Genomic DNA, 72,089 nt, shown 5'->3' with positions numbered 1-72,089 from the left:
AGTTTTCAAGTACCCCTTCAAGAGCTCACTTTATTCATCATCCCAGTATAGCTTCTTACATGAGCTGCCAAAGGGATTACTACATCAAGATAGTACGGTATTGGTATTATCCATCACTCCCAATGGAATCCCCTTTCATTATCAACAGACCTACTGGACCCCGTTGCAGAAAAGTTACTATTTTAGTAACTTTGCGACCAAATGGCAACTACCATGGTAACCATGCTTATCAGCCAAATCAAAATCAAGGATTCCAGGAAAATTGCCATTGGAAGGCAAAGTTACTATTTTAGTAACTTTGCAATCCAATGGTAACTACCATGAGCACAATGCTCATCAGCCAATCAAAATCAAGGATTCCATGAAAATTACCATTCGATGGCAAAGTTACAATAATAGCAACATGGCCCTGTAATTCCCTGTACATTCTAATTGTAGCCTCACATGGTGACATTCTCTGATGTGCCCTATAAAACAAGCATGAGATTGGACCAGAACCCCGTCTTACAAAGACTTACGATTGATTTGATCAACCACAACTATGGAAAGCCAGCAATGTCAACATCTAAACTAAACATCATGTTTGTTCAAAATATTTTCTAGATATGAGGTATATTCATACAATCATTGTTTTCTTGAAAATTTGGTGTGCTTCTTTGTTTACAATTTATTTAAAGGACATTGTGCAAATTTCCCAAAGAAAAAAATACGATGTTGATGGATTTCCATATACTTGTGGTTGATCGGATCAATCATAGCTCTTTGTAAGACAAGGCCCTGGGGCTTGCGTTACACCCATTGAACATGATTGCTTTGAATGCCCACCTCACCTTCCTTGAGCACCATCCTTAAATCTCACCTATCTCCGTAAGATACAGCACGACCTTTGACCTACCTGACATGATGGCCACCTCAGAATGTAGAAGCTCCTCGTCTGGCATCCTGGCCACAGGCTCCATCTTCAACAACTCACCTGAACAAAATAAACAAACAAATGTGGGTCATTGTACGTTTGAGTTCTCTTGTGTTGAGTCAGATAAAACTGTCTGTGATCACAATTTTATAACTGTATCAGTGTTAGCGAGAAACACTAATAATAGTAGCGAGAAACACTAATAGTGGTAGCGAGAAACACTAATAGTGGTAGCGAGAAACTATAACAGGGAGTTTTTGCATTAACTATGGAGACAATCTCTACAATGCATCGATTCCTTTGAAAATGCAATTAAAATCACAATGGAGAGCTGATGGGCTTAACTGTCAAAAGCTGGTAGACTGGGACAGCTGATCACCCGAAGATTTGCACCAGACGAACAGTAGCAAAAATGTTGTTGTCCAGTGTCGAGAGATTCCGATGCTATCCAGTTCCACCAACTTTCGTCAAAAGCCGCTCAGCTCACCACTGTAATTTGACTTGCATTTTCAAAGGAACTGGTGCATTGTCAAGAGTGTCTCCGTAGTAAATGCAAAAAGTCCTGAATACTCATAGTTCCAGGGTGTGTTTTACAACTTAGATATAAAGTGCATAATTAATCAAATGGCTGGATAATTCCTAGCTGTAGTAACCTACACATTATCTTCAATATTTTAATTCTACAATGCTTTTCACAAAATGAATTATGCACCAATGTTTGATAAATATATTTTCATATTTTTAATGTTTATTTTCTACTTCTATCTCAATATAGTTCATAAAATCTTGAAATGTATTGTCATGTTTTGTGCCCTTAATTCGACAGAGCCCGCTATTCCACAGCCGCCGCCCTCCGTTCAACTTGGCACATCCCGCGTTCAAAAGTCATTGCGGGCGAGCGCTGCAACACATTCAATATGCAACCCGAAAGTTGCAGTGGCCATTAGTTCTGTGCATTATGCTCGGACGCCATATCGCGTTCAACGCTAGCGGACGACACTTTGCTTATTACGTGATGTCATCCAGCCACTACCGCAAGCCAATTTATGAATTCGACAGAGCACTCGATTCCACAGCCCCCGCCCTCTGTTCGACATAGCGCATCCTGCTTTCAAAAGTCAGTGCGTGCGAGCGCTGCAACGCATTCAATACTGTATGCAACCCGGAAGTTGCAGCGGCCATTCGCTCTGTGCATTACGCTCGGACGCCATGTTGAATGGAGGCCTGCCGCTACATAGTGGCAAATTGTATAGAACGAATAGCATCGCGTTCACCGCTAGCACTTTGCTACATGATGTCATCCAGCCACTGCAACAAGTATTAAAGCATGTGCAGTGCAAGCCTCCCAGTGCCCCACACAGTATTCCATCAGAACAAGTCTGCAATTCTCTATCACCTCATACCAAAATCAACTTAAAATATCACTTTCCTATATTTATATGAATCATAGAAAGGTATTTTTGGAGGATCTGTTTTCTCAACGATACCGCACAGGTAAGCAAATATTGATTACTTCTTGTTTCCTTAAAATCTAAAAAAGTAGCATCGATACTGCATCGTGTTCGTTATAGTTTGTAGAATCTATTGCAACATGCACAAAGTCAATTGATTTCCGGGTTTCAGAACATTGCATGAATATGCATGAAATTTCCGAATCGCAATAATTTTTTATCGATACCTAGCGATCCGATCACAAACCAAGACCAGATATATGACCAGATATCGTTATCGCCAACAATACTTCTGCACACGACCTGAATGAAGTATTTTGGTGACCGTGTGGTCATGATATTATCTGCGCGATGGACCAATCAGCGGTCTCCAAATCGCTGTGCGGAGCTAGGCTATCCGTTGTACACAATAAATGGACAATTTGCCACTGTGCGCTAGCATGCAGTAAACTTGATTTGTGTGCAAAATCAATGCTGTAGACAGTAGATTTCTTTTTTTTTTTTCTTTTTTGGAAAGATTGGTAATTTTGAAGAAAAGATCCTAAAGTTGCTAAAACGTTCACGATCTCAAAACAAAATATTGTCTTCATTCTTAGCGAATTTTTGGCGACCCCACTTCTTGAATACCGTATGACTATAAGAGCTCTATGCCGCCACATGCTCTGGAAATATGGCACAGATTCCACATTTTCAAGGCAAAAATTTGACTTTTTAAAGGTGATTTTGGAGTTGAAATCTGGACTTTCATGGGGTGAGTGATCAGTGATAGTGCCTGTGATATTGTGTGTTGTGGAGATTGAGTGTGCTAGCTTGTGAATGAGTTTGCCATGACATGTTGAATGGCAGCACAATGTTCCAGAAATCAAGAATAACCTCTTAAACGAAGACAAATGGTCGCATTTTGGGTATGCAAAAAGTGTGGCGGATGAACAATTTTCCTCACTGTGCCATGGATAAATTGTTGCTACATCACTGTAGAATCTTGACCAAATTTATTGAGCAAGATCTCATTTTGAAGCTAGAACTATAGGGCTTTTAATAGGCTTGATATATTACTATAAAAATAGATCAATAAAATATCAGGAACAAAAACTACAGCACATTATAAAGTTTGAAGTAACAGGGGTGGCGGAGCTAGTGGATGCGGTGAATGATAATTTAATGTCATCCTCATATTTCTAGGCAGTTTAAATGCAGGGAACAACTAAATGTTATAAAAATTTGACAATTTTGAAGCAGGAATGAAATACATGTGTATGTCAGCTCTGATCTGCAACCTTATCAATTAGTAAACTGGAGAAATTTGGTTAATTGTCTAATTTGCAAGCTTAATTTTTTAGTACAAAAGTGGTGTTTCATTGTGCACAACAAACATTTCTACACATGATGTAGTCATTTTGCCAAACACATAAACAGTGACAGACATTTTGGGGGCAAAAATGTGAAATTAAATATTATTAATTTGTGTAATTAATATACATACAATATCAGATTATTATTAACTTTTTTTTACAGATCATTTAATTATTGAGGTTACAAGATTAAAACTGCAAAATACTAGTCAACTAGAGGGATCCAATTTGGATTCCAAAGTTGCATTAATTTATGACACCATTTTATATGCATCATCAGGTTCAATTTGAGAAAACAAATTTCAAAATTCATATACTTTGACGTCTAATTAGCTGTTAATTAGTCTTTTTGAGGAAAAGTAAAGGTATTTCAGACTTAAAACTTTTTCATTATTTACAGAACGGTAATACCTAGATCTGTAACATATAAAAAAAAAAATTTAAGACCATTTTTACCCTTGTTCGCGATATTGGACAACCTTATGACATGCGAGGGACAGAGACCACAATTACGGGGATCGAGAGTAACTTTTTACTCTAACTATATAACTTTTTACTGCCCCCCCCCTCCCCTATCGTTGCGTTGGTGTCATCTCTCACTGAGTCTCTTCTCAGAATTTGTCTTGGTCAGCTCAGAAATGTTGTTGTTCAACCATGTGTTCACCGTTTGGAATTGGAAAACATGGTGTGTCAGCAAGAAACACTAAGGTCATTTGTTATAAGATGCTCCTGAGGCCAATAATGGAGTATGCATCTGAGACCCATTCACACAGTCAAAAATCAGAAATCCGGAAATGATACAACACAGGTACGCTCGCTATGTTTGTCACGACTACCGAACTACAAGCAGTATTTCTGCTATGGCTATGCTTCGACAATTACAGTGGCAAACCCTTCAAGAGCGTAGGGCCCAAGCCAAGACTCTACTAATGTATTGCATCATTAATAATCTTGTAGACGTCCAGCAACAACTGAAACACTCATCCTTCAAATCCCGAGGACGAGGTCATTATCAAAAACTCATGATTCCATTTGCAAATACGGAATGTTACAAAAATTCCTTCTTTCCTGCCACTGCCAAGTTATGGAATTCCCTACCTCGAACGTCGTAGACAGCACCTCAGCAAATATATGCAAGAGTGAGGTGCAACATGTCAGACTGTTAGTCTGCATTTGTTTGTAAATATATAAATATTATAAATATATGTTGGCTTTTTTACCACAAGTTACAACTTCAACGGTGGATACTCAGCATTCAAATCCACAATACTTCTACGACGATACTCAGCAGGATCCATAAGTCAGGATGTAGTGCTACGACAATACACCACAGGTGGTATGTACTAGTCTTAGGTGAGTTAGGAAGAAATTTATGAAATTGTGTGTTTTCGAACTTTCAAATTCTAGGCCTAACTAGTATGATGGGGTGTCCAAACTTCGCTGACTTTTAAAAAATATTCATCAGGCTTAAATTTGTTCACAAAATATTCATAATTTATACAAAACCAATTCAAGAAATATTTACCACATTGACGGCAAGATCCTAAACTATAAAATCATGGACGAAAATGTAAAGTAGGTCAAGGGGTTTCGCCGGTATCGCTATCTCAAAATTCTATTCCGATCGGCGAATGCGCGCTGTGCTGGAAAACTGTTCTGAAAAGTGTGACCTAACTTCGCGGACCAAAGTTTTTGTGGAGATTTAAACAAAAACTCAAGCTCAAAAAGTGAAATATTTAATTATACCAGATTGACAGCAAAATGCTATAGAATCAGTTAGTACCACATTTAACTCACATTTTTGATGATTTCTGCTTGCAAAATGGTGATATCGTGATGCTTGTTGAGAATATCAGATTTCTTCAAAACGGGCGCCAAGGCAACGGTCGACGGTGACAAATTTGCCGATCTTTTGTCAATATTTTCATGATTACTGAACTCATCCTAAAGAAACTTACACCAAAGCAAAGGGTAATTTTAGGTCGCTTTTCACGTTGATGATGTCAGATTTTAAGGATATCGGCTAGTTTTTGAGATAATGACCGTCCGGTATAGCCTAGGCCTAGGCCTAGTATTTAGTAGTAACTTAGTTACTTAGAATCGATCTGAGCCTTTAATATTCTGGGACTTGAGCAATGATCTTTGTAATGTTAACCACAAATATCAGTCAGATTCTATTCAAATATTCACATCGTCACAGTTTTTTATCGTTTGTAAAACCAAGAATCTTTCCCTGACACTCTAACGTTAGTTTAGACTTTAATACACTCAGTCACACGCTCACCTGCTCACGACAGACAGCGACATCACACACATGAAACACGACACCTTGCCACGCACGATTAGCCCGCGTCAGTAGCAACACACAATTCAATTTATTTCAGCATCGCGGCCAAAACAACACCAAAAAATCGAATATTTCGGGTGAAAAGTATACTTACAAAAGTGATAATCGTCAACTTCCATCCTTACTTTGTGTAAACTTCGGCTCGTGTAAGAAAAAGGAAACCCATTTTAAATCAAATTACAAGAAAATGTACGTTTCATTACGGCAGAAATACAGACGACCACAAACATGACAAAATTATGACTCGAACTCAGAAATCAAAAATTAAAACCTCAAAATAATTGCGTCAGATATTGTCGCAGATGACGCTAGACCTAAATTTGCACTGGGTCTATCAAACGATGTTGATTTTTCTTTTTTTTTCTTATTTCTCATAATTATAAGCCTACTCATAAAAAAGCTTTTTATTTGTTTTAATTAATTTGTATCCGTATAATTAGCACCCCCTTAATTTATATACAATAACATAAAAAAAAACCTGTCCTTTTCAATTACTTAGTCATGCTAGTCATAGCATTATTCTTCAAAGCTATTGTTTTTCTGAATAAAATAAAAATGACCTTTGTTCAATATATTTTGTGTGTTGGTGCAGCGGTTATTTTTCCGATTTATTTAGTTCTTCACATTTTGTATTCTGTCTTTGAACGAATCATCCCATTATGCTTCCATATCCAGGGATGGCAAGACATCGAGGGGTCTAGTTCAAAAGTAAAAAAAATCAAGAAAAGTGTGGAAGAATAGAGAAGTAAGAAGAGTGTGCAAAAGAGACGCCTTGGTCCAATACCCCTGGGGAGCGTTTCATGAAAGGACATGTCGGACGTTTTATCCGACAAGTCCCATTTTATCCGACAGTTACCAAAGTAACAGTACCTCTCAGCCAATCAACATCAGAGAAAGATGTCATATCTGACAACTTGTCGGATGAAAATGTTGATGAAACACTCCCCTGTAATTCAATTGCTAAAAAATACCCTGACGTCACCCCTGCCCAATCTTTATTCTAAAAAAAAACAAAGTAAACCAAACCAAACAAAATATATTCATCAAAGGTATAAACTCAATATAAATGAAGTCTTGGTGAAAGGGCATCGAAATTGAGTTAATTTCAAATGCAATTAAGTTGTGTAAAAAAAAAATTCACGTGCAAATATGAATTGCATCTTTTCATGCGAGAAAAAATGTAAAGAGAGCAGGGCCCTGAAAACGATTTTTTTTTTGCTGGGGGTGCCGAAGTAAATTTGACAAGCAAAAAAAAAAAAAGTTTTACTACAAAATGAAGATCGTATTGGTTCTAAGAAATAAAAAATGAAATAATAATAATAAAAACCACCAAATGGTGGTCATTTCAATACATTTCTCCAATTTGACACACCTACCAGCTGCCTATGGAAAATAATACGCGCAGCTCACCCGCTTTCAAGGGCCATGAACATGATGAAGAGAGAGACAGGGAAAAATAAGTTTGGATGCCTTTTACTTAGTCAACAGGGTATAACAAAAACGCGGAAGGCAGATAATATTCCCAGTAAATAATTGTGACGGATAATGTTTACCCTGAAAGGCAATACACACCGCGATGCCCTGGGGTTTATCCCATCGGTGATTGGCTGCTAGCGGGCAAAATATTATAATTCATTATGATATTTAAGAGACATGATCGGTCGTCAACTCGACGAGTCGCTACTTTGCCATCACCTGATCACGTCGGTAACATTACTAGAACCCTGCTCCTGGAATCATAATTACTAGTATATATCTATCAACGTACTCCATAGGAGAAGATAATAGAAGTTGTCACCATATCATAAAAAAAATTCCCCTCAGATATCATCGCTTATGCTAAACGGTGTTAACACCTTCAAATTATACAAGGACCGTTCATCCGTTAGAATGATTTGAAAAGGATATCATTTCATTTCGATTGATTAGAACTTGATCAACGGACTGCAGCACTCCGAAATTATGAAGATGCAACATTGATGATGCACATCTGTTTAAGATTCAAACAAGAAGCAGAATATCCAGCTGTCAGGGCGTAAAACATCCGGGTCAATTTAGCCGTCGTTTTGCTGATTATCTATTCTATAGACAGGTAAATTATTCTTCCTTAATTTTTACCCTTTTAGAGTAATTTTTCTTTTCATCAATTATGATATGAAACCTAGAAAGTCTTAAAATAATGATACAAAAACCCATTGGAGAAGATGCACAAACATATTGCTTGCAAACTTTGATTGTATTAATGGACGCAAGCAAGAGCTTTGGCCAAACATGTATACTTGATGCAACAGAATGACGTAGATCTAATTTGCTTAAATACCAAGCATATTGCTCGAGATGTTATGTTTGATTGTTATGATTTTCCAGCTTATAAGCTTTTGCTTAGCATGGAGACGCAAGCAAGAGCTTTGGCCAAACATGATTGCTTAAAATACCAAGCATATTGATCGAGATGTTATGTTTGATTGTTATGATTTTCAAGCTTATAAGCTTTTGCTTATAACATGGCGACCAAGTGCATGCTCCATTTGCAAACTATAAGTAAAGCTATGGAACTGAAGATTCAAAAGAGTGAATAGGTCGACTGAAATCAATATTATGAAATAAAACATTTTAACAAGAGCCACATGAGCTAACAGTTCACTTTTGTAATAGATGATAATCGACAACTATATAGCATGGCACATAAGGCTGGTAGAGAGGGCTACTACCATGTGTCATTCGGACTGAAACCTGCCTTTGATTTTGGTTGCACCCTGGTGACTGATACCGTTGAGACCAAAAGTGAAGGCAGGCAAATATGCTTAATATTTCTTTCTTTACTTTATGATTTATTCATATTTCACTAGATAAGCTCAATCATCAAAAGCTGATCTTCCACGAGACTCGGGATGACAAACAACACAACTTTCTACAACTGAAAGTAATGGATGAGGATAATACATAAACAATCAACAGTATGATCAGGTTATACGATATTTTGTTAAGATACATATTAAATTACAACAAAAGCATTACATAAATTAACCCATCGAAAATTGATTTAACAATATAAAGAGAAAGAAAAGTAGAGACAGCAATTTAATGTACCAGTCCTGAAAGGGGAATAGGGATTTGTCCCAGTTGATCGACCAAAGAAATTTTGAGACAATATCTCTTTACCTGTGAGAGTTTAAATTAATTAGGGTTTTCAACATTCTTAATATTGAGATTTGATGGCAACCATCATCATGATCATAACATAGAGCAAACTCACAATAGTCTGTTTTGGCATTTATGCCTAAAAATTATGATGAGCACTATTCGAGAATTTATGTTAAGATCTTTAAAAACATTAAACAGTCAACCATTTACGAGCTTCATTCATTATAGATAAGATATATCTATATATATTACAGTTATTACAGTTTAAATAGGTCTTTCTGTCCTCTTTTGCAATTTATAGTCAACTTTTCGATTTGACAAACATTTTACCCCCCTTAATTTCACGACAGTATTCAATTTATGTTTGATATAACTTCATTTATGCTTCATCAATGATGGTTAGGTATTTCTGAGCGTGGTAAGTCCAGCAAGTACTTTTCTATATTGCAATAAATTAGCTTCTCTTATATTTAAATATGAATCAAACCATGCTAATGGCAAATCACAATATTCTTTAATTTGTTCAATAAAATAGATGCATCAACAGTATCAAAAGCACATCTTAGATCAACAAGTGGAATGCCTCTGGCCGTCTCACCTGCATCACGCGATTCAATATAGCAGCAGTGCTGATTTTGAAAACTACTATAACTCGCACAAGATGTTCAGTGATACTTGGTTACTCTTATTTCCACGTTATTTTATGAACTAGACCAATACACTTATAGAGATATGATGGCAATTCAACAAATACCCCCAACGTGGCCAAAGTTCTTTGACCTTACATGACCTTTGACCTTGATCATGTGACCTGAAACTCGCACAGGATGTTCAGTGATACTTGATTACTATTATGTCCAAGTTTTATGAACTAGACCAACACACTTTCAAATTTATGGCTGTAATTCAACAAATACCCCAATTTGGCCAAAGTTCATTGACCCTAAATGACCTTTGACCTTGATCATGTGACCTGAAACTTGCACAGGATGTTCAGTAATACTTGATTACTATTATGTCCAAGTTTCATGAATCAGATCCATAAACTTTCAAAGTTATGATGGTAATTCAACAGATACCCCCAATTCGGCCAAAGTTCATTGACCCTAAATGACCTTTGACCTTGGTCATGTGATGTGAAACTCATGCAGGATGTTCAGTGATACTTGATTAACCTTATGTTTAAGTTTCATGAACTAGGTCCATATATTTTCTAAGTTATGATGACATTTCAAAAACTTAACCTTAGGTTAAGATTTTGATGTTGATTCCCCCAACATGGTCTAAGTTCATTGACCTTAAATGACCTTTGACCTTGGTCATGTGACATGAAACTCAGGCAGGATGTTCAGTAATACTTGATTAACCTTATGGCCAAGTTTCATGAACTAGGTCCATATACTTTCTAAGTTATGCTGTCATTTCAAAAACTTAACCTCAGGTTAAGATTTGGTGTTGACGCCGCCGCCGCCGTCGCCGCCGCCGTCGCCGTCGCCGTCGGAAAAGCGGCGCCTATAGTCTCACTCTGCTATGCAGGTGAGACAATAAAAAGCGTTCCTGTCATTTTGGCCTTCGTCTATAGCATTTAATCATGCAGTTATCCGTTAAAAAGAATAGCTTGGTCGAAAGCCGTATTGTGCCTCTTTGTCTACTGGACAGCAAATAATAACAATAACTGCTGATGGACAATTCTTTCAAGGCTTGGTTGCAGACGGTGAAATAGAAATGGGTCAAACATTACAAACCTAGTTAATATCACCTTTTTAGTAATGGAAATACATGTACTTAGCACAATATCAGTCATCCGGAGAAACCCTGAAAGCAAAAGACAAATAAATTAAGCTTGTAATAGAAGAGATAATGAAAGCTTTAGATCTTATTAAAAATATTACATCAATATCATCGATTTGGAATTAATTTCTCAACGACTTTTTCTTTAACTAGTTAATATGCCATTAAAAATATAAACGACGGAATCCACAATGGACATGATATAGAGTAATGAAATGGGTCCCTCTCAAATACACAAGAGGCTAGACACTGATATTTTTCGAATTACATATTCACAGTAACAAAAAATTTATACAACGCTGTTTACTATAATAATGAACCTTACAGTAATTGTTTAAACAGTTTAAACAGTTTGACAAACATTTTACCCCCCTTAATTGCACGACAGTATTCAATTTATGTTTGATTAACTTCATTTATGCTTCATCAAAGATGGTTAGGTATTTCTGAGCGTGGTAAATCCAGCAAGTACTTTTCTATATTGCAACAAATTAGCTTCTCTTATATTTAAATATGAATCAAACCATGCTAATGGCAAATCACAATATTCTTTAATTTGTTCAATAAAATAGATGCATCAACAGTATCAAAAGCACATCTTAGATCAATAAAAAGCGTTCCTGTCATTTTGGCCTTCGTCTATAGCATTTAATCAGTTATCAAAAAGAATAGCTTGGTCGAAAGCCGTATTGTGCCTCTTTGTCTATTGGACAGCAAATAATAACAATAACTGCTGATGGACACTTCTTTCAAGGCTTGGTTAAAGACGGTGAAATAGAAATGGGTCGAAAATTACAAACCTTGTTAATATCACCTTTTTAGTAATGGATATACATGCATGTACACAGCACAATATCAGTCATCCGGAGAAACCCTGAAAGCAAAAGACAAATTAAGCTTGTAATAGAAGAGATAACGAAAGCTTTAGATCTTATTAAAAATATTACATCAATATCATCGATTTGGAATCAATTTCTCAACGACTTTTTCTTTAACTAGTTAAATATACTATTATAAAACACGGAATCCACCATGGACATGATATAGAGTAATGAAATGGGTCCCTCTCAAATACACAAGAGGCTATAGACACTGATATTTTTCGAATTACATATTCACAGTAAAAAAAAAATTATACAACGCTGTTTACTATATGAACCTAACAGTGATTGTTTAAACAGTTTAAACAACTGTTTAAATCTTAAGCAACAAAGTTTTATTTTCAATATCTAATTTTCAATAAATTAAACATGATTGTTTAAACGGTTAAACAAATACTGTAAGGTTCATATAGTAAACAACGTTGTATAAAATCTTAAACAGCGTTTTTACTGATTATTTGAAGGCGTCGATCAAACATATAATAATGACACGAATAAAATCACTTTCGATTAAAAAAAAAAAACAATTTTCGTGGAATTTACATGGAGGAGACTCTTGTCTAAGAAGTCACAAAGTAAAAAAAAAATAATTACGATGATAATTACGATGAATATACAAATAATTCATTCGGTGAAAGATGCAATAATGATCCATCCTCGTTGAATGGATCATTTCATCTTCCACCTCATGAAGTATTCTGTCCATTGCACGAAAATTCATTATTTGGTTTATATGACACCTAATTTTTTTTCATATGAAATTTATGAATTTCGATGCAAAACATGCTCCGATGCAGCGCGAGTTCGGTCTGTTGATTGTTACGTCGTTACAACATGCGCACTGCTGCTGGTGCATGAGCTGCAGCCGGTTTCATAGAATATTTGGCCCGGGTCCCGGCGGTCCAAAACGGCTAGTTGATTAATACCGCCAGTACAAAACGGCTAGTCGATCGGGCCCCCCGGATCCAAATGACTGGTTCAATTTTTTGCCGAAACGATAGGAGAGCCGCCGTTTGGTTCCGTCTTCGTCAGAAGGTTCGAATGTAGTAAATATATTCTATAAATGACAATACAAATCTTGTAGCTTCTTTCTTGTGCCAAGCTTTGATCGAAAGCTTGGTGCAATTAAAGTGATATTAAGAAGCTACAAAGGCCGCTTATGATAGGCGACGGAAGCAGGGGGAGGGGGGCGAGGGTCCTGTCCCCCTAAATTTGAGGGTTTTTTTTTTTTTTTTTTTTTTTTGCTTGTCAATTTTGTTTCCTGCGTCCCCCCTAAATTCAGGTGGACCGCCCTAAAAATTGTTTAATTTAATCGTTATGGTCCCCCCTAAAATTTTGTTTGTTCACCTTTTTTTTTTTTGCTTGTCGATTTTTTTTCCTGTGTCCAACCATAAATTCCAGGTAGACCCCCCCCCCCCTAATTTTGTTGGCTTCCGCCGCCAATGAGAAGCTATATACGACCAATTTTGAGTCATTCATTCACTTCTAAATAAAAAAATATATATAGGGCCTATATGTGTGTTATTAAATGCCAGCCAGGTGCAGATCCAGGAATTTCCAGGGGGGGGGGCACTTTTGTCCAGAAAAATTTGACAGGCAAAAATTAAAAAAAGGGTTAGCACTTGCACATATACGGTACTTTCGACCACTTTTTTGTGGCTCTCAAAAGGGGGGGGGGGGAGGCATGAGCGGTGTGCCCCCCCCCCCCGGATCCGCGCCAAAGCACCCCCTCCCTCGAGCTTAAGGCTAGTTTGATGCCCCCTCATAACGGGTCAAGTTCATGCCCCCTAAGTTTAAGTTCAATTTGCCCACCCCCTCCCCCATGTGACACATGCGCTCCCGGTCAAACATCAAATTAGCACCCCAAAGGTCGAGCATCATTTCTGCTCCTCGCTATTAGGTCAAATTGCGGGCGCACTCGCCCATGCACGCTCTTTTATTATTATTATTATTTCATCTCCCCCTCTTTTCCCCCTTCATTCCCACACCCCCTTTATTCCCTCTTCCTTTTTTCCTTTTCTCATATACTTTCCCCATTTTTTGCGATCTCTTCCCACGTTTTTTTCTCTCCCTTTTATTTTGATATATTTCCTCCTTTTTCGACTACCCAGGTACCGTGCCCCAACCCCCCCCCAAAAAAAAAAAAAATATGCGCATAGTGTGTGTCTCAATGAGGTGTCACTGAGAGTTCCCTGTGTTTTTGGCAGCCTTATTGTTGGACTTAGTTTTCTTGTATTGATACATTCATTTTGATTTCTACTTGATTACTTTGGGGGTTCGAAGAGCATGCAGCAGTGTTAACCCCCCCCCCCCCCCCATCACACTAGTCGCCAATCCCATCCTATTTCTTGCTTGGTTATGAAGACCAAGACAAACCAGCCATATTGGTGGATACATCGAAGTTCACAACGAACAAAATCGTATGGATCCAAAGTTGCACGATGAATGGATCCAAAATTGCACGGTTAATGACGTCATTGCAAAATGGGCTGAATAAACTATATCAAACAACCAATCAAATCACAAGGATCTATCTAGGTGCCATATAAAATTGAAATATTTGTTGTAACCAGATTGCAATATGGGATTATCACAATGATCACATGATTTTTGTGTCCGTGTGTACTTTTTTCTAAGTGCTGAATTTATTATCAAATACTCACTGATCTTGACTTGCATACACTCTTAAAAACGTTGGGCAACATACGGTCCACACAACAATTGGTTAAAACTTTATCAAATTCTGAGTAGCTTTAAACCAATAATGTGTGCGTTTGGTGAAAACTACACAGTATTGGTTGAAAACTACCCAGAGTTGGATAATGTTTTAACCAATTGTTGTGTGGACCGTATGTTGCCCAACGTTTTTAAGAGTGTAGAGGACCTAAATAATGAACTCTGTGCTCGACTCGCCAAATGGATATAACACTATCCATTACACAAGACCCCCGAGCCATCATACTGGAAATAATTACATAATAGTATATACTCTCAAATCGCTATTACAAGTTAAGGCGACCGCACACCTTAAGATTGGTCTGCGACTCAATTTTGGAATAAAACGTACACTCTAAAAACAAATCAGTCAAAAATGACTGGTTAATAGGGTCAGCTGGGAGCAACTGTTATTCTAGTCATATTTGACTATTTTCTAGTCATATTTTACTAGAATAGAGTTATTTCTGACTAGAATATATGTCAGAAATGTGACTATCAGTGATTGCCATATCAGTTGCTCCCAGCTGACTACTGGTCTAGTCAATTTGACTGATCTGTTTTAAGAGTGTAGTAGAATTTGATGCTAGTATTGAGACTTGGAATATCTTACTGTGTAATGTTCAAAATCATCGTACGAATACCTATATATTCAAATATGTGACTATGCTATATACTTCTTAGAATAAAAGCAAATTTAATATCTAGTCGTAATGACGTCATAGCAGTCGTACGATTGGCTACGATTTGAGAATAATTAGGCCTTTACTCCAAAATAAATGCTTGCAATCTTTCGAAATGGTTATGTTAGCATTCTTTCAATTAATTTTAACCTCAAATGTTCCATTCACATTTTTAGAAAATGAGCAAAATGCGATTTCTTCCAAAATCGGATCGCGAACAGTCGTAACTGTGTATGAAACTATTAATTTTTTAGACCTGTTGGTCTTACACTATAAGGCAAGTCAAGATCAGCGAGTATTTGATAATAAATTCAATTACAAATTCAGCACTTAGAGTCCTGAATCAATCTGATTTACAAGACTCCTTTAAAGAATCAATCATGACAAAGAGTGAGATAGGCCAACCATTCCAGAACAGCATTCTGGGACCATTCAGGAAACCACCCCAAGTCCACACACTGTGAGAGCCTGACACCAGGTACCTAGATTTCCTTTAACCATTATTTTCCCCTTTCTCATGCCTTGTAGATTTTCCACAATGCATCGCTTTGTAATATTTCTGTTTCTCATCGTCGCACCATTGATGATCGATTTGAGACTAGTTGATGCTGACAATGATGATACACACGATGATCTAGGTAAGATTTCAAACATTTTTAATATTAATGTAAGAAAGGTTTTTTATTTTTATTATATAATTAGATGTAATAAGCCAGTTCACAGTTAGCTCATGCGCATGAACAGTAAAATAATAAAATAAGATAAGAATGCAACAATCAAGGTGGTTTTCAAATTCACTGATACATACATAAGCAGGTGTCGCACCCCCCACACCCGACCCCCCCCCCCCACTACTATGGATATCGTCGGGAAATCTCCACGCCCGTCGGGAAAAAATGAAAGGAGAGAGGGTAAAAAAGGAGGAAGGGAAAAAGAACGAAAAAAAGAAAGGAGAGAAAAAAAAAGAAAAAAAGGAATGAGAAAGAAGGATAGAGAGAAAAAAGCAGGGGCTGTTGGACCGTCGCCTGTCGGAAAATGATACACTGTCGGATCACCTATGGCTGTTCCAGCGGCTTCATCTACCTACAGTGATTAAAATTTACCGATTTTCAGTCTTAATCGCCTAAAAAGTGAACACGCACTTAATTTGGTACCGACAGTGATTAAAATGGCCCGGTTGTAGGTCTAGATCGCCAAAAAAGTTCTGCTCGCGCTTCGCGCTCGTCAGAAAAATGATAACTGTCGGGTCACACTGGAATTTTCCAACTGCCTCATGTACAGACAGTGATTAGAACGTAACTGTCGGGTCACCCAGGGCTGTTCTTATGGCTTCATCTACCGACAGTGATTAGAATGTCCCGATTTTACTATTAGGTCTAAATCACCCAAAATTTTCAGCTCGCGCTTCGCGCTTGCATTATTCATTTAGTGAGATCGAAGCCTGTCAGAAAAATGATAAACTGTCGATTCAAGCTGAATTTTTCCAACTGCCTCATGTACCGACAGTGATTAGAATGTAAATGTCGGTTCATCCAGGGCTGTTAACACCCAGGGGCTTCATCTACCGACAGTGATTAGATTCCCGAATTTATAGTATACATCGCCTAAAAGTCACGCGTGCTTTTACCGACAGTGATTAAAAATAAATGGCCCGGTTGTAGTTCTAAACTGCAAAAAAACAATTCGGCTCGCACTTCGCATCATTCATTTTATTGAGATCCATATCATCTTCACAATATTCTTACGTCTTGGACAACACTTAAAAGGTCCCCTAGAGGGTTAGTATGAACATCAGCTCGCGCTATGCGCTCACATTATCTATTGAGATAAAAGTTTGTTCTTTAGACATATTAAAAAAACATTTCAAACGTCCAGTTTTGATCAAGTCTGAATATCAAAATTTGTTGAGCATGATGCCCTTCGTTTTTATAATGTTTCAAGAAGTGCAAAAAGAGTGTTGCCTTTTTAAAGTCTAGAAAAAAAATCAGCTTGCGCTGTGCGCTCGTAATAACTGTTTATCATTTGAAATAGGCCTACATATAGCTATATCTTGATCTTCATTGAAAAAAACATCCTTCTCAGAATGTCCAATTATCAGGTCTTAATGTAAAAAAAATTCAGCTCGCATTGTTTCAATGCATATTCAACGTCTTTTATTTGGCTTAGTAATCCCTTTTTCATTGCGGTATCGCTTCAAATGTCTCGTTTTTTAGGTCTAAATCTACATTAAAAGCTAAGCTGGCGCTTCGCACTCGCAAAGTGAGATCTAAATTTCCTCTCCACATTTTTCCTTCATGTTCGACAGAGCTTAAATTCTCCCTCAGAATATCGAAAATTTCCGCTCGCGCTTCGCATTAAGATACACAGATAGTTAAATTGCAAATGCCGCACTTCAGTTTGTTCTTTTTGTAAGAAAGGTGTAAAACCATTGAGTTTTAAGTCAAAATGTTAATTTTTCAAAGTCAAAATGTCAAAAGATGTCAGCTCGCGCTTCACCGACAGTGATAAAAATGGCCCGGTTTAAAGTCTAAGTCTCAAACATTGTCAGCTTGCACTTCGCGCTCTTATAATATATTCAGTGAGATCAATATTTTCCCCATAATTTTCGTTCATGTTGGACAGTGCTCAAAATTTCACTTTCGGGTCAGTACTATACCGATAATTTCAACTCGCGCTTCACGCTTGCATTATGTTTTTTTAAGGTACACGGCTTGTTCAATTACAGATGCAGATACTATGTTTGTTGAAATGTGAAAACGTGTAAAAAAATTCGTTTTCAGTCAAGTTAAAATATCCAAAATTTTCAGCTCGCGCTTCGCGCTCGCTCCTTTTGATTAGTGAAAAATGTATCATGGCTGCAAACAGTTAATAAACATATCATTTTTCAGAACAGTTAATTAAAAATATCAGCTCGCGCTTGCATAAATTGTTGTACACATATTATTCGTGCAAAAGTACTTAGAATGTCCAATTTTCTGGTCGGAAATCAAAAATTTCAGCTTGTGCTTTGCGCTCGCATTATATGTTTTTTTTTTTTTAGATACACAGCTTGTTCAATCACAGATGCAGAAACTAAGTTTTGTTTTAATGTAAAAACGTGGGAAAATATTTAGTTTTCAATTTATAATATCCACATTTTTTAGTTCGCCCTCGCTCTATTTGATTGGTGAGATATATATTCTATTACGGTCACTGCAATTTCGGTTAATTAATATGTCTTTTTCCAGAACAGTTATTTAAGGGTATCGGATAACGATCACATGGATTGTAATAATACACATACCGTTCATGCAAAAAGTGCTTAGAATGTCAAGTTTTTTGGTCGGAAATCAAAATTTTCAGCTCGCGCTTTTCGCTCGCTCTATTTGATTAGTAAGAAAAGTATTCAATTAATGAGTCAATGCAAACAGTTAATCAACATGTCCTTTTCAGAACGCTTAATTAAAAGTTTTAGCTCGCGCTAGCATGAATTGTCTAATTATATACACATTAGCCTACTCTTACAAAAAGTGCTTAGAATGTACGGTTTTCTGGTTGGAATCACAATTTTCAGCTCGCGCTTCGCGCTCGGAATGATTGTTCGGTTAATGTATCTATCCTCTTCATGGTTACAATCGAGTTTTCAGGTAAAAATATGACATTTTCAGCTAGCACTTCGCGCTCGCATTTTTGGATTGGTGAAAATTTTATTATTTCACGGTTCACTGAGAACAGTCTTCAACTAATCTTTTGCTGGCCAATGTAATTTTATTAAAAATTTCAGCTCGCAATTTGCGCTCACATTGATCGTTTAGCTAGATACCCCTCCAGTTTAAGATAACAAAAGTGGTCACAATGTTTAATTTTAATGTCTAAATATATAAAATGTCCAAAAATTTTAGCTCGCGCAAATGGCAACTTATATCCAGGTCACATAAAATACCTTATCTTGCTTCTAAGAATGAAAATTTAGTCAGGACTAACCCTTGAAAAAAGGCGGCCGCGACGTGGAAATGCAGATGAAAATATTTTCGCCCCCCCCCCCATTTATGAAAGCTGGGACTGCTCTTTGGCGTGACGAAAGAAAATGTGACCAACCCTTCCGGTGCGGCAGGCCCATATATGGCCCACAAAAGGAAATTATTTTCAGTTTAGTATTTACCCATTATTTCGAACTGATTCGAGCTAAAAGGTAGGAAGAAGTGACAGGGGGATAGGGGATGATAGATTGGGGAAATAAAAAGAAGAGACAGAAAAGAACTTGTAACAGATGAAAACGATAAAAAGGATGGCCAAAAAGGATATCAACAAGAGGAAAAAATGATGAAAAAAGAGAGGTAACGAAATGGAGGAAGAAACATAAGGAGTAGACAGCAAGACACTGAAAATGGTGGCAATATGCGAAGAGAAAAAAAAATGGGCCGGAGAGTTGGGTGAATGAAGAAAACGAGAGGAGAAAAGAGATAGAAAAGGGCAAGATCCAGGCTTTTTCGTAGGATGGGGGCACCCCGCTTACGGTATATGTTCAATGTTAGGATGTTCAGTGAAATCATACAAATCAAATTTATCACTATGACCATATTAAAATAATTCATAATTATAAAACACAAACGTGTCGGCGACGCGCTCCTGACTAAGATTTGCATAATTATAACTGTTGTAAAAAAACATAACAATAAAATGTCATTACTTTCTTATTTATATCTGATTTTGATGAAATTTTCAGGTTGATACTTGTTTGATTTCCCTCTATCTGTCTCTCATTGCCACACTCTAAATAACGAATAGCTACAAAGAGCTAATTTAGCTCTTAAAGAGCGCGTATAGTGACTGCACTTCGGAGTTCTGATTTTTCTCGTTCAAATTTGAACTAGACAAATCAGCACTCCGAAGTGCAGTCACTATACACGCTCTTTAAAGGACAAGTCATCCCAACAAAAAGTTGATTTGAATAAAAAAGAGAAAAATCCAACGAGCATAGCACTGAAAATTTCATCAAAATCGGATGGAAAATAAGAAAGTTATGACATCTTCAGGTTTCGCTTATATGCACATCATGGTCGGTATGCAAATGAGGGAAATGATGACATCACTCACTCTTTCTTTTGCATTTCATTAGATGAAATATGAAATATTCTAATTTCCTCCTCATTGTCCTGTGAAACAAAGTTTTATTTCTCCCTGAACATGTGGAATTAACATTGTTTAACATTTCATGGTTCAGTCAGGTTGGTCCTGAAATATTGTATAATTCAAACAATAAAAAAGAAGAAATAGTGAGTGAAGGAAATCATCGATTCTCTCATTTGCATGTGACTAAATTGTGCATATAACTATTTTGTGAAAAATAAGCGAACCTTTAAAATGTCATAACTTTCTTATTTTACATCCGAGTTTTGATCCAGTTTTCAGCATAATGTTTGTCTGAATTTTCTTTGATTCAAATCAACATTTTTCTGAGGTAGACTTGATCTTTAAGAGCTATTAGCTCTTTGTAGCTCTTCGCTTTTTAGAGTGCACATTTCCGTTCGGGGATTTTAGGGAATGGTCGAGCGAGAGTTGAATCTTCCCGATACTCTATTTCCCTTCTATTGTTTTCATGCTAAAAATCAATACCGATTTATTTACCGATTTATTGTGAACCTGGAGAGTGCTCCTCTCTTGTACTGTCGTTATAGCAACCAGGAACCTGCTCGTATAGTCTCCACAGTTGTTAACGTGTATAGGTTTATAGTTCAAGTTAAGCCCTTCCTTTTTAGGAGCACAAACTAGATGACTGCATGTGATGACCATTTGGATGATGATGAAAGTTAAAGCAATGATTATGACCATGTTAATGTTGATGTAATAATGGATTCTAAGACAGACCATAATCATTTCGATATAAAAAATTGATGTTCAAAACGAAGAAACAAGCTATAATGACACTGAATCATTAACTTACGTTGTATATTATTGCTACAATAGGCTATTATCGGTATGAAAACATAAAGAAATGACAAACTAAAGGAATAAAATAAAGGATGAAAATATCTTTATATTTGGATGTACATTTTATGTGTACAAGAAAATGAATATACAGTCGTAAACAATGCAAAATTAATTAGTGTGTTCAGTTTTCTTTAGATTTTGTTTTAATGGGTTTCTCGACGACAAACTTAATACTTTACTTATATAAAGATGCCAATCAACATAATTTTTGTTTGCAGTTGCGGTAAAGGAAACGCACGTGACAAAAAAATTGAGTAGCTTATATACCCTTACTCCCTCTTTTTTGAGGGGGTGCTGGCCATTTAAATTTGGGCTATTTGTATATATATATATATATATATATATATATATATATATATATATATATATATATATATATATATTAACAAATAGCCCAATCATTTTACTATATATATATATATATAGCCTTTTATATTCAATCAAACTCTCGCTCTCAATCTTTTTTTGCAATTGTTTTAGCCCCTGATGCTATATACTTCCCGTCTGTTGTCTTTATCCTAAAATCAATATAATACCGATTTGCTGTGAACCAGGAGAGTGCCTTTTTACTATTGTGTGCGTCTCTTGCACTGTCGTTATAGCAACCAGGATCCTGCCTGGACAGGTATTAACATGTATAGGTTCATAGTTCAAGTTAAGCCCTTCAGTTTTAGGAGCACCAACAAGATGACTCTATGTGATGAATATTTGGATGATGATAAATATGGTTGAATATGATGATAATGATGATGATGACTCCCCAACCCATTTCACCCCATTCATTCATTTGAGAGGGGGGGGGGGGGGTGGGGGCTGCCCAAATGAATCTGGGCTACCGAATTTATTTGAATCATATACATATACACTACTCAAAAAAAGTTAAGGACCACTTTTTAATGTGTGTATACAATTTTCAAACCGGGTGTTATATTTCTAGAAATACCCGAATATGGCTGTCTTGAATCTCCTCAAACACCCTGTAACAATTTCACACATGGGTGGTTTCAGTTGTTGCATGATGTCTCTCGCATTATTGCATATCCTGAAAAGTGGGCCCATTGTGAAGTGGTACAAATGTGGATTCAAATGCATTTTCTGTCTTTAGTCTCTACAATCAACGCATTGCTGACAACAGCAATGCCAAGATACAGCTGTCCAGGATGCCATCAAACACAATGAAATCAATTTCACACATGCAGTTCTTTCATGTCTCTTGCATCATTGCAATGTGCCCGTACAAAAGTGGCTTCCAAAGCATTTTCTGTCTTTAGTCTCTACAATCAACAACTTGCTGACAATAGCAATGCCAAGATACAGCTGTCCAGAATGCCATCAAACACAATGACATCAATTTCACACATGCAGTTCTTTCATGATGTCTCTGGCATCATTGCAGTGGGCCATAAGACAAGTGTCTTCCAAAGCATTTTCCGTCTTTAGTCTGTACAATCAACAACTTGCCTACAACAGCAATGCCAAGACACCACCTAAGTGAAACAGATGTAGCCAGAGCCCTAGGGATGCTGGAAGCTGGCCTCAGTCAGCGAAGAGTAGCCAGAATGATGGGCGTGTCACACAGTGTCATTAGCAGAGCAAATCAAAGACACCGAGAGACAGGGCTATACTCCGAGAGACCCCGCAGTGGCCGACCAGTTTCGACAACCCCTAGAGATGATCGCTACTTGACGAATCTCAGCCTCCGCAACCGCTTTCACAGTGCACGCCGCCTCAACAATGACTTCGCTGCAGCAACTGGAGTGATTGTTTCCACTCAAACAATCCGTAACCGACTTCACAGAGCCAATATGCATGCCAGACGGCCAGCTCAGTGTGTCCCACTCACCCCTGCTCACAGAAGAATTCGTCTCAACTGGGCCCGGGAGCATGTCAGATGGACCAGACAGCAATGGCGTAGAGTTCTGTTCACAGATGAGAGCAGATTTTCCCTTGACCACAATGATGGACGTTCGAGAGTCTGGAGGCGACCAGGAGAGAGATTTGCAGACCCCTGTATTGCAGAACATGACCGTTATGGGGGAGGCAGCGTCATGGTGTGGGGAGGCATCACCTACGCCAACCGTACTCGTCTCTACGTGGTCCCAGGGGGAGCAATGACAGGAGTGAGGTACAGGGATGAGGTCCTTGAACCTATAGTGGTGCCATTTGCAGAAAATGTGGGACAAAACATCATTTTCATGGATGACAATGCCCGTGCCCACCGAGCTAGGGTGGTGACCGAGTTCCTTGAGGGCCAGGGGATTGAGCGTATGGAGTGGCCAGCGAGGTCCCCGGACTTAAACCCGATAGAGCACGTCTGGGACATGATGGGGAGGAGTCCCGAGCAGCTCGAAGCCCATCCACTTGGACTGCAGCAGCTGGGTGTGGCTCTGGAGGCTGCATGGGATGCACTGGACGTCAGAGACATCAATCGCCTCATCAGCTCCATGAGACAGCGCTGTGAAGCCGTTATTGCTGCAGGAGGTGGTCACACTCGTTACTGAACTGCCTGAAAGACACTCAGACATTCGTTTTTACCACTTCATGTCGGTAGCTGATACCCCTCGGGGCCCACTTTTCAGGATGTGCAGTGATGCGAGAGACATTGTGCAACAACTGAAACCACCCATGCGTGAAATTGATTACAGCGTGTTTAAGGACATTTAGGACAGTTGTACTGAGGTATTTCCAGAAATAAAACACCTTGTATAAAATCTTTATGTACGTTTTAAAAAGTGGTCCTTAACTTTTTTTGAGTAGTGTATATATTGTATTGAAAGGTTTATTTAATTATCAGCATTGTTTCGGAACGGCAAAGAGCGTAGAATAATTTCAAATCCATGTATATAGTAGTATAGCGAAATTCAGAAATCGTTTGTAATCGATTATGTATAGGTATTTAATAGCTGAGAAATAACGATGTTTACAACTGTATGAGTATGGTTAGATATTTATCTTTAATTGTTTTTCACTGCTGGGGAATAAATATAGTGATAATTACCATTAATAATCCGCTTTTATATAGCGCTTAATACAGTGGAACGACGTGTCTAAGCGCTTTACAGATATATTATTACCCCGGTCATCTGATTCAATCAGTCATATCCGCACACAATGTATGCACATCCTCCATTCCCTGGGAAGTATTCTAGTCAGTCGCCAGTGAGGCGCTCACAGTACTGGACAAGCTACTGTGGCGGCCCTCCGTCTTAGAACGGGTCCTGGATGCTGGGGGGCCGGCCTGCGAAATTATTTTTCCCACAGAGTTCTGGACCGACATATGAATATTCATGACTTGCGTCTTCGGATTGAGAGTACGCATGCGCGTGGATTTTGCCTCGACCAGTGCCGATCGTAAGCATTCACGTGAATTAGCATCGTCAAATTATAGTGGTTCCATGCTGATACAGCGTAGATCAGAGTCTAACCTAGATATAGAGACTAGACTAGAACTAAGATAATTTTTTTTTAGATCTAGGACTGGTTTTGTATACGGACTAGACATATTAAACCATGGCAAATAAGCTAATATTTGTCTAAACCTAATTAAACGTGAAGTTCGGAATCAACCAGTTCGAAGTTAACCATGGCATTAGTCGGCTATTCAGTGTTGTAGTCAAGGCTCAAACCTCCAAGGCCAAGGCCAAGGCTGTAATACCCAAGGCCAAGGCTGTAATACCCAAGGCAAAGGCATGGAAACCCAAGGCCAAGGCCTGAAAACCTCAAGGCCAAGGCATTTCAAACTTACGATATACAGAACAATGAACTAACAATACTTAGGCGGCAGACATCACACATGGTAAAATGTATGTGAGCGAGGGGACTGAGCGAGAAAAAAAAAATAACCTTTGTTTAAAACAAAAATAATTTCATGATAGAGACATATCAAAGTAATGATATAGTTACCTGTGTACACATAATCCATAATTTTTCTATAGGCGATTTACATTGCAATAATTATTATTACCACGGTCATCTGATCCTGGCATTCTCAACGTACCGTATGTTTCAGTCTCCACTCCCTGGGCCTGGGGCAGCAGAAAATTATTATGGGGGGGGGGTCAACGCCAAAAAGGCACCCATTTTTCAAAATGAGTTTTTTTGTGCAAACAGATACATGTATTTTCAAAATGAGATTATGAACTGCGTGAAGTAATTGTGTGTTTTATAGAAATTAAGTTGAGCAAAGGCTTTCTAAAGTGATTTTTAATCATAAGATAGATATTTTGCTTTAGGTTTTACTTCTCAGCGAGAAAGCATAGCGAGCAAGCGGTTTTGAAAAAAAAAATATGAAGTTGTAAAACTTGATTTATGGTCAATTATGGGGCTAATCATTGTTGAAATTTCCTTGCGCGATGTTGCCAGCGCGAATCACCAGCTCAAATTTCTTGACATGTCGTGTAATAAGACATGGAAATTATTTTATTCTGAGCTGGTTTTGTAATCATGAAAAAGATGTGTATCTAACTAAAAAATAACTTTGCGCTCGCTAATTCTTTTTATATACTGACCAGTAAAGGAAGCAGTTAATTACTGCATTTTAAATAAGATACATAACTCACCAATAAAAAATAATGCGAGCGCAAAGCGCGAGCTCAAAAATTTGTAATATTCCAACCTGAAAACTGGACATTCTAAGCATTTTTTGTGAACGGGAAGAGAACGAGTACAATCATTGATGCGAGTGCAGGAAGCGAGCCAAATATTTGTGATATTTCAACCATAAAGCAACATTCTATACATTTTTGTAACCATTATATTAGCAGTACTGTACTAAACAATAATTGATTCAAGCACGATTCAAAATCTGTGATTTTCGAACCTAAAATGTATTATGTTTTATTATTAAAGAAGGTATTTCTTTTTTAAAAAGGGCACATTTCATTTGAAATGTGGGATTTTTTTTTTTGGGGGGGGGGGCAAGAGAACACAAAGCGCAAGCTAAAATTTTCAAATGCTTAAACTGAAAATGAGTAACTTTTAGGACTCTTGTCAGTTTTCATATTTTTTTCTGCTTACAACCACTTTTATTAAACAGTTAATTAATCATTAATTATAAATACTTATTGATAATATTAATAATTATTGAATTATTTTTTTAAATTATTATTTCTTGAAACCATATTGACACAAAAACAAATATGTTGTTTATTTCCTTGAAACTGTAGAGAAATGAGATTCAATGTTGAACGATATATGATTAAAAAGAAGTAAACATTTTTTCCCCTTTGTTTTGTCAATGTGACCCAAAACAACTATAAAATTTAGAAGAGAGATAGAGAGAAGAAGAAGTCCCACCACCAAGAATAAACTTAGACAAGGGGGGAAAGGGAAAGGAAAAGATGGAGTAAATGTGATATTATTTTTTAAACAATCTATTGCAAAATTAGCTTTTCTTATAGAAAGAGGGGGACAGGTTTTGTTCACTCGCTCGCTTCAATCGCTTTCTTCTTTTTTGGACAGAAATTTTGCTCTATATATGCCATGCTTGGCCTCAAAGTTTCTGGCTCATCATGCCATTGACATAACCCATTTGGATATGACAAAATTGGAGACTGTGTTCAAGTTTACCAAATCTTTTCAGAATATCATTAAGACTTAAAACATTATTGTTGGCCAAAGAAAATAATACAAGGAAAATCCTAATGGAATAGAAATCAACCTTGTTATTGTTCTTTAGAGTTAGCTATGTTTAAAGTTTGAAAATTGTTGTCAAAATTGCAATCAGATGTAAAAATTATTCTTGTCATCTTGATCATGACCATTATTATTTACTGTCATTATCATCATATGATTACAACACATTACCAATACATAATGCTATTTTTCATAACTGATGTATTCTTTGTTTGAATTTCTTGACAATGGTGACAATTACAATTGATGACACTGCTAGTATACACTTACTACTGCTGCTGCTACTGTTACTGGTGATTGGTAGTATTGACCATTAGTGTTATTAAATATATATATAAAAAACAATTGAAACATTTATAATTACTTATTTAAAACAAATGAAAGTACAAAATACAAAATGCCTGGAAAAAGCCTTAAAATTTCAAGGCTCAAAATCCTCAAGGCCAAGGCTTTGAACAAGTAGCTAGGCATTAAGGCGCCTAAAGGCCAAGGCCGAGCATCAAGGCACTACAAACACTGATTAGTACTAGGAATTAATTAGACAGGTCCAGAGTTGAGGTAAAGTTAATGCAGCTAGTTTATTAAGTGTTTAAGAATTGGATATATATATATATATAGATCTAAGCCTATAAGACCTATATATGTAACTATGTAAGGGTACCGGTAATTTGACGATGCTAATTCATTCTGAGCAACGTGAATGCTTACGATCGGCACTGGTCGAGGCAAAGTCCACGCGCATGCGTACTCTCAATCCGAAGACGCAAGTCATGAATATTCAAATGTTGGTCCAGAACTCGGTGGGAAAAATAATTTCGCGGCCGGCCTGTCCCTTGCCTCTATCACCTTCATCTCTTGATGAATTGCTAGCCATCCTTAATGCGAGCGGTTTCCGTATGGCGTTATGTAGAGACCCGGGCGTGTTCCGTTTTCCCAAAATATATGGGGGTGGAGTGTTGAGAGGTAGTCTGAACAGGTGAAATATAGAATTACAGGGGATTTCTATTGGAGCTGTATAATCTCTATGGGAAGGCTTATACTGTAGAAGTCAATCGGATTCCATAGATCACACAGGTTGGAGACGATGATTACATTTGGTTTATGACAACGGTCATAATTTAATTATACATCATCGTTCAGCATTTGTACAGGTTATCACCATTAACACCGTCACCAATTATCCAGAATTGTATTTGCAGTAGTAGAAATTAAGCGAGCAATGTTCATTTCCAAACCTTTTCTTGATTCAGCCCAGTTGGAGAGGAGCGCATGGAGTTCTTCGTCCGACTCCGACTTCCGCCAGCGTCGAAGTGACGAAATCACTGCGAAACTCCGCTATTTATAGTCTCCGAGAGCTGCCTTACGCAGTGCGTTGCGTAAGTCGATCATTGAGTTCTAACGCACCAAATGCTATAGCGCCATCTACGTTTACTGCATTATAACCAAAAACCGTAGCGAACGGGTTCGCTACACAGCCCCCCTCTTCAAGGAATGTGTCCTCACATTTGTTTTATCCTCACATTAGCAGAGGGATTCCAAACAATTTGACAAAGGAACCAAAATGTATTGAATTATATGCATCGCTGTATTAATCATACTGAGAGTTATGTCCTCTTGTATACACTCCTTATATGGATACTATGTACAATCAATCTCTCTACATCTTCCATAACTTATTTCTGTGAGCTCTCATTGATAGCAACATTATCATCATTCTCATTAGCTGTATGAAACATGTTCAATCTGTGGACATTAACTCTGAATATAAACATTACAGCGAGTGCTTCTATGCAAAATTAGTTTCATAAGTATCTGTGAGTCGAGGACACCTCCTTGAATAATATTATCCGAACAGATAATGGTGTGGTGTTTCACAAAACAAATAAATGGCTTACACTACGACATAAAATATATGAAAACATTTATATATACAGTATATACAAGTCCAGTAGAAATTAAGTTGTTTTCCACATCGGTTCAACAGTTTGTGTGGATTAGTGCTTCTATCTGATTATTTCATTCTTCAACCGTCAGAATCCTTGCGTCTTCTGTTATGCCACGCAGTAGATCCATAGAACGATATATATTAACAGTTTGTCAGTTTTAGAAACAGCTAGAGTACAGTTCCACATCTATCTGCAAATGGAAAGTTATGAGTGTTCAATAGAAATAGTCTGGGGTCTTCTCTGCCTTCTTGGATAGCGTGAAGGGTTGACGTCTGAGTCACTAGAATCATCAGGTAATGGAATTCCTGGTTCCACTGTAGTCTCAGTAGAAGCCTGAGTAGGTTGTCCATCATTCACAACATCTGGTTCACGATCGGTTGTCACCTCGTCTGTTCTGTCTGCTGGCTGAGTCCTCCAGGCATCTGGTACATCAGATCCTATGTAGAGCTTCAGGCGGTCAAAGTGGACCACTCTCAGTTTGCTCCTGGGGGATATCTGGATACGATAGGTCACGTCGGAAAGTCTGGACACCACTTGGTAGGGGCCTTCCCATTTGGGTGCTAATTTGGGGCTGACTCCTTTCTTCCTGGCATTGTTGCGGAGCCAAACAAACTGTCCAACTTCATAGAGTTTCCCATCTGATTTCCGATCATAGTTCCTCTTTTGGCGTCGCAGTTCAACACCTTTGCGTTCCTGGGCCCTCTGGTACGTCTCTTCCATTCTCTCCCTCAGCTGCTGAGCATAGTCCGTCCACTCACTTCCATCCTGTTTGGAGAACTGCAAATCGATAGGCAGTGAAACCTCTCGGCCAAACACCATCATGTTTGGAGTCTCCTTGATTGTGTCGTGCGTGGAGCTCCTGTATGCAGCTGTGGCGTAGGGTATATACCTGTCCCAGTTCCGCTGGTGCTTCTCTGGATCCAATAGGGTAGCAAGAATGTTGATCAGCGTACGGTTGAACCTTTCAACCATCCCATCACTCTTTGGGTTGTACTGTCCTTGTCTTTCTGACACCCAGTAGTTGACACACTTCTTTGAAGATGTTGGACTCGAAGTTCCTGCCCTGGTCACTATGTATCTCATTAGGAACTCCATAGCGGCAGATGAATTCGTCCACAAGCTTCCGTGCCACTGTTTCAGCTCTTTCATCTGGTATTGCATATGCTTCGACATACTTGGTATAATAGTCAGCTACCACAAGAATGTACTTGTTCCCGTCATTGGTAACTGGCAATGGTCCCATAATGTCCAGGGCGATCCTCTCCATCGGATATCCAATCTGCCTCTGCTGTAGCGGAGCTGTTTTCCCTGGTCCTGCCTTCTGTCGGCGAGCGCAGTCTGGACATTGCCTAATGAAGGATCTGACATCTTCCTTCATTCCTACCCAGTAGAAGCGTTCCTGTACCTTGTGAAGAGTCTTTGTCATACCAAGATGTCCTGCCATAGGAGAAGAGTGTAGGTCCTGTAGCACCTCCGGTATCAGAGCTTTAGGTAGTACATAACGCCACCTGACATCACGTCCATCTCCTGATTCCCACCTCCTGTAGAGAACACCATCTTTGACATCTAGCTGGTCCCAGTGATCCAGGAGAACCTTGACCTTAAAAAGATATGCCGTCGCCTCTTCCCGGGATGGCTTCCTCCCTTCCACCAGTGCATTTCTGACTGGATTTATGTTAGGATCTTCCTGTTGGGCCTCTTGGATGTCAGCTAGGTTATCATTCCTCAACTTGATGACGTTGATATTCCCAGTGTCTCCTCCATAGATGCAGCCTCCTTCTCGCTTACACTGCCTGCATGGTCTTCGTGATAGAGCGTCAGCGTTGCTGTGAATCCTTCCAGCCCTATGTATAAGCTCAATGTCGTAGCTTGATATGACTTCTAGCCATCTTGCCAGCTGACCTTCAGGTTGCCGGAAATTCATCAGCCATCTCAGAGCTCCGTGATCAGTCCTCACCTGGACGTGGCGACCATACAAATACTGCTTGTAGTGTTTGAGATACACTACTACAGCAAGTAGTTCCTTGCGGGTTACACAGTAGTTCCTTTCTGGTTTGCTTAGGACTCGGCTTCCATAGGCAATGACCCGTTCCTGGCCATTCTGTATCTGGGAGAGTACACCGCCGATACCATCATTGCTGGCGTCTGTGTCCAGAATGAATCTTCCCTCCTCGGTAGGGTATACCAGTATTGGAGCCGTGACTAGTCTGTGCTTCAGTTCCTCGAAGGCTTCTTGGCAGTCCTGGTTCCACTCAAACTTCCGTCCTTTTTCTGTCAGTTGGTGCAGAGGTCTAGCAATTCTGGCAAAGCCTTCAACGAAGCGACGGTAATAAGATGCAAGGCCTAAGAATCCACGGACCTCCCTCACTGACTCGGGTCTGGGCCATGTCCTGATTGTTTCTGTTTTGTCCTTCTCAGTCGATATGCCTTCTGCAGAGACGACGTGCCCAAGGTATGAAACAGAAGTCTTGAACAAGTTGCACTTCTTTGGCTTCAACTTCAGCCCTGTCTGTCTTAGACGTTCAAACACCTGCTGCAGCCTCACCATCTCCTCATCAATGGATTTCCCGAACACGATCACGTCATCCAAGTAGACCAATAATGTCTCCCAGTGCAGTCCTCTCAATACCTGGCCCATGAGTCTTTCAAACGTTGCTGGGGCGTTGCACATGCCAAAAGGCATGACATTCCAGGCATACAGTCCCCCATCTGCTAGAAAAGCTGACTTCTTCTTAGCATCCGTGTCAAGCTCTACCTGCCAGTACCCACTAGCAAGGTCCAACGTTGAAAACCATTTGGCTCCAGAGAGTGCGTCAAGGGTCTCGTCGATCCGAGGAAGAGGATATGCATCCTTGATGGTAACATTATTTAGTTGCCTGTAATCAACACAGAAGCGTTGGGAGCCATCTTTCTTCCTGACTAAGACGATGTTGGCTGCCCATGGACTGTCTGAAGGCTCGATGAGTTCCCTGTCCAGAAGATCATTGACATGCTTCCTGATTACATCTCTCTGTCCAAACGGATGTTTCCGTGGCCTCTGTTTGATAGGCCTGGTCTGTCCGGTGTCAACTGTACGTTTCACCAGGTTGGTTTTCCCCAAGTCATAGTCTCCTTTGGAAAAGACATCCTGGTATGTAGTCAGAAGCTTAGCAATAGGTGCATGGTACTGCTCTGGTACCTCTTGTATACTCCGCTCGTACAAATCAGTCAGGTACTCTGGTAGATCAATCTCCTCACTGGAAAGCTGAGATGCTTGGATATCTGGTTCTGATACTGCCGACAAATACCCTAGCTCTGTCCCCTTCTTTATCACACGTTGTGATCCTGTAGGGTTGTATACTCTAACTGGGACCGCTCCATTACTAGTTCTGACGAGGGTCCTGGCAAAGATGATGCCTTTCTGTGTAAGTTGACGTCTATCATTTGATGCTTCGACCATGCCTGTAACGTCATCTGAAACCCTATCCAGTACTTTTCCTGTAATGATGCCTTCTCGGCCTGCCGGTATAGTGTACATCTCATTAGCTATGATGCGGAAGCAAGTTCTAGTGTTGTCTTCATGGCGACACTGAACTGAACCCCACTTGGTTTCCATTGTAGCAGTCTCCAAGTTAAGCCTTGCTCCTAACTGCAGAAGATTATCCATGCCCAAGACTCCATCGCTACAGATATCAGCGACAATCAGGGTGATCCTTGCCTTCCCCTGGCCTATTATCACTTCTGTGTGGATCTTTCCATCCACCTCTAGTTGTGAGCCATCTGCAAGCATAACCTTCTCTGTAGTAGTTTTAATTGTAGGCTTCTCTTGTAGTTTCCTATAGCCTGACTTGGAGATGTATGTATCTGTTGCTCCTGTGTCTACCAGAAAACTCAGCTGTGTCCCACCGATAGTGACTGGCACATACATGCCCTTCAGAATTCCTTTGTTGATTTCTCCATTGTACCTGGTTGTAACTATTGGCTGTGTGGCATTTGGTATTGAGGGGCTGGTGCTTCCAGGTTCCACGGCCGCGCCATGCCCCCCTGGGGCGACCTTACTTCGTTTGTTGAGCTCTGATATTATTGCTCGGCTTGATGAATCTGAGCCTCGTCTCTCATCCTCTTTTTGCACTTCCTCTTCATGTGGCCTTTCTTTCCACAATAGTAGCAGCTACCATCGAACTTATCTGAATTTCCCTGCTTCTGCTGCTTGTTGTCACTGGGTACTACGGTCTGAAGTTGTGGCTGTAGTGCGGTCCTAATGGCCTCCACCAGTTTGGTCATCATCTCATCGTCACGCTTGGAAGGTTCTTCCTTCAAGGTAGCTACCATGGCTTTAACTTCTGAAATTGGTTCGGAAGTTGATTTATCTTCCTCATTCTCCTTTGTCATTGCCCTGCTGTATTTGGGTTTCCTGCTACTTCTCTGATCCTCAGAATGATGGAAGGCCTCGGCTACCACTGCAGCATGAACCATATCATCCAATGTCTTACATTGGTTGTTGAACACTGCCTCTCTGAGCTTGGGTTTCACAAGGGCGTCCATGAAGTGTCCCTTCGCCAATCTGTCCCGAACATCAAAATCCAGCTCTGGATAGGCCAATGCAGTGAGCTCTCTGATGCTTTGTGCAAGCTCCTTGAGTGTCTCGCCCTCCTGTCTCTGTCTTTGCTTCAGCTCTAGTAGATGATTCTCAGCCTGTTTATTGTCTGAGAACCGATTGGCCAGCATTCTCTTCAGATCATTGAAGTGTAGGCTGTAATCAATCCATGATGAACATCCATCATATTTGTCTGGCTTGATGAAGTGGGTACCCCTAGGCTTCTGTTGGGCGTCCTGTGATGACCTTGGTTTTAACGTTTGCCCATGTTGGAGTGTATCTTCCAATGCTTGATGGATTATGGCCTGGAGCCTACTGTCATCAATTGGAGGGTCTCGCACAGCAGTTGGTTGCACCGCTGGTGATGTCGTCTTCCTGGCAGCATTTTGTACTGGCGAATTAATAGGATTGCCTCTGCTATTCCGCCACGTAGTATTGGATGGAACTTCCTCCTCCTCAGTTGATGATGCTGTTTGTGTAGACCTATCTGTGCTTCCCCGAGTACTCAGTTTTCTTCGTCTCCGTCTGGTTGGCTTACTCTGCTGAGTCTGCTCATTAGAGAATGATAGAAGCAGCTTCTCCATCTGTGCTTGCATTGATTTAGCCTGTTGCATCATCATAACCTGGGCATTGGCTTGCTGTTTCATTATCTCGTCCTGAGCTAGCTTGGCTTGATTTTTCATCATCTGTGCGATCTCCATCAGAGCCTCGGTCTTCTGCCTTCTTCCCCTACTGGTAGATAACTTGATTCCGGAATGGGTAGAAACTGATTCATCCCCTGAAGTATTGCTGCCATCTGTTCCAGATGTCCTCACATTCTCCACCCCACTTCTGACACCATTTGTGTGGCGGCCCTCCGTCTTAGAACGGGTCCTGGATGCTGGGGGGCCGGCCTGTCCCTTGCCTCTATCACCTTCATCTCTTGATGAATTGCTAGCCATCCTTAATGCGAGCGGTTTCCGTATGGCGTTATGTAGAGACCCGGGCGTGTTCCGTTTTCCCAAAATATATGGGGGTGGAGTGTTGAGAGGTAGTCTGAACAGGTGAAATATAGAATTACAGGGGATTTCTATTGGAGCTGTATAATCTCTATGGGAAGGCTTATACTGTAGAAGTCAATCGGATTCCATAGATCACACAGGTTGGAGACGATGATTACATTTGGTTTATGACAACGGTCATAATTTAATTATACATCATCGTTCAGCATTTGTACAGGTTATCACCATTAACACCGTCACCAATTATCCAGAATTGTATTTGCAGTAGTAGAAATTAAGCGAGCAATGTTCATTTCCAAACCTTTTCTTGATTCAGCCCAGTTGGAGAGGAGCGCATGGAGTTCTTCGTCCGACTCCGACTTCCGCCAGCGTCGAAGTGACGAAATCACTGCGAAACTCCGCTATTTATAGTCTCCGAGAGCTGCCTTACGCAGTGCGTTGCGTAAGTCGATCATTGAGTTCTAACGCACCAAATGCTATAGCGCCATCTACGTTTACTGCATTATAACCAAAAACCGTAGCGAACGGGTTCGCTACACTACAATGACTTTCACATGTACCGGGTACCCATTTAGCACCTGGGTCGAGAGTGGCAAAGTGTGGATTAATGCCTTGCCAAAAAAGGACGCCAGACCGCGGTGGGATTCGAACACTAGACCCTCTTTTTACAAGGCGAGAGTCAGAACCACTACATTCAGTTTCAGTTTAGTTTATTTCACTTCCATTTTCTGATAATAAACATAACAAACATATATACATATGTATGAATGTACATAACAGAATAAGTGTCATAAGAATACTTCAATAATTAATTAACAAATTCGTAGGAAATAGTCGAAGTATATATAATTCTTTTTGTTCCAAACACATTTTGATAATTAGACAAATTATAGATTAGGGCCTACAGTTAGCATGTGAAAATGAAAATGAGGGACTTATTAAAAAGCAAAGCTTGTAATGGTAAGTCCCTTGGGATAAATTTGTAGTAATCTTAATCGTATGTAATTAAAAGTAAAGTAGGACAATCTTGACCATATATGAAGAACGGCAAAATAGGTTTGAATAACAAGGAAAGGGGGGGGGGGCTGTGACTACATAAATTAGGGGGAGAAGGGGATATTAAAAACTGGGGGGAATAAAACAAAAAACGGTTATGTGTCCAGCAGAGAGAAGAGAAAGGGGAGGGGAAAGAGAAATAGGGTCGAGAGTCAAGTATCGTGGAAAAGAGAAAGCAGTTCATATGTGTTATACGTTGTACTCATTACGGCTCCTCCACCATTGCTGTTGTTTGTAAAGATATTTTATGATTTTATGTTTTTAATAGAAGATTAAATTTTACGACCTGACAATATCCCACAATCTTTTTTCTGATCTATATCTTTTTACTCGGGTTTTTAAGAAACCGAAGATAAGGAGCGCTTAAATGCTTTCGAAAGACACATTATTAAAACCAATTAACTAACACCCTCATCCATGAAAGGAAAACACAAACACGAGTACAAACGATGTTTTATTAAACAAAATACTCAAAAGATTTTAATACTCCGGCCACAACGCCTTTCCTCGGTGAATATATATCTCACACACATTAGCAAAATCGAATGACGAGAACTGTACAGGGGAGGGAGGGTGGAATCCCTCTCACTTAGCCTGGCGGAAATCATCGGATATCGATGGATAGCGCCACCACCACATTTGGTGGTAATTTAATATTTTAATGCAATTTCCCGTGATATGGTCGAAGTTAAATTACCAAAATATTACCGAGAAATGCTATGTATTTGGTCCGGTTACACTTCGTAATTCCGAAACACGTAAATTGCCTATACCTCGATGTTCGTTAATCCGAAAACGTAAAAGGGTTCGTTAATCCGAACATTTGTGGCGTTATTCCGAAGGTTCGATAATCCGAAAACGAAATAAGGTTCGATGTTCCGAAGGTTCGTTAATCCGAAAACGAAATAAGGTTCGCTGATCCGAAGGTTCGTTATAGTCCGAAAACGAAATAAGGTTAGTTAATCATTTAGTTTTCGGACTAACGAACCTTCGGAATTACGAACCTCATTTCTTTTTCGGATTAACGAACCTTCGGAATTACGAACCTCACTTCGTTTTCGGACTAACGAACCTTCGGAATTATGAACCTCATTTCGTTTTCGGACTAACGAACCTTCGGAATATCCGAACCTTCGGAATATCCGAACCTTGGGAATAACGAAGCTACGGAATTACGAATGTATGCGATTTGGTCCAGCCTTTAATCTAGGCGGAGGCTGCAGTTATTGTCTTTGCCGTTATGCTGAACGCAAGGGATACGGCTGACCCGGCGAAGAGTGCCCATCCTTTCATGATTTACGAGTGTCCCGTTTTAAGGTCAGAAATCTAATTTTTCCGCTCGCACCAAATGTTTGGCATATACCTTTATATACCGTTAATAATTACAAATAAGTGCTTAGTCAATTTTTTAGGTCGGAATGTCAAAAATTTTCAGCTCGCGCTTTGCACCGCATAATTTAATCGTTGAAATATAATCGTCTTAATGACTAACTGCAAAACGTCCTTAACAGGTCCCTTTTCGATCAGGCCAGAACGCATATTAAAAATGTCTGCTCGCGCTTTGCGTTCGCAGTAATTATCTAGTTACATACGCATCTTGTTAAGGTTCACAAACTTTACTCAGAATGTTCAATTTTCAGAACAATACATAAAATTCCATTTTTTTTTAGCTCGCTCTTCGCGTACACACTATTTAAATAGGGCTTATGAGATTATTACACATTTTATGTTGTTTTATAAGAATAAAGCTAAAAATTGACTGTTATAGGACATGAGCGTTTTGCCTCCCCCGAGCTCCCTCCAATTTTTCACGACCAAGAAAAGAAAAGAGAAAAGGAAAACAGATCAAGGTTGAAATATGACATTATTTTCCAAATGTTATGTCAAAATCTATCACAATTGGATTTTTGTAATAAAAATGTTGAAATTTTTGCTCGATCGCAACTTATACGCGATATATGGGTAACAAAACTCCCCCATTGGCGGAAGCTGAACCCGCCCCTAAATATATACCTCTTTCTCCCTCTTACAAGTCAAAGTTCTCCTTCGTCAAACAGATTTCATTTCCGTGGTCTCAAAAGATTCAACTTAGGCAGAGTTCCCTGTAATAAACAAGATAAATTCTTCATAGAATGTCTTCTGGATTCATTACCATACAGATCCATTGACGTGCACTGAAGGACACCAGTACAACGTGCTCGATCCAACATGTGGACATCGTAACGTTCCTTTCTCGTGTGCATTTCGCTGGTCATATCGCCCATGTAAATGCGATTCCCAGTGTGCTCTTTATAACGAGTGTTGCAAGGATGCCGAAGATATGTCTGCTGCTGGAACGTTGAACACACGAAATATATACCCTGACTCTGTTTATGACTCCATACCTGAGAGGATGGCTTGGGAAGAAGACTTTTTCCCGTATCTCTCATGTGCTTCCGTTTCTGGTGTTGATTACTACTATGGAGGCAATAGTACCATCCTTTCTCACTACCAGATGATTTCTAAGTGCCCCTCGTATGTCCTTGCCCATAGCGTAATCCGCACCAAGTGTGAGAACCCGCAGGAACCCGACGAAGAATTGTACACACCCGTTACTGTTGAAAGCATCGGTCACTTTAGAAATTTGTATTGTGCATTGTGTCACGACATTTCTACCGGTATCGAGTTTTGGAGTTGGAAATGGTACTGTGATGATGTTGATGATGGTATTGTTCGTAGCAGTAGTACGAGTGAAAGCAGTAGTTCGCATAGAAGTAGTAGTGATTCGAATGAAAAACCAACCCAATACACAGAAAAAGAACTGATACAAAAATACTGCTCTAAACAACTCAGGCCGTCAGAAGATATACCAAATGATATGTACGCTCGGCATTGTTATCCTGGAGTAGATGTGACTTCGTGTTCTTCAGAACCTACGAAGTGTCCATCATACCTTGCACCTATAGTACACAATGGTACCATCTACCAGAATCTACACTGTGCTTATTGCAATGGCATTGACGTATGTGCAGACTATTTGGATTTGTGCAATTCAATCATACATGATGGCGTATACCTAGCCGGTGTGGGGACTGCATTTGCAGAATTCTTTAACTTTATCAACAGAAACCAGGAATTGGCATGTGCCGAGAATGAAGCCTTTGACCCACCGTCAAGCAAATGTCAATTGCTCTTTTGCTTCACAGGATTTGAATACAACACGACAACAAAGCAGTGTGAACGTCTACCGGTAGATGAGAGAGGAGGGCTGTGCGTTACGTTCTATTCTCTCCAGGATGAAGTGAATATGACATCACTGGACACTGACTACCTTCTGGCAACGGTAAATAATGTCCTCATTCAGTCGCCACTGGACACACTGACGTCCCCTTCCGTTGTGTCGGTGCCTGAAATTTCCTGTATACCCACTGGTGATTCGGAAAATGACTCTCGTCAGTCAATATGTCAAGTGTGCTTTGACACTGAAATGAACTTTACTACACTACCCCAAACGTCTTTAGAGTTCTATCAGGGTACTGCAGGTATCATAACCAATGTAACGTCCACTTTGTATATGCCTTCATTCGGGAACATGTCAATGATAGAAATGCTTATTGGTGTTCCTGCAGGATGGGACTGTGAGTCCCACAACTCCTGGACATTTTCAGATTATGGCAAACCCACCCTGCTACCATTCCGAATTAACTTTACCAGAGAAAGGGCAGATTATATCATGAGTGTCTCCAGCATCGGTGACGTTTGCACAGGCAACACCACCAGACTTGCTTGCGACACATATGTCAAACTAGATGCGAGTCAGTTTGAGATTGTGAAAAATCAGTCACAAGTATTTCTCCATTTCACCGGCAAGGACACAGTCCTGTTAGATGACGAGTTTCAAATAGGTCAAGATGGTTCAGCTCTTTACTGCCTAAAAGTTCCTGCCTATGAAGAACGTAATTTACCTCCTGGCCTGGACATTATGAACACCATAGGAAATGCACTGTCTGTTGTTTCAGTACTGATCATCATAACAACTTATGCCATCTTTCCTGAACTTCTTAACTTGGCTGGGAAATCGGTCCTTACCCTCTCTGTTGCCCTCTTACTCACATTTTTATTAGTGTTTGTGAGTGGAGTGAGCACGGAACATGGTGGCTTCTGTAAAGCAGTGGCAGCCATTACCCATTTCTTCTGGCTCGCTATCTTCTTCTGGATGAATGCCCTTGCCATAGATCTAAATCGCACATTTGGCACCCGTGCCAAGATTAGAATTGCCAGTAAATCTCAAAGATTCTACGTTTGGTACTCCCTCTATGCATGGGGCGTACCAGCTTTGATCGTAGGTGCTTGTCTGGTCATTGACCTTTGTGGCTGTACTAATCTGCGATTCAGCTACGGCAATGATGAGCTTTGTTGGTTGTCCAGTGGCGATGCAAATCTGTATGCCTTTGGTGTGCCTCTGTTAGTACTTCTGTTCCTGAATGCGATCTTGTTCATAGACACAGTGGTTGGAATTAGACTTACCAAGAGGGCCTCAGAGAAAGCACTTAAGAAGCGACCAGCACTTGCTAAAGCCAAAGAAGAGTTATCACTGTACATCAAGGTTAGTATTTCACAATGTACACAATTTACAATGTCTGCTTGTACTTTTAAATATACCCTATTCTCTCATATGTTATCTCCAATTATTAAAAAAAGTTATATGGGCCATCAATCGCCAGTAGTGATTCAAAAGTTCAAATACTCTGAAGGCTTGATATTTTGGAAATGTACTAGTCCAAAGGTTTGTTAAGATGAAGGCTTGTTATTCCTAATGTTGTTTCATCCGAAAACGAAATTATCTTTGTTATTCTGAAGGTTCGATAGTCTGAAGATGAAGTGAGGTTTGTATAGTTTTAGTTGTTTTCAGACTAACAACCCTATTTCATTTTCAGACGAACAAACCATACTTCATTTTCCAAGTAACAGAGTAACCTTAAAGCGATGGTCCGGGCTGAAAGTATTTATAATTAAAGAAATAGAGTAGAATTCACTGAGCAAAATGCCGAAAATTTCATCAAAATCAGATAACAAATAACAAAGTTATTCAATTTCAAAGTTTAGCAATATTTTGTGAAAACAGTCGTCATGAATAATCATTAGGTGGGCTGATAATGTCACATATCCACTTGTTTTTTTTTTTATCATATGAAAATAGGTTTATTCATTTCTTTTCCTCCAAGAACTAGAAAAAGTGGATTGACATCTGATTTAGTGCATTATATATTTATTGCTGCAACCTATTTCATTATAAGGGAGACATATTATTCACACAAGTATGAAATAATGAAAAAATATGATTTTATATAACATAAGAAAACGGAAAGTGGAGACGTGAAATCATCAGCCCACCTAATGAATATTCATGACGACTGTTTTCACAAAATATTGCTAAACTTTAAACTTCAATAACTTTACTATTTGTCATCCGATTTTGAAGAAATTTTCGGCATTTTCCTCAGTGAATTCTACTCTATGTATTAAGATATAAATATTTTCAGCCCAGACCATCTCCTTAATTCATTGTTGGATTAACATACCTTTGGAATATCAAACCTAGTATTCTATCATTCTTATCGCACCTTCAGAACAAAGAACCGTGGCTTATAAAAGAAATGTACATATTTTTCATTTTTGAACTTCTGAACATCGTAGTGTATGTAATAGTTACATTTTGGAATAACAAATAGGCGCGCCGTTTGACCAATAATTCAGATAAACACTGTTTATCGCCGATAAAAAGTGTTTATCGCCGAAAAACACTGTTTATCGAGCGATAAACACTGTTTATCAAGCGATAAACACTGTTTATCGAGAGAAACTATGTTTATCGACTGAAAAACACAGTTTCTCTCGATAAACAGTGTTTATCGCCGAAAAACACTGTTTATCGCCGATAAACACTGTTTATCGAGAGAAACTGTGTTTTTCAGTCGATAAACATAGTTTTTCTCGATAAACAGTGTTTATCGCTTGATAAACAGTGTTTATCGCTCGATAAACAGTGTTTTTCGGCGATAAACACTGTTTATCGGCAATAAACAGTGTTTATCTGAATTATTGGTCAAACGGCGCGCCATAGACGGATATAGATTCCGGGCTGGTGTTAAATCAACACCGTAGGTTTTGCAGTGTAATTGGACAACCCTGTTTCTTTGGAACAAACTCCCTCAAACTCTGCAAAACATCACCTCACTCGACCTGTTAAAAAACATCGTTTTAGGCCTCAAACGGCACTTTGTATCATATCGTCTAGAAAAGGCACTTTTTAAACCCAATGTTCATTCTCATTATCACTATTATTCTGTTAATTTGTTCTATCTCAGTTGATGAAAATTACAACTTTCTGTTTGATGCCCCATCAACAAAGAGTTACGTGGGCCCGTTGCAGAAAGAGTTGCGTTTAAACGAAAGTCAAAAAATCATTCGCAAGTCCCAAATGCGCACTGTTGATTGGTTGAAAATCAAGTTGCGCATGAGTGTTAGAGTTGCGATTGATTGCAACTCTTTCTGCAACGGGCCCCCGATCAATTTCAGGTATATGAAAACCCATCAATGTCATAAATGTTTCTTCAGAAAATTTACTCAATGTCTTTTGAAAACAAGCATTGAATTATCCAGAAAAACAGTGAATGTATGAATACACATCATTTTTACAAAAATATTTGAAGAAACATGTGTTTTTATATGTTGACGTTGCTGGCTTTCCATAGTTGCGATTGATCGGATCAATCACAACTCTTTGTAAGACGGGGCTCTGATTTTCTCTCCATAGTTGTCTGGTGTGATGGGTTTTACATGGATCCTGGCCTTCATCTGTGAATATGCCAACGTCCCAGAACTCTGGTACCTCTTCACTGCAGTCAACTCATTGCAGGGTGTCTTCATCCTCCTTGCTTTTGGATACAGCAAGCGAATCATCACCTTGTGGAAGGTGAAACTGGGAATGCAGAAGGAGCTCACCTCCAGTACTAGTGATAATAATACAAAGAGCACCAGTACCGGTACCACCCGGGCTGAGAAGTAGCCACAGTGCTAAAGGCCATCGCACACCTAACAATAGGTTTGGAACCCAATTTCGAAATTAAATGTTGCAACATTTGATGCGAATATTAAGACATGGAACATCTTACTGTGTAAGGTTTCATATCATTGTACAACTTTTTTTCTTAAAATCTATGAATATTTAACCTCCTTTTTAGAATAAAAGGTAATTGAAGGTCAAGTCCACTCCAGTAAATTGTTGATTTGAATAAATAGAGATATTGTGATTTTGATGAAATTTTCAGTGTTATGCTTTATGGATTTTTCTCTTTTTATTCAAAATATATATTTTTTGGGGATTGACTTGTCCTTTAAGCTTTTACTCCATACTAAAGGCTTGCAATATACATATATATATATTAGTATTCTTACAGTTAGTTTGAATCTCAAATTATCTTAAATTCATTCATATTACAAGAAAATAAGCAAAATACATTTTGTTCCAAAATTAAATTGCAGAGCAGTCATAATGTGTGCGGTGGTGTTTAGTCCAATGATAGAGAGCTTCAAATTTCTCATATTTGGGGAAATCATTCTTGCTACGCATGCACCAAGTTCACACAAATTCATATGTACTTGTTGTTTTGATGGAACAGCAGATCCACAAAATGTTCCACACGATCAAAATTAAAGGACAAGTCCACCCCAACAAAGGTTGATTTAAATAAAAATAGAAAAATCCAACAAGTATAACACTGAAAATTTCATTAAAATCAGATGTAAAATAAGAAAGTTATGACATTTTAAAGTTTTGCTTAATTTCACAAAATATTTATATGTACATCCTGGTCAGTATGCAAATGAGGAGACTGATGACGTCATCCACTATTTCTTTTGTATTTTATTATATGAAATATGAAATATTCTATTTTTCTCCTCATGTCAAATGAAACAACGATTAATTCCTCCCTGAACATGTGGAATTGGCATTGTTTAATACCTTATGATTCAGTCAAGTTGGTACTTTATTGTCAGATCTATAAAAATGAATTATTGTTTAATACAAGCAATAAAAAACAAAAGAAATAGTGAGTGAGGGACATCATCAACTCTCATTTGAGATGTGCATATCACTTTTTTGTGAAAAATAAGCAAAATTTTTAATATGTCATAACTTTCTTATTTTACATCCGATTTTGATGAAATTTTCAGCGTTTTGCTAGTTTGATTTTTCTCTGTTTATTCAAATCAACATTTTTCTGGGGTGGACTTTTAATTCACATCATAACCAGTATCAGAACCACCAATAAATCAGTGTGACGCTATTTACTAACTGCTCTTTCAAGCTGCATTGTATCTTTATTCACTATGCATAACAGGGAAGAATAAGGGGAGAGAAGATTCCGCATGACAAGTTGTTTTCAACATTGAAACAATAAATGATTTTTAGAGGGAAAAATACAAGTTTCAGTCAAAAACGTAAAAAGAGGTGTGAAATAGAGAAGCATTTTTACGCACATGCATCTTTAAATATAATAAAGGCATGAAAACAATATTGTTAGCCCAGGTATGGATCCTCACCCTTGTCAAAGTGTTTTACATGATGGGTGCATAAAAAATGTGTTGATGTGAAAATATCACAAGTTTGGACTGGGGTAGGTTGAGCCTTGGTAATTCATATGGTAATGTATATAAAACAAATTGAAATGCCATTGATGTGCAGGCAGAAAGGACCAAAGTCACAGGACAGTTTTTTTCACTTTTAGTATTTATAGAGAATTAGCAAGTGAAAAGACTTTAAATAAACAAAAATGTCATGCTGGTTCTTATCCCGTACATTTTGTACATAGTTTTTGTGGCTCAACTTGCCCCAAAAGGTGGTTCAACTTACCCCATGAGTTGGGTAAGTTGAGCCATTTGACTTTTTTCTTCAAAGGTGACAGTAACTACCGTTGTGGGGGTACATATGTAGGTAAAAAAAGATTTCCCAAGAACCAAATTTTAAAGCAAGGTACTTATTTCTATAAGATTACGAATCATATAAATTCTTACATGAAAAAAGCAAGAAAAAAGGCTCAACTTTTCCTGCCTTCCCCTACTTGAATGAAGACAAAATTCAAAGAAAGATTCAAATAATAACGAGAAAAGAAGGTCTGAAATTGAAGTTTGTAGACTACTTAAGCATGAGATATGTACACTGCAATCTCTATAAAACTTCCAAGCTGGCTGGGAAAAATCATGTAAAATTTCCTTCTGTATCTCATCTTCTATTAAACTTTACAATTTCAAATTCTTAGAGTGGGAAGGAAAAGGTTCCTCTTTCAGATATTAAAAGCCAAATAATTGTTTTCACTACTTTCAGAAAACATTCCTTGGTGACTCATTGCTGGTTTTGGAGTGGCAAGTCACAAATAATTTACAAATGTTTTAGTGTGATCATGTCATATACTTTATGATAAAGTATTAATTTAGTACTGTAATTTTTTAGGACTAACAGTGATACTTGAATATAACTGATATTTAAACGAATAGAAATGATAGTTTAGAAAGTTGTAAATACATGAATTTATATGTATACATAAACCAATCAGGGCTCGATTTTAGCGGGAGCCCGGTGGCAAATGGCTCCCTAAAACCTCTGCGGGCTCCTTAGAAAGTAATTGAAAAAGCCCGGCGGGCTCCCTAACTTTTTTCTAATACCAGCCACAAAAACAGTTCCATTATTATTACCCCCGTGTGTAATTTCTAATGCACACATTTCCCCTAAGAATATCACGATTCTGTGAAAAAGGAGTTCGAATTGCACATGAGATAAATCCCAGAATTCTAATTATAACCTCGCATTGGTGAGTCCGTCATTGTGTAGACTTCGGCTCTGAGCCCTCGCAAAACATAGCCTATTATTAACATCCAAAATAATTTACTTCGGTTGTGAATTATACTGAAAAATCATTTGTTTCATTGTGTTCTAAGGAAGGGGTAAATATCGGACAGTAAATCATCAAACAAGGCACCATCTGATTTTAGGAGGCCGCCGGATTTTACTTACGCACGCACTGACACTTGAGCAGGTCTGAGCTCTCTGTCTCTGCCAGAGCTCTGGGGGATGATTTGGTCAGTAAAGGCCTCAATGATGGTGATTTTCTGTTTCAGATAGTTTACATTTCAGGTCTATTTTTTCAAACAACCGATAAAGTTGGATGATTTCTTCATTGTGATGTATATTTAAGTTATTAATGAATACTTTTTCACCAAATTTAGACTCCCTCATAGAGAAATGCAATTTCCGTGGAGATCTGCATTTTTCAAAGAACTGCAGGAAAAGTTAGGGTACACGTACGAACATGTGCCCACACTTGTCCTGTGTGGTTTTGTACTGATATGAAAAGGATATTATAGAGTAGAAATTACATAATTAATAAATTTCCTTTACTTATACATGTAGATCCAAGTCCACCTCACAGTCACACCCACACAAACACGCACTAACTTACACCCATGATTCTGAGCATGAAAAAAAAAATTTAACAAATAAGTTCTAGATCTTTCATAATTTATTATTAGTAGCTCAGACTCTCTCCCTATATTTATATATGTATGTATTCATCTTGTTTATTTATTTTATTTCAGTTTTGTTTATTTATCTTTTTTTTGGAGGGGGGGTGTCATTAAAAATGAAAAAAAAAGGCCAGTGTGTTTGTGAAGTTGTATACCGGTGTGTAAGGCTGTTGGGGAGTCAAAATACGCTTAAAATCTGATTTACCCTGAATAAATACACCTGGTGCTAATGAATATTAAAAAAAAAAAACGTATTGTGATAATGCGTTTTCATTTTTGAAATAGTTAATGACTGGTATTATGCAAAAAAAAATGTGACAAACTTGGGCTCCTTAAAACCCTTGCGGGCTCCCTAAAAAAGTGCTTGAGGAGCCCGGCTGGCTCCCTAAGAAAAAAGATAAGGTCAGGCCCTGCCAATGTTGCCTAAATTAGAAATAAAGTGTAAAGATAAGAATGATTTCAAAGATGAAAATGAAATAATTCATATATCTCTATAGGACTTAACTTAAAAAAAATGTAGAGAAAACACATTCATAATGCAGTTTTTAAAAGTTGCTATATACACTGCAATTGAACAAAATAACTTTTGGAGAAAAAAAGTAAGAGTGCATACATTACATTGCTGAAAATAAATGTATCAAACATATTGGATTCTGGATGAAGAGAAAGAAAAAAAACATACTTGGAATACATTAAGACAATTCAATTTCTTTCAAACATCTTGTCCAGATCCCTTGTTTTCATCAAATACACACTAAAGAATACAGAACAAGAGAGATATTTTTTTTGTCATATTTTCAGATTCAGGTTTTTTTCCAATGTCATTGTACAAATGCATTCATAAGCACAACAAATAAAGAATTTCTTTAGGTAACAATACAATAAATGGAAATAGACTTAAAAATGGACACACTAAGGCCCGAATTCACAAAGGTGGTTTTGAAAACCCATGGTTGAGTCCATGGTTTATGCAGATTTCGTGCATAAATTATGCTTAATTTAGTGCGTATGAATCCACTGTTTTATTCATGAGTCCACTCTTCAAACAGTGGACTCATGAATAAAATAACCATGGTAACAGGCGTCAATTTGGCGCACTGTGACAAAAGTAAAGGTGGAGTAAAATCGCATGAATAAACTAAACCCTGTGCCGCAATAAGAGTTTGTAAGAACCCTTTGACTTGCTTTGCTTCAAATAACAGCTGTTACCAAGCCTAATTTGTTTATCTTGACAGCCAATCACGGCTTGTCGTTTAGCATCCATTGTTTATTTCAGTTCTATTATATATTGTTTTATTCTAGTGTTCTGGCCATTCACATGATTTTACTCTGATGAGTGTCAAAAAGCTTATGTCCATTTTAAAGGCTATTTTACGATTTTGCAGTTTTTAACAACAATTTCTTTACAATAGGATATAGCACTATATACGTTGGTAAATTATTTGTAAGTACCTTTTAATGTAAGATTATAAAACCCTTCCTAAAAGATAGGCAGATTAATGAACACTTGTGATGATGATGATTAATTTATTTCACGTAGCATGTACTGCATTCTTATAGTGTTAAATGAAGCCTATAGTTATTCCATGAAATGAATACAATAGTTGAAAGGTAAGAACAGGTAGTTTTTTTTTACCTTTTTTCCAAGACCAAGATACAGACACGAAATCAAATGAAGAAAATAGAAGATAAATGTACAGGGCTTTTGCGGCCCCTTCTCACAAATAACTGTGACAATTTGACCAATTTCAACTGTGGAAACCCATCAATGTAAACAAATCATGACATAGCATATGTGCAGAACAGAGGTCTCGAAGGAAACAAGAACGAGCACTCTGATTTGTCAGGCCAATGCATGCGTTAACAGAAACACACAGCAGCACCGGCTTTCCATAGTTGTCTGATCGATCACAACTCTTTGTAAGATGGGGTCTTGATACTCCAGTGAGGATCCTACCAATTTTAATGTGTATTGTGGCAATTTGTACAGAGTGAGAGAAACAGACACTCTTCGTCACAGATTTTCACCCCACAGGTGAATCCACTGTAAGGAAATTTTGTTGCTTGACCAAAAGCATTTCATTTCTCATTTGTTTTGTTTTCATCTTGATCAGGAGATGGCATCATTGATTTGAAATAATCTGGCTGACCAGCTGAAAATAAAAATGATTGAAATCATGTTTTAGGTCCTAAAATGACCAGTAATTAGCTTCAGAATATCCAATCACAGTGACCTTTGACCTTGGTCATGTGACCTGAAACTCAGGCAGGATGTTCAGTATTACTTGATTACCCTTATGTCCGACTTTCATGAACTAGGTCCATTTTCTAAGTTATGATGACATTTCAAAAACTTAACCTTGGTAAAGATTTCAATGTTGACGACGCCGCCACCGCCGTCGTCGAAAAGCAGCGCCATAAGTCTCGCTTTGCTATGCAGGCGAGAAAAATGGGGAGATCACCTCAAAATTCACATTTCTGTACGACAGCAAACTCGAACCAATAATTCTGATAGATTAATTATTGGTCATAATAATGTATTGATGTTTACTAATTTTTAGCTCTAAAAGAGAGCCCAGAACAATAAATAAAACATGCAATATTCAGATATATGGGATTATTAAATAAATCCATTTTATTTGGTGCAGCATATTTGTTTCCAACATTTTATATTTGTAATTTTAGTCAGAGTCTTTTAATCATTTATTAGCGTACGGTTAGTACACTTATTAGTATTGTACCTTTCTTAATACATGTGATGATTTAAAGAAGCATACTTAAAAAAGGTCAAGTCCACCTCAGAAAAATGTTGATTTTAATGAATAGAGAAAATCAAAGTAGCATAAAGCTGAAAATGTTATCAAAATTGGATGTTAATTAAGATAGTTATGACATTTTGAAGTTTTGCTTATTTTTCACAAGACAGTGACATGCACAACTCAGTGCCATGCAAATGATACAGTCAATGATGTTCCCCATTTTTACAGATTTGACAATGAGGACCAACTTGACTGAACCATATAGTACACAATGCTAATTTCACATGTTCTGAGAGGAACAATTATGAGAAGAAAATAAGAATTTTTCATATATATAATAAAATACAGAATAGTGAGTGGATGGCGTCATCAGTCTGCTCATTTGCATACCGACCAGGATGTGCATATAACTATTATGTGAAATTAAGCAAAAGTTAAAAATGCCATAACTTTCTTATTTTACAACCGATTTTGATGAACTTTTCAGTGTTATGCTTACTGGATTTTTCTCTTTTGATTCAAATAAGCTTTTTGTTGGGGTGGACTTGTCCTTTAAGGTGGGCAGTGGGATAAAAAAAATGTTTTCCCTTTCAAAATAATCTGTGAACGGTAAGCCTTCGGAATACATATTTTATTTATGGGTTCTCAGGGTAATCAGGATTTTATCAATTGATATTGCTCCTAAATTTAAAATACAAATGGATTTCTTGATATATGCTTGTACATTTATCTGGAGAATGTACATACATTGTAAGATTGACTCCATTGATCAGCAAACATGTGAGAACTTTTTTAATAGATGCTATATCTCAAGTGTCTTTACAAATAACAAGTTTAAGATGTTTAGAGGTTTGTGCCTGTAAACCAACTCTTATTCTAAAGAAAGATGTACATTGTGTAGGTAAATCATATATTAGAATCGTATGTCTTTTACTTCTGTTATATGTACTCACATGAAGAAATGTATTATCAGTTGAATGCTAAACAATGTATAATAATGTAACATCAAGAAAAGTGTCAAGAGTAAACTTCTCTCACCTTCTTTACAATTTGGACTAATAAATGTATATGAAGCATGCTGTATTCGTGTTGTCTTTAAAAAAAAAATATTTAAAATCAAATCACACTATTTTTGGGTTCATGCTACATCTTTCCTTGACTATTATACAAACAATGCACATAAGCGTGTGCATGCAGGGCCAAATAATGAACAATGTGTGAGAAGCGCCAATGGATATACCACACCGAGGTCCGCGGTACATCCATTTGGCGAGTCAAGCACAGAGTTCATTATTTAGGTCCTCTATGCACAAGAATGTGTGCATTGTTTGTTTTAGACCATCCCTCCTCCCCTTGTTACTGAGTTGCCTCGAATGTTATATTTGATCTAAATTCTAGATAATTCCAGATCTCGCACTATCCTGCACTCTGACGTCAGAGTGAAGGATAGTGCATATTGGATGCAATAGTGCAAGTTGTTGAATATCATGTGATCCGATGTGGACCAATCAGATTACAGAATATACTTGGGAGTTGTATTATACATGCTTTCACAGTGGTCCCCTTGGTGTTATACAGGTATAACTAGGGTATGAACTGTTCTAGCACCATGGCCAGTGAGCTCCCTAATGGTTTCCTGTCATGGTATTCAAGGTGCAGGTACACCAGACACACCAAATAACCAGGCCCCAAACCTCATCAACATTAAACCACTCATACAGGGACAAAGGATTACAAAAAGATGAAAAACAGGGACATTACTACCTTCTCTTCACAAATCTATGGGCAAAATTAAAAAAAAAAAGCATGCAGAGGCTGAAAGGTGTTTCAACATGGGTGTTAAAGATATTTAACAAGGTTTAGAAACCAGTGTACAACAGAACTGGCTCTATTCAGGCTAGACCACAACAGATTGTATGCACCATGTCTTATCATACAAACATGTCACATATAATTATATGTAGGTTAGTATTTCAATCCTCCAGGACTAGCCAAATAAAGATAGTTCCTGCAATCAAAATGATGATGAGATGAATTCTAACTATTTGCTCATCAAACAGCCAGCCACCATACCGGGTTACACAGTGACCAAACCCATTTTCAAGTTTGCTGCAAATAAAAGCATGACAGCTTGAATAGAGAAATATCCACCCATTAAACAGGAATGCAACATAAGACTTACAACCAAACTCCACAAACGAGTATCTGGCCAGTAGCATCACACTATTGCTCCATTCACCATGATCCATTAGAAAGTTTGCTCTGTAAAAGATGGAATAAAAGAGAAATATTAATTCATACAAGGAATAAAAATAGTATGAATGCTGCAGTGGTGAAATCAATGCTGTCGTACACTCAACAAGAGTGTCGCTAAAGCGAGCTTAATATACGCCCGCCTGTAACGTGGAAAATGGAGTTATTGGTCAAGTAAGAAAAGTGGAAGGTGGCGACTTCACCTTCAACCTTCTGACCTCAAAATCAATAGAACTGCTAGGATCTATGCTAGTACCATACACACCAAATTATATGAACATAGATAAAGTTATCGCATTTACAAGGACTTCAGAAGGGTAAGATGAAAACATGTCTATAGGTGGTTTCAAACCGCCTCGATCTCAAGAATCCCCGTTAAATTACGAGAACATTTTTAGGCTGAAAAATACCCATTAATTATTCCTGCATTCACACCGCCCCGAAACATACCCTTCGGGATAAATTCCTGAAGTTAGGAGCATGCGCAGTATGGTCTAATAAGCAGACAAGGTGCGAGATTCAAAACCACTAGCCCAGCAGCCACCCACGGCGCCCGCGCCCAACGACACGCTGGGCTAAAAGTTCCCGTAAATTGCTTTCACATTGCCAAAATACCTGCGACCTTGGAAAAATCCCAGCGAAAGTTCTCGTAATTTCGCCAAGTACCTACTATTTAGCGGGTATTTTCTTCCGGGGAAATTACGCGTAGTTTGCTTTCACATTACCAAAATACCTGGTATTTTCTGATCGGGGTAAATTTCCCGATCAGAGAATACCTGGAACTGACGAACTTCGAGGCGGTCTGAAACCACCTATTGTGAGCTTGGCTTGAACTTTGAACTTTTGACCTAAAAATCAATAGGCTTCCTGGGATCCATGCAAGTATCATACATGTACACACCAAATCATATGAGCTTAGGTTTAGTTGAATTTAAGTTATTGCGTTTACAAAGACTTAAGAAGGGTAAGATAAAAATATGTCAGTATGACCTTGACCTCAAAATCACTTCTTGGGATCCATGCTAGTATCATACACATCAAATTATATGAGCCGAGGTTAAGTTAAACCATGGCTAAACTGAAGTTATCACGTTTATTTGTACAAAGACTTTAGAAGGGTAAGATGAAAACATGTCAATATGACCTTGACCTCCAAATCAAAAGGCTTCCTGGGATCCATGCTAGTATTATACACACCAACTTATATGAGCCTCGACTAAGTTAAACTGAAGTTATCGCGTTTACAAGGACTGCAGAAGGGTAAGATGAAAACGTGTCAAGTGTGACCTTGACCATTGGACCTCAAAATCACTAGGCTTCCTGGGATCCATGCTAGTATCATACACACCAAATTAGCTGAGCCTAGGTTAAGTTAAACCATGGCTAAACTGAAAATATCACGTTTATTTGTACAAAGACTTTAGAAGGGTAAGATGAAAACATGTCAATATGACCTTGACCTCAAAATCAAAAGGCTTCTTGGGATCAATGCTGGTATCATAATCATACACATCAAATTATATGAGCCGAGGTTAAGTTAAACTGAAGGTATCGCGGTTACAAAAACTGCAGAAGGGTAAGATGAAAACGTCACTGTGACCTTGACCTTCCACCTTTTGACCTCAAAATCACTAGGCTTCCTGGGTTCCATGCAAGTATCATACACACCAAATTAGCTGAGCCTAGGTTAACCCTAAATCTCCCGGGGTATTTTGATTCTTGTCATTCCGGGGGGGGGGGGGGCCATAATAGCCCCCCCCCCTAAGATCTCGGCCGCCGATCGCGCGAGCGACGCAAACATTTGCACGCTGGTAGTGTGCGATGTAATCTACAAGGCTGTATGGTAAAATTTTCCAAAATAATGAGATTTTATTTTATATGAATTATGCTAATTTATGCATAAATCATATTTTTTGCTCTAATTCACTAAATAAAGCTCCTAGAATGCTTATTTTTGTAAAAATATTCTTTGTAGCATTCTTAAAAATGGAAATTAAAAACTTCGGTTTGGAAATCAATTTCTTATGTATTTTATTGTTTTATGAATTTCTTATATATTTCTTTGTTTTTTTACATTAAAGCCCCCCCCCCCCCCCCCCCCCGGGAGAATTAGGGTTAAGTTAAACCATGGCTAAACTGGAAATATCACGTTTACTTGTACAAAGACTTTAGAAGGGTAAGATGAAAACATGTCAATATGACCTTGACCTCCAAATCAAAAGGTTTCCTGGGATCCATGCTAGTATTATACACACCAACTTATATGAGCCTCGACTAATTTAAACTGAAGTTATGGCTTTTACAAGGACTGCAGAAGGGTAAGATGAAAACATGTCAATTGTGACCTTGACCATTGGACCTCAAAATCACTAGGCTTCCTGGGATCCATGCTAGTATTATACACACCAAATTATATGAGCCTAGGTCAAATTAAACTAAAATTATCGAGTTTACAAGGACTGCAGAAGGGTAAGATAAAAACATGTCACTGTGACTTTGACCTTTTGACCTCAAAATCAATAGGCTTCCTGGGATCCATGCTAGTATCATACACACCAAATTATGAGCTTTGGTTAAATTAAAGTAAACTGAAGTTTTCTTGTCCTTCTTCTCCTTATTCTTATCTTTCATATTCTTGTTCTTCTCCTCCTCATCCATCCTCCTTCTTTTCGTTGTTCTCCTTCTTCCTCTGTCAAATCTCACTGAATTACTGTATATAAGTATACAAGTACATGTATATAAAATACATGGACTCATTCTGATTGATATTGGTCAAGTTTAGGTAAAACTGAAGGATAAATATATGAATTATGCATTCTTTGCATGTTCTAGCACCCACTTCACAATGAGTTACAACTTACAACTATTGTAAATTTGTAACTACTGCAACTACCATGGTAACATGGTTCATCAGCCAATCAAATGTCAAGATTTTCATGAAACATACAATAAATTCAAGTATAAACATAGATATGATTTTTTTTTCAATGCTACCAAATTTCTTGTAATTAATGCTCTGGATTATCCAAATTGTAAATAATATGTAAGTCTTTATTTATCTAAAGGAGCCATGGTCTCAAAACTTCCACATCACTCATTCTATATATGGATGCCTGATGAGGCAGATTCAAATGTTGTTACGATACTACAACAAATAACAATGAAAATTTAGTTTTAAATTGGATTTCCCTTTTTATTACAGGAAATAGATCAAGCATACACCCAAAACAAAAAACAAACATCTCACATGTTTTGAAGAGTTACATGTAGATGTGCGATCCAAAGTTATGATAGTCCTGTATTAAATCCAAGTTGGTTGGCGAAGATTCCTTAAATTATAGTTCACAATGATGGCGATGACGAAATTTATGTTGAAGCGTGATGAACAGCAAGAGTCACTGTAACAAGTTGAAATGTCCGTGAAGACGATGTTCATGAGGATTAACATTCAATTTCAGTAATCCATGGGTTGAAAAGCGTTCATTAAAACAGGTTGATGATCTCGATGAGAACTGAGAATTCCTCTCTCAAAGTAACTGCAAACGGTTCATTGATGGCATGTAAATAATTCTACAGAAGATAAATGTTGTATTCCAGTTGGAAATAAACTATGCTCTGACATAAATCCTGGTGTGAAACACTGAGTTCTGATCTGATATGATGAAGTGCTTGAAGAAACTGCCAGCTTATATATATAAATTTTCACTATTCTGGAAGCTTCTAGTATAATTGTCTTAAAAAAGAACATTATCCTTCTTTCTAGAATAGTCCACTTCTAGAAGACTCTTATGTCCAAGTTTCATGAATCAGATCCATAAACTTTCAAAGTTATTAAGGTAATTCAACAGATACCCCCAACTTGGCCAAAGTTCTTTGACCATAAATGACCTATTAACCTTGGTCTTGAACCTCAGGCAGGATATTCAGTAATGAACGGCGAGCCGATGCAGAATCTGCTTTTTGTTGCGTGTAGACAAGATTAACTTGCATCGGCTCTCGGTGCAGAATCAGCGATTTTGTACCACCAAAGTAGTGGGTACAGGGTGCAAGCCAATGCAGAATCAGCTTTTTTTTACGTGTAAATAGAAAGCCGATTCTGCATCGGCAATTGGCACGCATTTCATTTTTTCTACCATTATGATGTACCTGTAAGCGCACAGATCCAGCGTTGTCTTTGTCATGACGTTTATATTGTTGGTGCGCGGATCATTTCAGGTTTTTGTCCCGGGAGACGATTCTGCTCTGCGAGCTGTGACAGCATGTAAAAACAGAGCAAGATAAACCAAACGCTGATTCTGCATTGGCTTTTGGTTCTGTATCAAGCGCCGATGCAAGTGTAAACACGATATTAGTGTGGATGAATTCATGCATGCTGACATTCGGGTTGCCTCTGTAGTACTTGTACCATCTGCCGAACAATGACTCGTCAACCTCGAAATCTCCATCATGGGGGCGTCAACCACGGGCTGTAAACCTCTGCCACATAATATCGGAAGTGATCTCTGATAAAGTTGACCCAGTCTACCGCCCTCATCGGAGGGAGTTCTTTCAGAAGAAAAGCGTGGATGTATTCTTTATCTTTAAAGTTGAAATGGCTCCGCCTGGAGAAGGAAATCTTTGTGACAGAGAATTCCCAATCTTTTTTGAAGTCGTTACTGCACATATATCACACACCTACTCGTTAACTTAAAGGAAATTTACCAATTATACATAATAATAGGCATTTATATTAGGCATTTATAATAATAGCAGGGCCCGCTGGAGAACAGTTTTCAGAACTGAAGTGGCTTCCCTGGGTAAATATACCTATATTATTATTATTATTATATTGCGCAATCTATCTAGAAATGAGGCGCATTGTTATTATTATCATCCTTCCTTTAGTTTGAGCTGCTTTTCAGCACGCAGTGGATTCAAGGAATTAATCCTGCCAGGTACCCATTCACCTCACCTGGGTTGAGTGCCGCCCAATGTGGATAAATTTCTTGCTGAAGGATATTACCGGTACACCATGGTTGGGATAATAATGCAATAGCAATAAGGAGAATGACACAAAGAACAATAAATGATAATACAATATTACATAGTTCTTGTATATCGAATATCATATTCTTGTGCACTTTCAAATACTTGGATACCATTCATCCCAGATTTAGCCTGCATCTTTTACAGCTTATTTCAAGGACTGCATCATGCCAGGCATTCATTCACCTGACTAGGGTTGACAGTAACAGTGTGTGGATATATACCTTGCAATCGTCACATTGCTTCAGACTCCCGCCTTAAGCGCCTTTCAATCAGAGGGTTGCTCAGAGCTGTTGTTTTGTCTATTGAAGAAGTGTTGAACAAGTACGAACCTTGTTTTCCATTTAATAAGTGAAATGTCCAAGAGCACATGGTCTAAGATGTTGGTGGCTCTTCATCCGAATCAAACTCCACATCCTGACCTTTGACCCAGTTACCTCCGTTGTCTTGGACCCAGCCAAAACTGTCAAAACAAAGGCGATACAAAATAAAACAAGAACAACATGAGTGAAAGTAAGAAAGGGATTTACTAGGAGGATGAAATCCAGAATTCCATTTCAGTTTACAATCAATGAAAGCGCCAAGACAGTGAGTCAATCAGCTAAAAAAAGTTGTCAAATGATTAATTCCGCTTTTGTGCCCAAGACAACCGGGGATGCCGGCTTGGCGGCTTCCTCTAACACTCATAGCAAAAAGCCAGTTCGTAGTTCCACTCTGCGCATGATCTGAGGAAGGTCATTGGTACTAAAGTGACATAGTGGTTTAAATTTTAAGTACCATATTTGATGTCTTGATTATTCATATATTCTTTTGGATTGTGTTTTTTCATTTACATCCACAAAAAACAGCAATGCATCCACGAACGACTGGTAATTCACTCTTTGCCAATTTAATTGTACAACATGCCCTATTATGCATTCAAAGTAGGACTGCAACAACTACCTTCATAGAGTGTTCATTGATGTGCTATTCTAGTCACCTGATCTATTCAATTTCTTCATCTTGCTATGTACAGCATGCTTACATAATATCTTGCTTTGAGTTTGAAATCTGCCTATCATAATGAAAGAAATAAAAGGTCATTTGACCAAAATTGTCCATGAAGTAACTACGAACTGGTCTATTGACCTTTCCTCCTTCCTCTACTCTGCATGATTCAAGCGCATCCTCCAACCCTAGTCCAACCCTCCTACTCTCCATCTCCACTTATAAAGATAGTCATCAACTGGAAAAGTGTTATTATAGACTCCCGCAGTGTGACATCATAATTTTCTCTTTGTGCAATACAGCATATTCATAACCAAATGTTGGGACAGCATGATGACTAACATCCACTCACCAATTTAACACAAATTTGTTCATGGTGGCCCAAGGTATGGTCAAATGAGTGACCAATAGGCCCTAATGAAATCAATGTAAATAGCTTAGTTCTTTGTAAGATTTATACTGATTAATTTCAATGAGGCAAAGCGAGAGGACTTACAGTCACACTTTGGGCCCTAATAGACCGATTCCCACCCAATGTAGATGCTTGATGTCTTTCATGCTTTGTCAAAATGTGGTACTAAAACCAGTGAAATGTGAAGAAATTATTTGGTGACATCATTGCTTCGGTACTTTATACATACCTGGTAAAATCTAAGTATCTCTGGAGTTCTTTCTTCTTCTCATCTGTCATCTTTGATTTGCTCTTCTGCTTTGTCTTTACCAGTCTTTGTTTAGTCCTCTGTTCCTCTACTCTGGCCCCTCTCCTGCACTCTTGGAGATCCTTCAAACCCTGAGGCTCCAGGGAAGACCCTTGGCCGCACCTCTGGATACCCCTCACACCCTGAGGGTGTTGGAGTGTCCCTTTGCCACACTCCTGGAAACCCCTCACATCCTGAGGCTCAAGGGAAGTCCTTTGGCCGCTCACCTGGAAACCCCTCACAAACTCAGGCTTCGGTGCAGGTCCTTGTCCATGCTGCCTGGAACCCTTCTCTCCACCATCTACATCTAACCTGGAATACTGTTGCATGTTGCCACTTGTTGATTCCCTCTGGAAGAAGCTGCCTGGAGTTGCTTTCATGGTCCTCTCATTTTTTACCTGTCTAACCTTGGTAATGCTGGCATTGTCATAAACATCTGAGTTCTGTGTACTTTGGAATTCCCTTATGAATTCAACTGAGTTCTCAACCTCACCTCCAGACGACTGATCTTGAACTGAAAGGGATGATTCATTGTAGGGACCTGGGGATGAGGTTGTTTCTGGATTTCCTGAAGTAGGTTTATGATCTGGTTGTTTTGAAGAGCATGGTTTATCATTTATTGCATTCCTCTTTGCTTTTGATACGTATGGTCTGATTTGAAAGCTAGAAACTCCTGGAGCTCGAGCCTGTAGGTTAGGCTTTAAACCAGGCTTGAAACCTGCCTTTCGAGGAGCAGTTGTAGGGCCGGCAATAGCAACATGATGGTGATCATTAGAAAAGCTTGGTTGAGGAGTCTGTTGAGCAGCAAGAGTTGTAGCATGTTCATGGGAAGAATGTGATAGATCTTGGTCCTGATTGGCTAGACTTGAATTCCCTGCCGTCTGATTGGTAGAAATGATCTGCCGAATGGATTGGAAGAATAGCTTGTTCTTTGACTTCTTTTGAGGTCTGTAAAGATGAATTAAAAAAATAGAGGTGACTCTGCCTAAATCGTTTCTAGTGGGACGACGGAAATCTGTTGAAAATATCATGTAAGCCTAAAAAACATGTTTTGCATAATGATATCTAAAGAATTGCTTTGACTTTCAGGCAAATACTCGACTTATAGAAGGTTGGCCTATGCCTTATATGTATGCAAGTTTACATGATGTAACACATGTTATTAAATAATCTCGGTGGTGTTTCATAAAACTGTTTGTAAATGATTTTATGCACATGTTCTCGACTTCTATATCAAGTTCTCAATCATTTGGACTCGTCAGCAAGATATATTTGTAAATCTGACCTTCGTAGATTTACATTAATAATATTCAGTTCTTTTATAGCACATAACACATAGCTACGCATGTCCCTATGCACTTGGATGAAACTAACGAAAGAAATTAGAAAGCAAGTAAAGAGTGCTGGGCACTGAATTCATTACAAGTAAAACAGATACTTTTTTAGGGAAGTCTTATACAAATCTAAATCATGTATATTTCTCACATAATTAGGAAGTGCATTCCATAAGACCGAAGAGGCATGTGCAAATGAGCGCTCACCATACGTTTTGGTTACAATGGGAGGAATAGCAAACAGCCGCTTTGTCGATATTAAAGCATTTACAGAAAATTCACTTCTACTCGGTCCTCATTTAGCACGAGAATAGACAATCACTATCAGTCTTGCATTTTATAATAAAAGGCTTACAAATGTGAGAGTATGGGCATTTGGTGAAAGACCAGTGTAGCATATCATAAATGCAACAGATTGTATTATAATAATTCCCTGATAAATTACCTGTGAAAGAAATAAAAATAGCCCCTCTGTAACAAGACAATAATCTCCCTTTAGAAAGTAGACTCACCCTTCATTTCTGTGTGTATGACAAGGATTGTATGGGGCTTCCTTCAACAGTGTGTGCCTTTTGGCCGCTTCCACTTTCAGCAGTAGGGGGGATGGCTCAGTTTCCTTTATTAGAAAAACAAACAAAATAAGTAATAATTATGATTTCATAATTTCTGCATCCTGTTTTGTTATTCTGGATAAGATGTCATAGTGCTATTCATCTCATCTTCATTCACAATTTCAACTAGAGTCTCTCTGTACATTGAATATACAAGTAAATTTGCCTAAACTTATTATATTGAGATCATTGAAAATTGTTTGACTTCATTGAAATTCAAAATGAAATAAGGTATACAACACAGGCTTTGCAAAATCTGGTATAAACATGTCTTCAATTGGGTGAATATACATATAGAAGTTCAACTTATGGAAGTCTGCCTGCATGTCAGATACTATATATTTAAGTTTGTACAAGATTATTAGGGGGTCCACTTTGTGAAAAATTTGTTTTTTGTCAATAAAAAAAAAGGTCAAATGTGGAAGGCTCAACATTACCTCGTCAAACATTTTCTAAACACAAAAGCATTTGAATTCCCAAAACAGGCGACAATTCCCTTTTTTGGTATTTACTTTTCCAAGAGGGGTGGGGGTGCTCACCCAACGTACCCATTGATCATATGGCTAGGGTATAGATCTATTATTACCTGATTCTTTCCTTCCTCACTCTCTCTCTTGATCTCTTCTTCTTGTCTTCTCTCTCTGACCAGCAAAGCGAGCTCTCTCTTCTTTGCAAAATGATTTTCAGTAGCTACAGAAAAAAGGGATAACAAAATTAAATGATGTATTTGAATAATTAAAAACCTTTTATACTTGGAGTAATTCCCTTATTTATTTATTTTTTTATAAATATAACCCATTTTTTATAGCTTTAACAGTAATTGTTTTTATGTATTCTACCATCATACACTATTTGCAAAGTGATTTTTTGTCGCTTCAAATCAAAAAGGCAAATTAGATGTGCTTAAATTACCTTTTATACTTATTTTGCAATATAGATACCTATATATATAAATATGTATAACAAATATTTTTTTAAATATCTAGACACCGAGTTATATTTAGCACAGTGTATTACAGGGATCCTTTAATGCATTTATATTAGAAGAGGTGACACAGTACATACCATGATGATGTTTCTTTCCAGCTCGGTGAACTGTCAGCATATCAACGGTGTCGAAGACTGGTTTATAATGGCAAACCGTACACGCATACCTGGGTGTTCAAATGATAAAAAGCAGTAATTAAGCAATAACTTTGTTCTGATAGTGTTCTTAATCATCTCGGACAGGACGTTAAACCGTCGGTCCTCTGGTTGCTTGCTTATAGGAATTAATGCTTTCTTAGCAAAAACCCTCACCATTTACCATGTTTTTCTCTTACAACCAGCTTTATCAAGAATTGACTGATGACAGGACGCCATACTAGGGAAGTTAGCCATAATAATGTAAATCTGTGTAAATAAATTTGAGCTAGAGCAAAAAAAAAAAAAAAAACCCTTTGACAATGGTTTGGCAAAAATCAATCTAAGAATGGGACATTTCAGTTTTTTTGTTTTATGACATAAAAAGTAAGCAGCTTCCCCACATGTCATTTGACATATTAAAATTATATATATATATTTTCAGGAATTTGAAAATAATTCAATAAAATCCCAAGCATTCAATATTTCATCAGACAATGGCAAACACATACTTGCAATCATCAGGAGTCATTTCTCCAGGTGAAAGTGTCTTCCCTTGACTCTCTTCATACTACTGGGCCCGATCGAGGTCAAGGCCGACCAAAAGTGGCCTTGAGGCCAGCCTCGACTCCATTTGAGTTTGCCTGACATACCAACCTTCCATTGCTCATAAGCATTGCTTCATCATCTGGGATATCCTTAGCCAACAGTTCAGCTACTCTCCGTTTCTACAAATTAAAACACAAATAAAAATAATATTAAACTTTTTAACACAGACACACTGGTTAAGATAAAAAATTCATTTTCTCTACGAAGCCTGGGTGGGGGATCTTACACTCATTACAAGGTGGACCCTATATTTATTTCATTTATTATTTTATATGTTGGTATATAGTACACATCTGCTAACAACAGAGCTGAAAAGTCCAATTTACAATCTCATTACAATAATACAAAATCATGTAGATCAGTACAGTGTACAGAGTTGTAGGGTTTAAATATAGAATTCATCAATTATGTACATCAACTTACGATATACAATATGGACTTTCAAAATAGAGTTTAGTAATCATCCTATTTCAGAGTACCCTACACAAAAATATTAACACCAAGTAATGCTTTAAATATTCTACTTTTTGTGATAAGTTGATATATGATTGAAAAGTATACCCTTTTCCCTTCAATATTGATGATATACCTATTTTAATGTATGCCTGTCTGTGAAAAACAATACTTTGTGTACAAGCATGGTTTTCACTTTGTAATGACCAGGGGCGGAAATCTCTCCCAAAAGGTAGGGGACAAGGGCTGGAAAATTTGACAAGCAAACAAAAAAATGTTATCACCCCAAATTTAAGGTCATTTGGACGAAAATAAATTTGACAAGCAAAAAATAAAAGGTTATAATACCATTTCGTCCTAAAATACATGTTTTATTTTGATTTTGAATGACGCATTTCTTTTTATCATAAAAGACCACAAATAGTAAGGGGACATTTGATAGTGTGTCCCCCCCCCCCTACTATTTTGAGTAGGGGGGACATGTCCCATCTGGGATTTCTGCCCATGATAATGACAATGCTCCTTGTTGAGATCATCAGCCAAAATTTGCTACACCATTATGATTACATTGGACCTAAATGGGAATTTCAAGCAATCTAGGGCCTTTTTGCTTTGTTTTTTAGGCGCTTTATACTTTTGTTCAGAGGGAATCATCCCCGAGTCCCTGGGCATTTTTTTCCTTGTATATAAAATGAGATTGAAGATTATTTTATTGGTCAATGTATGCATAAAAAGAAATTTGGTTTCCAATAACAAATGGCTTTATAAATAAAAATACACAAAGATGAAAAAATACAATAGAAAATTGTACATAGGCCTAAACAAAACAAAGTGATAACTTAATTTTTCATTATAATTTATTATACTTCATTTAATAACCTGCAATACAAACCTTAAGAAGGTTCAACTGTGAACCATCATCTCCTTCTCTCTTGAATGACATCTTTAGATTTTGGTATCTGCAAATGAGGGACAGAGAAAAAAAAAAAAAAAAAAAAATGGGTAGGATTAATTAAGCTAAACTTTTTTTTTCTGATAATCAAATCAGACCGGAGCAATGTCATAAATATGCAAGACTTTTGTAAGAATTATGGCGCCTGCATGTAATTTCAGTGAAAGTCTTCAATTTGGGAGACAACTGTCTTCAATTTTGTTTTCATTACCGGTACTTGCAATTGCAAAAGGGAATTAATTTTTGGATTTGGTGGCAAATGAAAAAATGTGATATTGATGAGCAGATAGTATAGTGAGTGATTGTATCACCGACCGGCCTTGTATTACCGAACGCGCGCATCGTGGCGTCACAAAATAATTTCATACTTTGCAACATTCTTCCAAAGGGAACTTGAATAGAAAGATGATGAAAAATGGTCCAAAACACATTTTCAAAGTATTAATATTCCAAAAATAATAAAATATGGTAAAATAGCTCATCAGTAATTTTGTTGTTTTCTCAACTTTTCCCATAGAAAACACACGTTCTGTAATACGATACCTTTTTCAAGTGACCAAAATATTTCACATGCGAAGAGGGGTCTGATTGGAAGCTAATATCGTAAAAAGGAAAAACGATTTTGGCAAAAATTTTAGGTATTTATATTTTAGGTAATTGAAAGTTTGGTGAATTTTATGAGAATAATGTGTTTGACATGATTGAATTCATGAAAAATGTTCGGTAATACGATCCACTACCATACATGGAAAATATTGCCCCCCCCCTTTCCAATAATGAGTATCAGTCTAAAGAAATCAGTGACTAGTACTTAGGCCTTTTAATTAGTTTTTTTTTCTATTATATAGGTCTAGAGGTCTACATGATAAAAATGAGCTTCCAAGATTTATTTGGGAAGTTGGGAAAAATAAATGAAAAAACAAAAGTCAAAATCATCTAATGTTAGACTCTACTCCAAAAGGAAATGAAAATTAGAAAAGTAAGTTGGAAAGCACAATACAATTAGGAGTGGGCTATAAATGGTTGATTTTTTGTTTTACTGTGACAACAGTTTTTTTTGTGTTCCTTTTACCTTATCTCAACATGAAATGACAATATTTTTTGTCTCGGGTCCGAGAAAAAAGTGTGCCGGGCCAAAATCCAAAATGGCCGCCAAAACCCCCCAAAATCACATTTTGGGCCACAACTTTTTAATTTGATGGTCTTTTTCTCTGGTTTTGGTGTCTATTCATATGTTTCTGGGGGCAGGTAACTTGTTTTTCCTAAACTAAGTACTTTCAAATCATTATTTGTAGAGTTATAAGGTGATTTTACTTAAATTTACCAATTTTTAAAGCCATTTTTTTTAGCCAAAAAGTAAGTTTCATCGTTATGTGGTTCTTGAATATTAGACGATACCAGTTGAACAGTAGCAGTCAGCTTTATATAGCTATATTGATTTTATTCCTCTACTTTGGGTTTTACGGATATTTGTGAAATATATCTTATCAAATAAAAGAAAATGTCATATATCCATAGGGGCTATACGGTATACGATTTACTGTACATACTACACTGCGTATATCCATGCAATGACCACCATGACATATGAAAAGGACTGTACATGTATATAAACTATATAGTGTCATAGAAAGGGGCTCCTAATGTTTAGAATTAGATTGTGAATTTGATTGCTTGTCAGCTGATATATAATACATGATGAAACCAGCAACGTAAATTGCACAAAAATATCACATATCATATACGTACAGTACATCACATTTTTAACCATATCTATATCTTCTCCATTTGGAGGCCTTTTTTTACCTGGTTGTGGTGTCTAAACTGGCCTATATTTATGGGGTCAGTTAACTATCATGGTAACGCTGATCAACAGCAAATCAGAATCAAGGATTCCATGCAAGTTACCATTAAGTTAAGTTAACATAATGGTAAATCTTTATGCAACGTGGATCAGAATAGCTAAAATGCCATGATGTGGGGTTAATTACCTCTCTCCGCCCCCTGAATTAGCATACCGTATTTGACAAAACGTCCTCAATTTCTGAGACAAAACATATCTTCAATTTCTGAGGCATCTAATTCTAAACCTGAGAGGTCACTTCTATGACACTATAGTTTATACAGGCCTTGTTAGCTGTCATGGTGGCCAATGCATTTATGCAGTGCAGTATGTACAGTACATTGTATACATGTATTGTATAGGCCCAATGGATAATTGACATTTTTTATTTAATAAGATATATATTTCACAAATATCCGTAAAACTCAAAGTAGAGGAATAAAAGCAATATAGCTATATGAAGCTGCTTTCTATTGTTGACCTCGTACCATCTAATATCCAAGAACCCCAGGACGATAAAACCTACTTTTTGGCTGAAAAAAAACTATAAAAATGTGAAAATTTAGGTATAATTACCTTTTAACTCTACAAATAATGGTTTAAAAGTACTAATCATAGGAAAAACTAATTGCCTGCCCCCCAAAGCATATGAATAGACACCAAAACCAGAGAAAAAGACCACCAAATAAAGAAGTTGTGGCCAAAACTGTGATTTTGGGGGGTTTTGGCGGCCATTTTGGATTTTGGCCCGGCACACTTTTTTCTCGGACCCGAGACAAAAAATATTGTCATTTCATGTTGAGATACATTACAAGGAATAAAAAAAAACTGTTGTCATATTGAAATTACAAAAAAAGTATTTTTGACCCATGTATATAGCCCACTCCTAATACAATATAATGATGAGTTAAATAAAAGTGAGTGTCTGAAGATAATGGCTAACGCTGAAGAAGGAGTTAAAAAGTTCAGATTGTGGAGAGAGTTGATAATTGGCACACCTCATCTCAGACCGAGTCAGAGGCAGAGCTCTCAACCTCAGCCGCTCATTCTACACACTCAGTCACAGCTGCACTTCAAACACACTCAAGGGTTCATTCAAATAATAATTATTCATAATTTGTATCTCTAAATTGTTCTTCAAAACGGCATTTTGTAACATCGCTAATCGAATGTACGTCATAACGAAGCGGTTCAAGGGTCAGACCTATGGTATAATTTGCTTTGTTGACAAACGGATCGAGGGATCTACACGAGATCGGCCTGGTAAGAAAACTTAAAATTTTCACTTTTTTATTTAATATTAACCCATTTTTTGGAACCTTCATACGCACTAGGCGTTTGAAGGTTCAAATCACTCAAGCCAAGAAAATTTGTGGACACCAGGGGCCTGTTGCATAAAACTTTTTACCTGAGAAAACTCTGGTAAAAACTATTAAAAACTAAGGTTAGTCTGATTTCTGCCATTGACTTTAACACAGGGCAAAAACTCCGGTAAAAGTTTTCTCAGGTAAAAAGTTTTATGCAACGGGCCCAAGAAGTGGGATCCCAGCACGCGCGATCCACTACATGTAGTTAGAAATCCACTGCCAAACGCGGTTCATGGTGCGAGGTTAGTATACTAATACTACCTCACAATATGTGTGAGCGGGTTCAAATATCAATAAAATTCACCCGTACAAACCGATTTCACGAGGGAAATCCATCCAGGTATTAGACCAAAAGCTTCGGTCTCTGTTATGTTGGTTGTTCCGCTGAACTCCGTTGGCTTCACTCACCAAATACAGAGACCAAGTTCTAGCGTGATCTGTACAGGGGACTCAATGGCCATATGTTTATGTATTAAGTTCGGATAAAACAGAGAAATGAAGTTGCGCGACAGCCAAAGTAAGTCACTGTTTTTTCCCCTTTTAAGTTTATTTTTCCCGTTTTGGTGCATTTCAGGCCCAAACGGAATAAGCTTTATTTTGGTACAGTTCTTTTTATATATTTTATGAAATAAAGACAAAAATCAATGAGCCCCGTCGGGGGATTTTGCATTGTAACTCACCTAGTGGCGGCAGCACGCTAGCGAGCCGTCTGTGTACGAGGAGAAATTGAAAAAAAAAATGTAATGTTTAAAAACTCCTCGAAACAAACGTTTCATCAACATTTTTGTACGACAAGTTGTCAGATATGACATCTTTCCTTGATTCGCATTGGCTGAGGGCCACTGTTACTATGGTAACTGTCGGATAAAACGGGACTTGTCGGATAAAACGTCTGACAAGTCCTTTCATGAAACGCTCCCCAGGTGTCTACTAGGTCTCGATTCGATTCTGCGTCTATCAGTGTCAGCAAGGCTCCATGATGAAGAAGTCATGGAGCCTTGCTGACACTGATAGACGCAGAATCAAATTTTTACTACGACCGCCCGGGGCGATTGTTTACACAAGCTCCTTCGGCCATTGATCGTCACCGATCGATCACTGGCCCTCTTTCGACCAAAGACGGTCATGTTTTAGCCCCGATTGCCAATAGGGAAAGTCCCTACATTACCTAGAATGCAATGCGCAATTCATATCTGGTTTTTCAGTACATTATTTTAGGCTGTCTATAATGTGCGATTGTCGTCTGACCATCAAAAAAATCCTGTTAAATTTCATCAATCCTGTGGAATTTTATGCCCAAATGAAAATCAACTTCTGACCGAAGGTAAGCGCTACTATTGACATCAATACTGTCCGAAAAAGATGCATTTTAACGTTTTTCCGCACATTTCTCCGTCAAATTTCAACTGCTTTTTTGCCGTAGATATACGGATCTGCAAGGTGATGTCAATGCATTTCATGTGTGGTTGTTTGCGATGTACGTAAAAAATACGTTTATGCACGCCTGTTTTCTTGTTTCTGCTATCATTTTCATAGCGCTAACGTTCGCTGCTGTGCGTTGCTTTTGATAAAGTGAACGAACAACATCGCAATGCCAATGGCAATGGGTAGGAGCAGCGTACAACAATTGATTTCCGCTGTCCATCAGTGAGAGCGTGTTTTACGACCGGCTTGAGCCTTGATGGGCGTCAGCTGCCAGCGCTCTGTTTATAAAATGATTAGCGGTGATGGTCTTAGGCCCAAAGGATGGGATTCGTTGAATTCGTAATATTCGTAATGCTGTGACTGTGTCTGTGAGTGTGAGTGTTCAATCAGATCAGTTTCGAGATCCGCGCCCGCCCCCCGACAGCACAATGAAGAATGCCTCCCGGGAAGTTTCGGGAAGAATCATCCGCGATACTCGTGGTGCTGGTGTGGTGGGTTCCGGTGCTCAAAATAGGGACAACGGTACATTCGGTATTTGCTCTATCAAAATCCCTACATACCATTGCGAGTGCGTCGAGCGCGTCCGTTGATCCTACGAAGCCCCAATAATGCATCCCTCTTGACTGATAATTTCACCCTAAATTGAGTTATTTCAGGTAGCTATGGTAAATTTGGCATTAAAAGGATCGGTAATTGTTTGTCAGTAATTATTTAGTATTCTATATTTTCGAATGGCTTACCTCTACTTGTTCTTTGAATGGGAAAATATCGTACTTTGTCCTTGTATTCCACATGAACTGCAGAGTTTGTATGTGTATAAAGTCAATGGGGAAATTCAAACTTTTGCACACGCGACCCGTCACCATGACGTCACCAGGATTGCGTGTGAGCGAGCTAAGTTTGATTTGGGGGCGGCGCCCTCCAAAATTTAACCCACAGAGATACGATCTTACGTATACGTAAGCTCCCGAAGGGAGCTAGAGAGGGAACTCTTTTCGCGCGTTTTTGATTTTCCATAGGTTTTGTACATAACAAACATGGCTGCCATTTGGCCAATTTGAAGGTTGATTTTGGAAGGTCAATGTTTAATTCATGAGTAATGACGTCAAAATACGCATAATGCACCTGTATGATTGGATAAAACGCTAATGTTTTATTCATGTCCTCATGCATTAAACATTTTTTTTCCTTCCCACAATTCCCTACGATATCTGTGCGAAGTGTCGTTCTTTTTTACTCTGCGAAATTCAACATTTGAAATACGATAGCAAGACTAATTATCTGTTTATAGAATTAGTATCCGGAACCATGATTTCTGAGTGAAATTCAGTTGAGCAGAAAATTATGAGGCAACATCTACATCAAAGTAATGGCATTCCATACAAATAAAAGTAAGTTAAGTTCAATTACGTGCTTTGATCTCGGTTGTAATTGTAATGTGTTTGCCGCTGGGGTTCGGCGTCGCAGTCAGGGTCTTATGTACTTTGTGTAGTTTACTACGGAAACCACAATTTCCATATTTATTTCCATTAGGCCTACTGAGTCTGAGATCTGACTCCGGATCTGACTGACATATTTTCTCAGAAAATAATAGTTTTTCGTAGAACTAAGTTGGTTAATTAGAATGCTTCATGTCCGTCCTTATTAAATCTGTATTTCAGTATACTGTCATATATCAGGGGTAGATGTGGACTTGTTCAGTAACGGCAAAGCTGCATTAAATCTAAGCCAAATAATATAGTCAGAGCGGGAAATGGGCATTGATACCGCCGGTGCCAGCCGGCTGCGAAATTGCCGATGGCGATGTAGGCTAGGTCATTAGGTGTTGGGAATTAATGTCACTGACAAGCTTGAGTGAAAGTTGGGCCTGAGCCTACTGATTTGTTGACACCGCTATTCCATCTTTATATGAATCAATATAATTCTCTGCATTTAAAAATAAATTAATTTTAAATCAATTATTTAAATGAACTAGGCCTAAATCTATTTGGAATGATATTGATATCGGTAGATTTGCCACTGCCCACTTGTGGAATGGTTTGAGACAGATTTTAACATTAGTCTTTTTTTACTAAAAAGTAAGGCCCTAGGATAGGTCTAACTTAGATCTTGATTTCTAAAAATGAAATTCTAGATCTGTCTGGTTTGACTTTTTCTACGAAGATTTAAATTAACTTTATTCTAGTCCCTGCCTCCCTTGTAAAAAAAAACCATGGTTTGATGTTAAGGTAAAACCATGGTTTTGCATTGGATCCATCGTACAGTAATTTCATAGTTTAACCATAGTAAGATATGGTTTAATTATGGTGAAATCATGGTGCACTAGTGTTTAACCATAGTTAAACTATAGCTTTAGCATGTGTAAACCATGGTAACCATGGTTAAATGGTGTTAAATTGGAACGCACTTACCATGACATTACTATGGCATAACCATGGTCACAACTGTGTCTTTACCATATTTTAACAATGGTTAAGAAAGTATAAAACCATGGTAAAGAGAAGGTGAAACCATGGTTAGAAAAAGGTGAAACCATTGTTTTACAGCTGCCAAACCACATAATTACAACCCGAATCACGGTAAAACCATAATAAATTGTATGGTAGACCCACCTTTTGACCATAGTGCAATATTGTATGATGATGGTTAAACCATGTCAAAGTACTGTCTAGCCATGGTTTAACCATGGTTTACCACGGTTAAACTATAGGTTTAGCATGGGTAAACCATGGTAACCATGGTTAAAAGGTGTTAAATTGGAACGCACTTACCATGACATTACTATGGCATAACCATGGTCACAATTATGTTTTTACCATAGTTTAACCATGGTTAAGAAAGTATAAAACCATGGTAAAGAGAAGGTGAAACCATGGTTAGAAAAAGGTGAAACCATTGTTTTACAGCTGCCAAACCACATAATTACAACCCAAATCACGGTAAAACCATAATCAATTGTATGGTAAACCCACCTTTTAACCATAGTGCAATATTGTATGATGATGGTTGAACCATGTCAAAGTACTGTCTAGCCATGGTTTAACTATGGTGTACCACGGTTAAACTATAGGTTTAGCATGGGTAAACCATGGTAACCATGGTTAAAAGGTGTTAAATTGGAACGCACTTACCATGACATTACCATGGCATAACCATGGTCACAACTGTGTTTTTACCGTACTATAACCACGGTTAAGAAAAGGTGAAACTATGGTTACGAAAGTATAAAACCATGGTAAAGGGTAGGTAAAACCATGGTAAAGCGAAGGTGAAACCATGGTTAGAAAACGGTGAAACCATTGTTTTACAGCAGCCAAACCACATAATTACAACCCAAATCACGGTAAAACCATGATCAATCATATGGTAAAACCACCTTTTAACCATTAGTGCAATATTGTATGATGATGGTAAAACCATGTCAAAGTACTGTCTAACCATGGTTTAACCATTGTATACCACGGTTTAACCATTATGTGCCACAGTTAATCGATGGTTTCATTGTAGATAAACCAAGGCTACCATGGTTTAACCGTGGTTACAACCTTGTTTTTATTGTGGTAAATCCATCGTTTCAAAGTGTCTTTACTATGGTTAAGAAAAGGTGAAACAATGATTTAAAAACAGAAACAGCGATAACAAAAGGACCTTGGACCAGCAAATTTGACTGTTATATTGGGAATCTCTGTATATTGAGTTTCTAGTGTATCAGCGAAAGAAAAGAGTCAATTAAAATACAGTTACAATGTACACATTCGGCTACATCATCAAAGAGCCACATTGGTGATGGTATAATAAGAAATTACATTTAAATTGTAGGTCAGTCAGACAGATAATATGACAGAGGTCATATTCCACACTACACATCGCCACTTATTGTATCAATCAGTGAGTGATCACACAATGACCTTAAAAGGGACAAAATGCAAATCAGTGTTAAGAACAACGCAATGAAAACTTTTAATAAAAATAAAGTCAAACACATCTAATACAGTACTACATGTACAGCTCTGGAAACATTACCCAAGTTAGCTGACAAAAGAGGCAAGTCTTTATACATGGCAGGTTTGAATACATATCTATAAAAGAACCCACATAAATTTTAATACATTCTTTATAAATTTTGTACTTTTCACACAAACAGTTAGCACAGATATGGCAAGCTAAACTAAGTAAGGAATGTATACATGTACTCCTGAAAACTGTTTTATTACTGCTGATTTCATATAACTGATTTGGCCAAGAAGACATGTTAGAAAGACTTTATACAAAAAACAAAAGAAAATAACTAGATGGATTCTCGACTGCACACAGTCGAAATTTATGCCTCCGCCATTGCCACTAGATCAGAAATATGTTGCACAGGTAATTTCCCATAAATCTTCAAATTTGTTCTATTCTTTTTATATTAAATAATTTATGCCTTATCCCAACATAAATAAACACTGAATGTTCAGTGCATGTTTGAGCTGCTAAGAAAAAATTTTACAGGCCGGCTCGGGTAGGAATCGAACCCACGACCTTCTGGTTATCAGACAGGCGTCATACCACTTGACCACCGAGAAGCCCGATGGCTGATAGCTGGTTTGATTCAGATAATAGCAGCAGGTACAGTACTGTGTTGATAT

The 72,089-nt window shown here is 38.0% G+C and overlaps 3 protein-coding genes across 3 annotated transcripts in view; 1 reads left to right on the top strand and 2 right to left on the bottom strand.

Annotated features, from left to right (window-relative positions):
• LOC129263645 (uncharacterized) overlaps window positions 1-6,406 on the bottom strand; it is a 20,646-nt gene extending 14,240 nt beyond the window's left edge. Inside the window, exons 1-2 of the mRNA XM_064101269.1 lie at window positions 6,158-6,406; window positions 896-973 (exon numbers count right to left, since the gene is read on the bottom strand). Of these exons, the coding sequence (XP_063957339.1) occupies window positions 896-973; window positions 6,158-6,182 (103 nt within the window). The 5' untranslated portion in view covers window positions 6,183-6,406. The remainder of the gene's footprint in view (window positions 1-895; window positions 974-6,157) is intronic.
• Window positions 6,407-37,852: 31,446 nt separating this feature from the next.
• On the top strand, window positions 37,853-42,508 carry LOC129280410 (uncharacterized). Its single transcript, XM_054916435.2, has 2 exons — window positions 37,853-40,045; window positions 42,257-42,508. Exons 1-2 carry the CDS (start codon window positions 37,853-37,855, stop codon window positions 42,506-42,508), a joined length of 2,445 nt encoding a protein of 814 aa, XP_054772410.2.
• Window positions 42,509-56,329: 13,821 nt separating this feature from the next.
• LOC129263976 (uncharacterized) lies at window positions 56,330-62,828 on the bottom strand. The gene is made up of 7 exons (XM_064100581.1): window positions 62,767-62,828; window positions 61,470-61,540; window positions 60,756-60,844; window positions 60,277-60,380; window positions 59,592-59,695; window positions 57,689-58,693; window positions 56,330-56,523 (listed from the first exon to the last, which is right to left on the bottom strand). The coding sequence occupies exons 1-7, from the start codon at window positions 62,815-62,817 to the stop codon at window positions 56,436-56,438; spliced, it is 1,512 nt and encodes a 503-aa protein (XP_063956651.1). The 5' UTR covers window positions 62,818-62,828; the 3' UTR covers window positions 56,330-56,435.
• Window positions 62,829-72,089: the final 9,261 nt, after the last annotated feature.

Source organism: Lytechinus pictus, chromosome 6, assembly GCF_037042905.1.
Source record: "Lytechinus pictus isolate F3 Inbred chromosome 6, Lp3.0, whole genome shotgun sequence".
In the NCBI taxonomy this organism is placed as follows: domain Eukaryota; kingdom Metazoa; phylum Echinodermata; class Echinoidea; order Temnopleuroida; family Toxopneustidae; genus Lytechinus; species Lytechinus pictus.
The sequence above is the reverse complement of the archived record's forward strand: the minus strand, read 5'-3'. Positions and strand labels throughout refer to the sequence as shown.

Bases quoted from the DNA above. Each gene is read 5' to 3' on its own strand.
- LOC129263976 (XM_064100581.1), bottom strand. From the start codon at position 62,817: ATGTCATTCAAGAGAGAAGGAGATGATGGTTCACAGTTGAACCTTCTT. The intron at 61,541-62,766 runs GTTTGTATTGCA...TTTAATTTGTAG, and splicing joins CACAGTTGAACCTTCTTAAG to AAACGGAGAGTAGCTGAACT. The intron at 56,524-57,688 runs GTATGTATAAAG...TTGTTTTGACAG, and splicing joins AGATACTTAGATTTTACCAG to TTTTGGCTGGGTCCAAGACA.
- LOC129280410 (XM_054916435.2), top strand. From the start codon at position 37,853: ATGGCTTGGGAAGAAGACTTTTTCCCGTATCTCTCATGTGCTTCCGTT. The intron at 40,046-42,256 runs GTTAGTATTTCA...TTCTCTCCATAG, and splicing joins AGTTATCACTGTACATCAAG to TTGTCTGGTGTGATGGGTTT.